The sequence below is a fragment of the Lucilia sericata genome, unplaced genomic scaffold, assembly GCF_015586225.1.
Source record: "Lucilia sericata isolate MDLA Ls3-8-SP2 unplaced genomic scaffold, ASM1558622v1 Contig002033F_arrow, whole genome shotgun sequence".
NCBI lineage: Eukaryota > Metazoa > Arthropoda > Insecta > Diptera > Calliphoridae > Lucilia > Lucilia sericata.
In genome coordinates this window covers 7,120-74,966 of record NW_023995896.1, presented here as the reverse complement: position 1 = coordinate 74,966, position 67,847 = coordinate 7,120, and the positions used below count along the sequence as shown (strand labels likewise).

General features: G+C 31.3%; 5 protein-coding genes across 22 annotated transcripts in view; 3 read left to right on the top strand and 2 right to left on the bottom strand.

Annotated features, from left to right (window-relative positions):
- The first annotated feature begins 7,578 nt into the window (after nucleotides 1-7,578).
- Nucleotides 7,579-38,516, top strand: LOC119613257 (PDZ and LIM domain protein 4). 17 transcript variants are annotated; one of them, XM_037969236.1, is made up of 10 exons: nucleotides 7,688-7,996; nucleotides 19,570-19,718; nucleotides 19,785-19,880; nucleotides 19,945-20,149; nucleotides 33,722-33,922; nucleotides 33,987-34,066; nucleotides 34,627-34,686; nucleotides 37,132-37,282; nucleotides 38,017-38,061; nucleotides 38,256-38,516. In XM_037969236.1, exons 1-10 carry the CDS (start codon nucleotides 7,703-7,705, stop codon nucleotides 38,340-38,342), a joined length of 1,368 nt encoding a protein of 455 aa, XP_037825164.1. In that variant the 5' UTR covers nucleotides 7,688-7,702; the 3' UTR covers nucleotides 38,343-38,516. The 17 variants fall into 17 exon arrangements, 16 of the variants coding, with proteins under 16 accessions (XP_037825170.1, XP_037825167.1, XP_037825168.1 ...); XM_037969238.1 differs by lacking the exon at nucleotides 7,688-7,996 and adding an exon at nucleotides 13,702-14,109; XM_037969240.1 differs by lacking the exon at nucleotides 37,132-37,282 and having other exon boundaries at nucleotides 7,643-7,996.
- LOC119613256 (cell division control protein 6 homolog) lies at nucleotides 30,337-32,775 on the bottom strand. The gene is made up of 2 exons (XM_037969235.1): nucleotides 31,201-32,775; nucleotides 30,337-31,142 (listed from the first exon to the last, which is right to left on the bottom strand). Exons 1-2 carry the CDS (start codon nucleotides 32,591-32,593, stop codon nucleotides 30,724-30,726), a joined length of 1,812 nt encoding a protein of 603 aa, XP_037825163.1. The 5' UTR covers nucleotides 32,594-32,775; the 3' UTR covers nucleotides 30,337-30,723.
- An 8,146-nt stretch (nucleotides 38,517-46,662) lies between the features above and the next one.
- LOC119613259 (cuticle protein 21) lies at nucleotides 46,663-58,039 on the top strand. Of its 2 annotated transcripts, XM_037969253.1 has the most exons (4): nucleotides 46,663-47,205; nucleotides 47,301-47,384; nucleotides 49,698-49,853; nucleotides 57,351-58,039. In XM_037969253.1, the coding sequence occupies exons 1-4, from the start codon at nucleotides 46,969-46,971 to the stop codon at nucleotides 57,684-57,686; spliced, it is 813 nt and encodes a 270-aa protein (XP_037825181.1). In that variant the 5' UTR covers nucleotides 46,663-46,968; the 3' UTR covers nucleotides 57,687-58,039. The 2 variants fall into 2 exon arrangements, with proteins under 2 accessions (XP_037825181.1, XP_037825182.1); XM_037969254.1 differs by lacking the exon at nucleotides 47,301-47,384.
- A 6,645-nt stretch (nucleotides 58,040-64,684) lies between these two features.
- Nucleotides 64,685-67,847, top strand: part of LOC119613255 (peroxisomal targeting signal 2 receptor) — a 5,863-nt gene continuing 2,700 nt past the window's right edge. Inside the window, exon 1 of the mRNA XM_037969234.1 lies at nucleotides 64,685-64,809. The gene's annotated coding sequence lies outside the window, so the exon portion shown is untranslated. The remainder of the gene's footprint in view (nucleotides 64,810-67,847) is intronic.
- LOC119613254 (phosrestin-1) lies at nucleotides 64,924-66,898 on the bottom strand. The gene is made up of 3 exons (XM_037969232.1): nucleotides 65,954-66,898; nucleotides 65,369-65,563; nucleotides 64,924-65,298 (listed from the first exon to the last, which is right to left on the bottom strand). Exons 1-3 carry the CDS (start codon nucleotides 66,807-66,809, stop codon nucleotides 65,144-65,146), a joined length of 1,206 nt encoding a protein of 401 aa, XP_037825160.1. The 5' UTR covers nucleotides 66,810-66,898; the 3' UTR covers nucleotides 64,924-65,143.

Sequence of the window (67,847 nt, the reverse complement as noted above, 5' to 3'; positions counted from 1 at the left end):
TTTAAAACCGGTTTAACGAAGTTATAGCCGATTTATGTTTTAGACCAAAAAATCTATTTTTGATGGGAAATATGGGTGATCACAAATGAAGCTTGTTTTCGATTTAAACGCGTTTTAACAAAGTTATAGCCGATTTATGTTTTAATGAAGTTATAGCCGATTTTATGTTTTCGACCAAAAAATCGATTTTTGATGGGAAATATGGGTGATCACAAATGAAGCTTGTTTTTCGATTTAAACGCGTTTTAACGGAGTTATAGCCGATTTTATGTTTTCGACCAAAAAATCGATTTTTGATGGGAAATATGGGTGATCACAAATGAAGCTTGTTTTCGATTTAAACGCGTTTTAACGAAGTTATAGCCGATTTTATGTTTTCGACCAAAAAATCGATTTTTGATGGGAAATATGGGTGATCACAAATGAAGCTTGTTTTTCAATTTAAACGCGTTTTAACGAAGTTATAGCCGATTTTATGTTTTCGACCAAAAAATCGATTTTTGATGGGAAATATGGGTGATCACAAAAGAAGCTTGTTTTTCGATTTAAACGCGTTTTAACGAAGTTATAGCCGATTTTATGTTTTCGACCAAAAAATCGATTTTTGATGGGAAATATAGGTGATCACAAATGAAGCTTGTTTTTCGATTTAAACGCGTTTTAACGAAGTTATAGCCGATTTATGTTTTCGACCAAAAAATCGATTTTTGATGGGAAATATGGGTGATCACAAATGAAGCTTGTTTTTCGATTTAAACGCGTTTTAACGAGTTATAGCCGATTTTATGTTTTCGACCAAAAAATCGATTTTTGATGGGAAATATGGGTGATCACAAATGAAGCTTGTTTTAAACGCGTTTTAACGAAGTTATAGCCGATTTTATGTTTTCGACCAAAAAATCGATTTTTGATGGGAAATACGGGTGATCACAAATGAAGCTTGTTTTTCGATTTAAACGCGTTTTAACGAAGTTATAGCCGATTTTATGTTTCAATAAAGTTATAGCCGATTTTATGTTTTCGACCAAAAAATCGATTTTTGATGGGAAATATGGGTGATCACAAATGAAGCTTGTTTTTCGATTTAAACGAGTTTTAACGGAGTTATAGCCGATTTTATGTTTTCGACCAAAAAATCGATTTTTGATGGGAAATATGGGTGATCACAAATGAAGCTTGTTTTTCAATTTAAACGAGTTTTAACGAAGTTATAGCCGATTTTATGTTTTCGACCAAAAAATCGATTTTTGATGGGAAATATGGGTGATCACAAAGAAGCTTGTTTTTCGATTTAAACGCGTTTTAACGAAGTTATAGCCGATTTTATGTTTTCGACCAAAAAATCGATTTTTGATGGGAAATATGGGTGATCACAAATGAAGCTTGTTTTCCGATTTAAACGCGTTTTAACGAAGTTATAGCCGATTTTATGTTTTAATGAAGTTATAGCCGATTTATGTTTTCGACCAAAAAATCGATTTTTGATGGGAAATATGGGTGATTACAAATGAAGCTTGTTTTCGATTTAAACGCGTTTTAACGGAGTTTTGATGGGAAATGTGGGTGATCACAAGTGAAGCTTGTTTTTCAATTTAAACGCGTTTTAACGAAGTTATAGCCGATTTTATGTTTTCGACCAAAAAATCGATTTTTGATGGGAAATATGGGTGATCACGAATCAAGCTTGTTTTTCGATTTAAACGCGTTTTAACGAAGTTATAGCCGATTTTATGTTTTCGACCAAAAAATAGATTTTTGATGGGAAATATGGGTGATCACAAATGAAGCTTGTTTTTCAATTTAAACGCGTTTTAACGAAGTTATAGCCGATTTTATGTTTTCGACCAAAAAATCGATTTTTGATGGGAAATATGGGTGATCACAAATGAAGCTTGTTTTTCGATTTAAACGCGTTTTAACGAAGTTATAGCCGATTTTATGTTTTCGACCAAAAAATCGATTTTGACGGGAAATATGGGTGATCACAAATGAAGCTTGTTTTTCGATTTAAACGCGTTTTAACGAAGTTATAGCCGATTTTATGTTTTCGACCAAAAATCGATTTTTGATGGGAAATACGGGTGATCACAAATGAAGCTTGTTTTTCGATTTAAACGCGTTTTAACGAAGTTATAGCCGATTTTATGTTTTAATAAAGTTATAGCCGATTTTATGTTTTCGACCAAAAAATCGATTTTTGATGGGAAATACGGGTGATCACAAATGAAGCTTGTTTTTCGATTTAAACGCGTTTTAACGAAGTTATAGCCGATTTTATGTTTTAATAAAGTTATAGCCGATTTTATGTTTTCGACCAAAAAATCGATTTTTGATGGGAAATATGGGTGATCACAAATGAAGCTTGTTTTTCGATTTAAACGAGTTTTAACGGAGTTATAGCCGATTTTATGTTTTCGACCAAAAAATCGATTTTTGATGGGAAATATGGGTGATCACAAATGAAGCTTGTTTTTCAATTTAAACGAGTTTTAACGAAGTTATAGCCGATTTTATGTTTTCGACCAAAAAATCGATTTTTGATGGGAAATATGGGTGATCACAAATGAAGCTTGTTTTTCGATTTAAACGCGTTTTAACGAAGTTATAGCCGATTTTTGTTTTCGACCAAAAAATCGATTTTTGATGGGAAATACGGGTGATCACAAATGAAGCTTGTTTTTCGATTTAAACGCGTTTTAACGAAGTTATAGCCGATTTATGTTTTAATAAAGTTATAGCCGATTTTATGTTTTCGACCAAAAAATCGATTTTTGATGGGAAATATGGGTGATCACAAATGAAGCTTGTTTTTCGATTTAAACGAGTTTTAACGGAGTTATAGCCGATTTTATGTTTTCGACCAAAAAATCGATTTTTGATGGGAAATATGGGTGATCACAAATGAAGCTTGTTTTTCAATTTAAACGAGTTTTAACGAAGTTATAGCCGATTTTATGTTTTCGACCAAAAAATCGATTTTTGATGGGAAATATGGGTGATCACAAATGAAGCTTGTTTTTCGATTTAAACGCGTTTTAACGAAGTTATAGCCGGTTTTATGTTTTCGACCAAAAAATCGATTTTTGATGGGAAATATGGGTGATCACAAATGAAGCTTGTTTTTCGATTTAAACGCGTTTTAACGAAGTTATAGCCGATTTTATGTTTTCGACCAAAAAATCGATTTTTGATGGGAAATATGGGTGATCACAAATGAAGCTTGTTTTTCGATTTAAACGCGTTTTAACGAAGTTATAGCCGATTTTATGTTTTCGACCAAAAAATCGATTTTTGATGGGAAATATGGGTGATCACAAATGAAGCTTGTTTTTCGATTTAAACGCGTTTTAACGAAGTTATAGCCGATTTTATGTTTTCGACCAAAAAATCGATTTTTGATGGGAAATATGGGTGATCACAAATGAAGCTTGTTTTTCGATTTAAACGCGTTTTAACGAAGTTATAGCCGATTTTATGTTTTCGACCAAAAAATCGATTTTTGATGGGAAATATGGGTGATCACAAATGAAGCTTGTTTTTCGATTTAAACGCGTTTTAACGAAGTTATAGCCGATTTTATGTTTTCGACCAAAAAATCGATTTTTAATGGGAAATACGGGTGATCACAAATGAAGCTTGTTTTTCGATTTAAACGCGTTTTAACGAAGTTGTAGCCGATTTTATGTTTTAATAAAGTTATAGCCGATTTTATGTTTTCGACCAAAAAATCGATTTTTGATGGGAAATATGGGTGATCACAAATGAAGCTTGTTTTTCGATTTAAACGAGTTTTAACGGAGTTATAGCCGATTTTATGTTTTCGACCAAAAAATCGATTTTTGATGGGAAATATGGGTGATCACAAATGAAGCTTGTTTTTCAATTTAAACGCGTTTTAACGAAGTTATAGCCGATTTTATGTTTTCGACCAAAAAATCGATTTTTGATGGGAAATATGGGTGATCACAAATGAAGCTTGTTTTTCAATTTAAACGAGTTTTAACGAAGTTATAGCCGATTTTATGTTTTCGACCAAAAAATCGATTTTTGATGGGAAATACGGGTGATCACAAATGAAGCTTGTTTTTCGATTTAAACGCGTTTTAACGAAGTTATAGCCGATTTTATGTTTTCGACCAAAAAATCTATTTTTGATGGGAAATATGGGTGATCACAAATGAAGCTTGTTTTTCGATTTAAACGCGTTTTAACGAAGTTATAGCCGATTTTATGTTTTAATGAAGTTATAGCCGATTTTATGTTTTCGACCAAAAAATCGATTTTTGATGGGAAATATGGGTGATCACAAATGAAGCTTGTTTTTCGATTTAAACGCGTTTTAACGGAGTTATAGCCGATTTTATGTTTTCGACCAAAAAATCGATTTTTGATGGGAAATATGGGTGATCACAAATGAAGCTTGTTTTTCAATTTAAACGCGTTTTAACGAAGTTATAGCCGATTTTATGTTTTCGACCAAAAAATCGATTTTTGATGGGAAATATGGGTGATCACAAATGAAGCTTGTTTTTCGATTTAAACGCGTTTTAACGAAGTTATAGCCGATTTTATGTTTTCGACCAAAAAATCGATTTTTGATGGGAAATACGGGTGACCACAAATGAAGCTTGTTTTTCGATTTAAACGCGTTTTAACGAAGTTATAGCCGATTTTATGTTTTAATGAAGTTATAGCCGATTTTATGTTTTCGACCAAAAAATCGATTTTTGATGGGAAATATGTGTGATCACGAATCAAGCTCGTTTTTCGATTTAAACGCGTTTTAACGAAGTTATAGCCGATTTTATGTTTTCGACCAAAAAATCGAGTTTTGATGGGAAATATGTGTGATCACGAATCAAGCTCGTTTTTCGATTTAAACGCGTTTTAACGAAGTTATAACCGATTTTATGTTTTCGACCAAAAAATCGCTTTTTGATGGTCACGAATCAAGCTTGTTTCTCGATTTAAACGCGTTTTAACGAAGTTATAGCCGATTTTATGTTTTCGACCAAAAAATCGATTTTTGATGGGAAATATGGGTGATCACAAATGAAGCTTGTTTTTCGATTTAAACGCGTTTTAACGAAGTTATAGCCGATTTTATGTTTTCGACCAAAAAATCGATTTTTGATGGGAAATATGGGTGATCACAAATGAAGCTTGTTTTTCAATTTAAACGCGTTTTAACGAAGTTATAGCCGATTTTATGTTTTCGACCAAAAAATCGATTTTTGATGGGAAATACGGGTGATCACAAATGAAGCTTGTGTTTCGATTTAAACGCGTTTTAACGAAGTTATAGCCGATTTTATGTTTTCGACCCAAAAATCGATTTTTGATGGGAAATATGGGTGATCACAAATGAAGCTTGTTTTTCGATTTAAACGCGTTTTAACGAAGTTATAGCCGATTTTATGTTTTCGACCAAAAAATCGATTTTTGATGGGAAATACGGGTGATCACAAATGAAGCTTGTTTTTCGATTTAAACGCGTTTTAACGAAGTTATAGCCGATTTTATGTTTTAATAAAGTTATAGCCGATTTTATGTTTTCGACCAAAAAATCGATTTTTGATGGGAAATATGGGTGATCACAAATGAAGCTTGTTTTTCGATTTAAACGCGTTTTAACGGAGTTATAGCCGATTTTATGTTTTCGACCAAAAAATCGATTTTTGATGGGAAATATGGGTGATCACAAATGAAGCTTGTTTTTCAATTTAAACGCGTTTTAACGAAGTTATAGCCGATTTTATGTTTTCGACCAAAAAATCGATTTTTGATGGGAAATATGGGTGATCACAAATGAAGCTTGTTTTTCGATTTAAACGCGTTTTAACGGAGTTATAGCCGATTTTATGTTTTCGACCAAAAAATCGTTTTTTGATGGGAAATATGGGTGATCACAAATGAAGCTTGTTTTTCGATTTAAACGCGTTTTAACGGAGTTATAGCCGATTTTATGTTTTCGACCAAAAAATCGATTTTTGATGGGAAACATGGGTGATCACAAATGAAGCTTGTTTTAAACGCGTTTTAACGAAGTTATAGCCGATTTTATGTTTTCGACCAAAAAATCGATTTTTGATGGGAAATATGGGTGATCACAAATGAAGCTTGTTTTTCGATTTAAACGCGTTTTAACTGAGTTATAGCCGATTTTATGTTTTCGACCAAAAAATCGATTTTTGATGGGAAATATGGGTGATCACAAATGAAGCTTGTTTTTCAATTTAAACGCGTTTTAACGAAGTTATAGCCGATTTTATGTTTTCGACCAAAAAATCGATTTTTGATGGGAAATATGGGTGATCACAAATGAAGCTTGTTTTTCGATTTAAACGCGTTTTAACGAAGTTATAGCCGATTTTATGTTTTCGACCAAAAAATCGATTTTTGATGGGAAATATGGGTGATCACAAATGAAGCTTGTTTTTCGATTTAAACGCGTTTTAACGAAGTTATAGCCGATTTTATGTTTTCGACCAAAAAATCGATTTTTGATGGGAAATATGGGTGATCACAAATGAAGCTTGTTTTTCGATTTAAACGCGTTTTAATAAAGTTATAGCCGATTTTATGTTTTCGACCAAAAAATCGATTTTTGATGGGAAATATGGGTGATCACAAATGAAGCTTGTTTTTCGATTTAAACGCATTTTAACGGAGTTATAGCCGAAAGAAGGGAAATAAAGGTGAAAACAAAAACAGTAAAATTTTAAATCTAATATCATACATATGTATATGTAGTTTAGTTGTACATGATCTAGAGCCAAAAATTATAAAAAAACAACAACATCATTAACGCATTTTTTAAATTTAAAGGCAACAAGTGTTAAAGACCTCAAAAAAATTAAAATGAATATATGAATGCAAAACAATAAAAAAATAAAAAATTTAAAAAACTTTTTCAAAATTCCATTTTAGACACACTTGTAATAAAGATGTCTATGAAAGAACAGACAGCAAATTATAGTCAGTGATGATTTCAAACTTTTTTGTTCAATTTTATTCATTTTTGCACTAAAAAAAGAGATAAAATCTTTCAAGGAAAGCATCTGTTCACATAAAAAATTCAAATAAATAAAATCGAACACACTGGCTAGAATAATAACAAGTACATAGGCTAAAAACAAAAGTTTTTAGGATGAGGAAAAGTATAAATATTAAGAGCAGTAAGAAATGTTAAATCAAAAACATAGCTATTTCGTGGACTGTAAATTTTGTTTAAGAATCTTTTCAACATTATGAAAATCTCAATAACGTTTGAGCAAAAATTTTGATTGATGTGTAATAGAGCTGGGGCACACAACAACTGAACAGTCCATAATGAGCCTACACCGACCGGTGTATTAAACGAAATATTTTCGGTTGTTACTGAGAAATGATTTTCCCTATTAAATGAGTAGTAGATCCTCAAAACAAGAAAACTGCAAACAACAAAATCATTTTGAAAATATTACTTAATGTTTGGATCTTCAGAAATAAATAAAAGAGCGCGAATTTCACGTTGAATAAATAAATAATAAAAATATAAACAAAATTCTTACGTTTTTATGAAAAGTCTTTCAATTGAGAATAAACTAGTGAACGGGAAACAACGTGTAGTGAGTGAAATTGTGTGTTTTTTGTTGAAAATTTTGTTTAAAATTGTTCGTGTATATTTTCGCGTAATATACGTTTTGAAAAGAAATAGAAGATGAGTCAAATAAATTGTTTGCCACGTCCAGCATTTTGGAAAGTACCCGACTATATAAACATTATGGATGATCATAAAAATGTATATGATCTACCAATACAAACAACACAACAACAACAATTTATTTCCCCTACACCCAGAAAATCTTCATTAACATTATGTCGCGACTCTAGACCACAAAATGAAAAGATCAAAAAACGTGTTCGTTTTAAGGATGTTGTTGACAACGAACATCATCAGCAGCAGCATCAACAACAACAACTTCATTATTACAACAACTCGAGTACCAACAATGTAAGAAATATATTTTCTATTTTTTGTAAATTTTAGTAAATATAATAAACATAATTGTTGTGATTTAATATTTATAAACATTGAGGGAAAATCATATTTATTTCATTAAGCAAAAAGATCATTGAAATTGTTTATGCAAAACAAATTGAAAATTTAAATAACAACCTCAAAAAATTCAAATCTTTATATTTTTGTTGCTCTCAATTTTATGTAAAAATATTGAAATTAATGTTGCGTGTATATTTTCTTTATTAGATCAAGGAAACACAAATTTCGTCTGAATTATTTGGTTTGTTGTAAAGTAAAATATCGCATTCAATTAACGTCAGGTCTGTCAATAATTTGTTACAATTGATTAATTATGATCAGTGTTTTAAAAGAATTAGATTGTGGGAAATGTATGTAAATAAAAAATTATCTATTTGATTATGAATATAAATTATATATCTCAAACACATGATCTTTTCTTAGACAATGTATGTACATATATCATTAAACAAATTTCAACCCATGTTGAAAATTTTAAGTGATTTCTTTCCGAAAAAGTTGTAATTTTTAATTCCAGAAAAAGTTACTTTGGAAAAAAATTCCAATTTTGATCGGAATGGAAGACAAGACAGGCAGACATACAGACAGACAGAAAGACAAACAGACAGACAGGCAGACATATAGATAGATGATAGATAGATAGATAGATAGATAGATAGATAGATAGATAGATAGATAGATAGATAGATAGATAGATAGATAGATAGATAGATAGATAGAGATAGATCGATAGATAGATCGATAGATATATAGATATAGATAGATAGATAGATAGCTAGTCGATAGATCGATAGATGATAGATAGATAGATAGCTCGCTAGCTCGCTCGTCTAGATCAGCTAGATAGATCGCTAGCTCGCTCGCTCGCTCGATAGCTCGCTAGATCGCTCGCTCGCTAGCTAGCTCGCTCGCTCGCTCTCGCTCGCTCTAGGCTCGCTCGCTCGCTCTCGCTCGCTCGCTCTCTCGCTCGCTCTCGCTCGCTCGCTCGCTCGCTCGCTCGCTCGCTCGCTCGCTCGCTCGCTCGCTCGCTCGCTCGCTCGCTCGCTCGCTCGCTCGCTCGCTCGCTCGCTCGCTCGCTCGCTCGCTCGCTCGCTCGCTCGCTCGCTCGCTCGCTCGCTCGCTCGCTCGCTCGCTCGCTCGCTCGCTCGCTCGCTCGCTCGCTCGCTCGCTCGCTCGCTCGCTCGCTCGCTCGCTCGCTCGCTCGCTCGCTCGCTCGCTCGCTCGCTCGCTCGCTCGCTCGCTCGCTCGCTCGCTCGCTCGCTCGCTCTCGCTCGCTCGCTCGCTCGCTCGCTCGCTCGCTCGCTCGCTCGCTCGCTCGCTCGCTCGCTCGCTCGCTCGCTCGCTCGCTCGCTCGCTCGCTCGCTCGCTCGCTCGCTCCCGCTCGCTCGCTCGCTCGCTCGCTCGCTCGCTCGCTCGCTCGCTCGCTCGCTCGCTCGCTCGCTCGCTCGCTCGCTCGCTCGCTCGCTCGCTCGCTCGCTCGCTCGCTCGCTCGCTCGCTCGCTCGCTCGCTCGCTCGCTCGCTCGCTCGCTCGCTCGCTCGCTCGCTCGCTCGCTCGCTCGCTCGCTCGCTCGCTCGCTCGCTCGCTCGCTCGCTCGCTCGCTCGCTCGCTCGCTCGCTCGCTCGCTCGCTCGCTCGCTCGCTCGCTCGCTCGCTCGCTCGCTCGCTCGCTCGCTCGCTCGCTCGCTCGCTCGCTCGCTCGCTCGCTCGCTCGCTAGCTCGCTCGCTCGCTCGCTCGCTAGCTCGCTCGCTCGCTCGCTCGCTCGCTCGCTCGCTCGCTCGCTCGCTCGCTCGCTCGCCTCGCTCGCTCGCTCGCTCGCTCGCTCGCTCGCTCGCTGCTCGCTCGCTCGCTCGCTCGCTCGCTCGCTCGCTCGCTCGCTCGCTCGCGTCGCTCGCTCGCTCGCTCGCTCGCTCGCTCGCTCGCTCGCTCGCTCGCTCGCTCGCTCGCTCGCTCGCTCGCTCGCTCGCTCGCTCGCTCGCTCGCTCGCTCGCTCGCTCGCTCGCTCGCTCGCTCGCTCGCTCGCTCGCTCGCTCGCTCGCTCGCTCGCTCGCTCGCTCGCTCGCTCGCTCGCTCGCTCGCTCGCTCGCTCGCTCGCTCGCTCGCTCGCTCGCTCGCTCGCTCGCTCGCTCGCTCGCTCGCTCGCTCGCTCGCTCGCTCGCTCGCTCGCTCGCTCCTCGCTCGCTCGCTCGCTCGCTCGCTCGCTCGCTCGCTCCCGCTCGCTCGCTCGCTCGCTCGCTCGCTCGCTCGCTCGCTCGCTCGCTCGCTCGCTCGCTCGCTCGTCTCGCTCGCTCGCTCGCTCGCTCGCTCGCTCGCTCGCGGTCGGTCGGTCGGTCGGTCGGTCGTCGCCTCGCTGCTCTCTCGCTCGCTCGCTCGCTCGCTCGCTCGCTCTCTCGCTCGCTCGCTCGCTCGCTCGCTCGCTCGCTCGCTCGCTCGCTCGCTCGCTCGCTCGCTCGCTCGCTCGCTCGCTCGCTCGCTCGCTCGCTCGCTCGCTCGCTCTCGCTCGCTCGCTCGCTCGCTCGCTCGCTCGCTCGCTCGCTCGCTCGCTCGCTCGCTCCTCGCTCGCTCGCTCGCTCGCTCGCTCGCTCGCTCGCTCGCTCGCTCGCTCGCTCTCGCTCGCTCGCTCCTCGCTCGCTCGCTCGCTCGCTCGCTCGCTCGCTGATCGCTGCTCGCTCGCTCTGTAGATTCACTCGGATTGCGTGTATTTAGCTCTTTGCTTTCGGGCCCCCCCCCCCCTCCTATCGGACAAATACCTTTTTTCTTTTGTTCTAATGATTTCGATCTTCCTTAAATTATTGACTGCATTGTGTACGATCTCCACTAACAAATGCTTCATTAACTAAAAATATCTAAATGATTTATTTGGTTGTCGTATTCTAAACATCTCTTTTTTTAATTTTGTGCTCCAGTGACACAAAAAGAAAAAAATAACATGAAATAGAAATAGAAAACACTTGTTCAATTAATACGAAATTTCGATAATCTCTAGAAAATTAATTAACTTTAAGATTAACATTTGCAAGCTATTTTTTTTACTAAAAACGAAAAATCTAAATGTTGATGATGACACAAAACTAATTAACAAATCTATTTTACATCATTTTATTCGTGAATTTATTTCTGTTGTTTATTTTTAAATAAAAAGGATAGTGAAAGTCCATTACGTGTAATGTGTTTATAAATAGTTTTTAAGGTGTTTTTGAATTTAAAATAATCACTAAAGTGAATACTGTTTTCTTTAGCGTTGCCAGTAAAAACACTGCGTAATTTTGGCATTGATATTTGCTAATAATAATCACAATAATGAGTTCGTTTGTAACAATTAATGCACAATTTGTGACGTAGTTTAGATATTAATGAGACATTTTCAATTGCTATTTAAATATGACAGATGTTATTTATTAGAAATTTTTAAGAGTATGTTTGTATATAAAAATATGTTATTTTTAAATATTAAGATTTGAGGCTGAAGATAACCAATAAATTTAACTTTTGCTTATACATTTTCTACTTAAAATTTCTTTGTTTCGTTTTAACGTTTCTGTTATCTCTTCATATTGTTATTTTAATTAAAGAAAGGATAATAACCACTTAATCAAATATTGTTATTTGACTTCATTTGTAATTTGTAAAATAATTGTTTTACTTGTTTTATTTATATTCGATATGTTTAATAGAAAATAAAAGAAAAAGCGCAAATATTTAGTAATAAAAAAATTAAGCAATTACACAAACCAAAATAAAGAAAATCGAACAATAACACTATAGAGACGTATTTTTTAAGGGGGACAGAGGGGTTTCCATACTATAAATAGAAAAAAATTGATCAAAAAGTACGGTCTCATAAGTAAACTCAAAAAACGGTTGTTGTTTACAATAGTATTAAAGGGATTTAGAGCGAAAAGAACGGTCATTAGTGATCAATGACTATAATCTTTCATAAAAAGGAGTTATAATCCTTCTGTGATTAATCTGTGGTCACTTAAACAAAAGTAGTAGAACTACAGGGTTTAAAAAAAGGATCTATAAGATTAATCGATATGCGGTTCACCTCTTTCAATGTTCTCCGACTTCTCTTGTGCAAACCCCTGTGGACATGTTACCTTGATGAAAGACCCTCATATTGGTTGCTACAATCCGGTACTGGTGCAAACAGTACCTTTAATCTACCAAGACTATAAATTGGTGATGATCACTTGTATCCTCGGCCTTTCCTTGGAATGATTTGACATGGGGTCAAGAACCACATAATCCGGTACAACGGGAAAAAATGATGTTTAAAAGACTGATGCACGGCAAAGTCTAAAATTTGGAATAAGTTCGGATACCGATACAGATACCCCACATAGTAGTGGCTTTGGGACTAATCATTGAAAATGAGTTGGTGTCATGTGTATATGATACGCGATGAATGTAGGCCTTACCCAACCCTATACCTAGACTGAGTGTAACAGTTGAATGACAAGTGTGGTGGGTTGATGAATGTGTGGTATCTTATATAAGTGATACCATCCTTGTCCGGATATGCTCAGGGTTTACTCTGTTTGTATCAGATTTGCCACAGTGTATTCTCTGTGGGTAAGAACAAGTAATTGGCTTATTTGATGGATTCGTGTTTCGGTCTATCGATTACGTCCCTAGGTGATGTTACCGACTTAACAGATGTCATCCCATCTGCGTGGTTGTAAATGGAAGTAATATTTTTACATCTCGGAAGTTAAGCAACGAGGCAGCAATGGTCAGAGATTAGATAACTTGAGTACTTGAGCAAAGTGTTTGTACATGGACCGACATAACCATGTACGAAAATTTGCCTGCGGAGTGGCAAAGAAGCTGTGGTGAGTCCTCAAAAAAGCTTACCCTGTGGATGAAAAGGACCACCGAGAAATTAGGCCTTCAAGGCAGGTGTTCACGCAAAGCACTTAAACATGTTCCCCTGTGCAATACTGAAACATCTCTCGGTCGTTCGCTCTACTGTTTAAGATCAGTTGTTAGTGTTTTGAAACTTTTTGAAGATCACTCTTATTATGACTAGTTCTGGTTAAATGTTAAGTATCAAAAATGTAACAGATACCTCAAGTCAGAGGATTTACTAATCTATCTGTCCTCATCTCAACTCCGTCAATTATTGAACTTGTTAGTGACACCATATCCCAAAATTTGGGAAAGTCCGGATAAACATTACATCCTTATTTCCATTTTATCTGATCCTAGCCATTTGTTCGTATATGTTAACTATACTGAGAGTGTTATACCAAAGTCCACTATCGCAATCTTATGACCCAAAACTCCTAACTTTCCGCAGAGGATTCTTGCTCGCAATGAAAGTCGAATTCGAAAGATTAACTTTTCGTAATAACGAAGAATCAATATGATCAATACAACATTATACCCTACCACAAAAATAGTTTTGCACACGCCTCTGTTTTATGGTCTTTGTGGCACAGTAGTACGAGTATATTTGGTAGTATTAACATTATATCTGTATGTATCATGAATCGCAAGGAAGGAAGAAATAAATAAATTCATACAAAACGATTGCCGCTCTGCCTCAGCTGATGTTCAAGATGAGACACACGATTGCAAAAAAAAAAATAATAAAAGAAGAAAAAAGTACATTAAAAATCAAAAGAAATTTCTTGTTTCTTTAGAATGATGTTTTTAAAATTTAGTACTTGGGCAGCTTTCAATACGATCAAAACGTTTTTGATAATTTAATTAATTCGCGTATAAATTACAAATAATTTGCAAAAAAAAAATAGAAAAAAAACAAAGAAATAAAAAAATCCACCATTTAAAAGAACAATAATTTTAAAATAGACTTTTTATAGAGTGTTTTTGTAACGGAAAATTAAATTCAAAGTAATTTTCGAAGTAACAACAAACTCTCTTTTACACCAATTGTCTACGGTTTTCGTCAGTGTTTGTTGTAATTTTATGATTGTTTAAATCATGAGCCCTAAACTGCACGAATTCGCGGTGGTTTTGAAACGTGATGGTCAAAGTACTCCCTGGGGTATACGTCTAGTCGGTGGCAATGATCTAGATACGCCTTTAATTATAACACGGGTAATAACTAATAACTTAATGCAAACAATTTAAATATTTTAAATAAAAACTAATACAGTGTAATATGTATTATGCAACATGATCTATCTTTTTTTTTATCTAACAAAATAAATTTATATACGAGAATCTTTTAAATGAATATAAATAATATGTGAAATTAATTACAAAAATATCTAAGAAAACACAATAATAGAATTGTACAAAATAATTGATTTTCTTTTGTTTTCATATTCTTTGTTTTTTTTTATAAAAAGAAGAAGGACAATGACTAGAACGATGTGTTGTAAATTTTCTTATATTACAGCCACAATTCATCAATTTCTGTTAACGAGATCATTTATTTGCCAAGTTTATTTACCACAATAAACAAACTAAGAAACGAAATTAAAAAGTAATATAATAAATAAGAAAAAAACAAATGTATATTTGAAAAAAAAAAAAGACAAAAGAAAATATGATCAAAACAATGCCACCACAACCACTAATATTGAAAATGCAAACAAAAATTCTCTTCTATGCTCTCCCACTATTTGAAAACAATTTTAAGTTGGCACCGATTTCTGCAAATATTTTGAAAATTTGTTGTTTTTTTAGTTTTCTATATTGCAGTTGCATTTTTAAGGCAAATTGCGCTTTAAGAACCGAAAATGATGAATTGTTAAGAAATTGTTTCAAGTGGCCAAATGTTGAGCGGTTTTACAAAAAAATCACCCAAAAAGTAATATTCAAATTATACTAAAAATGTATTGTACATGCATTTTTTTAAGGTTTCATTAAAATTATATTAATGGTCTGCTTTAGAGAAAATAAAAACACAAAAACATTTTGTTAAATTTATTTCAAAACTCTTAGCAAAAAAACCCAAAAATAAAATGTTTGTTTTAAATCAAACAAATCATCAAAAAAAAAAAATCGTAAATGTCTGCCAAACAAAAAAATTTAATTTAAAGTATAATATGTAAACAAAATAAATATATAAATTACGTTTGTAAAATGTTTACTAAAAAAAAATCTAGCAAAAACAAACAAAAATGTTGCAATAAAGTGTTTTTTTTTTGTGTTAAAAAAATTACAAACAACTGTCGTTAAAAGTTTTTGAAATGTTATTCAAAAATATCGAAACAAAGGAACAGCTAAGACTAAAAACTAATTTAAACTCGCCTTGTTCTTAAATTTGAACTTCTAAACTATTCATAAACATTTTTTTATAATAATTTTCTATTTAGCACGAGTTTGTTTGCCTTGAACTACCTGGTTGTGTTTTGTAAAATTAGAATATAATAAATCAATCGTCCTAATCAAAGCAAAATGATTCATTTTTTACACACTTCATTCTTTTTCTTGATACCATTATGTCTATTCACACTTTTTATTAATAAAAAACTAAATTTAGTGCGTAAAAATATTTGAAACATTTTTTTAATTTTTGTTGGAAAAACTGTTTATACACAAGAGATCTAAATGAAATATCCGTTATGTTTTTTCTAGTAAACATATCGTCAGCGAAAATATAAAATAGCATAACATTAAAAAAATCTTATACAAATATTAGATTAAACATATATAACTTTAAAAATACTACCTAATATTTACTAATAAAAAGTCATTAGTCATTTAGTTTTAAGTATTTATGAATTAAGTTGAAAAATACTTTACATTTTTCCCCAAATTTGTTGTCTCTCATTTCTAAGATTTTCAAATTAATAAATATTATGATTTTTGCCTTTTGGACGACGCTATTTAGTATATTTGATACTAATTTGGAATTTGTTTATTTAAACAAAATAAACATTTATATGTACTAGACAAATATGTACATACATATATAAACAATATTTGGATGACATTTTCATTATATACATATTAGAATAAAAAGAAATAAATTCTAAAATGCAACATTAACAAATTTGTATCTTTCATAGATTGTATCGAAAATATTTAAAATAATTTCGAATTTGTATAAAATGTTTACTAATGGTCAACATTGTTGTAATTTACAATAAAGTTCAATATTAGTACAACTTGCAGTGTATTAGTCAAATTATTTAAATCTATACCAGGCATGGAAAATTGAAATTTTTAAATGGTCACATAATTTTAAACTAGACTATAAACTAGAATATAGACTAGACTATAGACTAGACTATAGACTAGACTATAGACTAGACTATAGACTAGACTATAGACTAGACTATAGACTAGACTATAAACTAGACTATAGACTAGACTATAGACTAGACTATAGACTAGACTATAGACTAGACTATAGACTAGACTATAGACTGGACTATAGACTAGACTATAGACTAGACTATAGACTAGACTATAGACTAGACTATAGACTATACTATAGACTAGACTATAGACTAGACTATAGACTAGACTATAGACTGGACTATAGACTAGACTATAGACTAGACTATAGACTAGACTATAGACTAGACTATAGACTAGACTATAGACTAGACTATAGACTAGACTATAGACTAGACTATAGACTAGACTATAGACTAGACTATAGACTAGACTATAGACTAGACTATAGACTAGACTATAGACTAGACTATAGACTAGACTATAGACTAGACTATAGACTAGACTATAAACTAGACTATAAACTAGACTATAGACTAGACTATAGACTAGACTATAGACTAGACTATAAACTAGACTATAAACTAGACTATAGACTAGACTATAGACTAGACTATAGACTAGACTATAGACTAGACTATAGACTAGACTATAGACTAGACTATGAGACTATAGACTAGACTATAGACTAGACTATAGACTAGACTATAGACTAGACTATAGACTAGACTATAGACTAGACTATAGACTAGACTATAGACTAGACTATAGACTAGACTATAGACTAGACTATAGACTAGACTATAGACTAGACTATAGACTAGACTATAGACTAGACTATAGACTAGACTATAGACTAGACTATAGACTAGACTATAGACTAGACTATAGACTAGACTATAGACTAGACTATAGACTAGACTATAGACTAGACTATAGACTAGACTATAGACTAGACTATAGACTAGACTATAGACTAGACTATAGACTAGACTATAGACTAGACTATAGACTAGACTATAGACTAGACTATAGACTAGACTATAGACTAGACTATAGACTAGACTATAGACTAGACTATAGACTAGACTATAGACTAGACTATAGACTAGACTATAGACTAGACTATAGACTAGACTATAGACTAGACTATAGACTAGACTATAGACTAGACTATAGACTAGACTATAGACTAGACTATAGACTAGACTATAGACTAGACTATAGACTAGACTATAGACTAGACTATAGACTAGACTATAGACTAGACTATAGACTAGACTATAGACTAGACTATAGACTAGACTATAGACTAGACTATAGACTAGACTATAGACTAGACTATAGACTAGACTATAGACTAGACTATAGACTAGACTATAGACTAGACTATAGACTAGACTATAGACTAGACTAGACTATAGACTAGACTATAGACTAGACTATAGACTAGACTATAGACTAGACTATAGACTAGACTATAGACTAGACTATAGACTAGACTATAGACTAGACTATAGACTAGACTATAGACTAGACTATAGACTAGACTATAGACTAGACTATTTGTCAATATTAGGTGTATGCCTGAAAATGTCCATGTTTTTAGCAACATATAAATTCCGCGCCAAAAAATACTGCCCATCTTTTGAGACAATGATTGAATCAGGCCAATTCAGATACACTGTTCTAAAGTGAAGAGTATCCAGAAAGAACTTTCATATCTTTCATATTCTAGGCTTTTTGAATGTCTTTAAACGAATCAGTTGCATGCGGTATAGGTTTCCTATGATGGTCAGATGTCCAGATTTCAAATGCATAACATTGCCTTAGCGCCATGAATATTTGACTTAATTATCGATTCGGCTTTTTGGTTTAACATACGATCTTTTACTTCGGGTTATTGTAATGGATCCATTTTTCATTGTAAGTAATGATTAAGTGCAAAATATTATTTTCTTATTGCGTATAAGTAACATTTTGGACATGTAAAATCGTTCCACCGGAGCATGTTGCCTTGATCTACCCCATCTTGGTGTTATTGCGATCCAGGGGGAAAAGAGGTGCTACCAATACCGCTAGTCTGCTGGTACTATAAACTGGTGGTGTCAAATATATCTTCGGTCTTTGCTTGGAATGATTTGACCTTTGGACCCCGGTTATTGAAGATAACCGCAGAGAAGCGTTGGAAATGAGTAGGTGTCAATTGCATATGATACGGGAAGAATGTAGGGGTATGCGGACCTTACTCACCTGTATACCTATAGTGAGTGCGTGGCATAAATGAGAAGTGTACTAAATGGTGATGGATGAAATGTATCTTATACAAATGATTTTCCCTTCCTTGCCAGGGTATTTTCAGGAATTACTCTGTTCATACCAGACCTACCATAATGTGTTCTCTGTGAGTAAGAACAATGTCTTTGGATTATTTGATAGATTCGTATTTCGGTGTACAGATTCCTGATTCCACCGAGGCCATCCCATGGTGGGACCACTTACAAAAATTGCCACCGGCCTTTAAAAAGGTCAAAGGGGAGGTGGTGAGTCGTCTGACTAGCTCACTCAGCGGCTATAAAAGTTCCACCGTAAAATAAGGCCAAAACGGCAGATGTTCATGTAAAGCACTTCGACTTATGCTAAATAGTCTTTCAAGATTTCTTGGTTGATTGGACAAGAATTGTTTTTGTAATAAAATAACATGAAATATGCTATCTAAAACGAATCGTATGATCATTACTTTAGGTTCATATGCAAAATATTTGCAATGGATGTAGATATTTTAAATAAAAAAGTTAATAGAATAGGTATTTATTATTCAAATTTGTTCATTTAGTTCTTTCTCTTCTAAAAAGTAAACTCATTTAATCCATTTAATATATTTAAACATATTTGTTTGGCATTTTACTTACATTGTATCGTGTCTGCTCGTAGTAGAGATTTAAATAAAAACATTCGTTGTATTCATTTATTTTGAAATCAAATGAGTAACGAGTGCATTATTAGCCAAAAAAATAAAGAAAATCAAGGCCGACAGCCAAACAACAACAACGACAACAAAATAAAAACAAAATATGAATAAAGTGCAAATAAACTAATAAATTTTGCAAAAAAAATAAAATAAATTTAATTTTGTCAATTTGACAAATGAAACGGCAAACCAACCGAAATCAAATATAGAAACAATTGGGTATATATGACCGATTTAAAACAAGGTTACTGCAATTAACATTTTGTAAATTGCATTATGAAAATGTAAAGCAAATTATTTATGAATATTTAATAATAATAAAAATAAATTGCAATGTTAAGAATATGATCTTAATGGTTTTTCTTTTGTTTTTTTTTTTTACTTTTTTTAATTAGGTACAAGTGGGCAGTCCTGCCTTTGGTGAAGTACTGCGTGGTGATATTATATCGAAAATACGTGACTATGATGCCAGAGATGTTAGTCATGCCGATGCTCAGATGTTATTCCGTACTGCTGGCAATGAAATTAATCTTGTAGTACACAGGTATTTTATTAACAATTATTGATACTATAAACATATTAAAACTGTTTTTTACTTTAATATTTACAGGGACAGTAAAATTGCCTATACACAAGGTCTAAGTGGAGATAGTTCAAGATCAGAATCGGCTTTACTCTCCACAAGCCCAGAACAATATCCTCATAGGTATAAACACTTCATACATTTACTTAAATTGTTTGGCGAATGTTAACATTTTTTTCTTTTCTAGAGCTCCTTCACCATTTCTACCCGGACCGGGGCAATATGAGCGTGCTCTACAAGTACCCGTTGATACATTGCCCCACACAGTATTTCCCAAATTAAATGCTTCCGGTGGTTATGTCCCACCACCAGAAAATTCGACTTTCACACCAATGCCAACACGTGATCATCAACAAGATGTAGCTGAGGAGCAAGCCGCCATTGTGAATCAAGTGAGTTCCTAATTGACTTCCCACCTACTACCATCCACAATCATGCAAAATTGAGAATTAATTTATTTCAAATTTATGCTTTTTTACGCTTTCTAAAACTGCTGTACATACATAGTACGTTTAACAAAAACAAAACATTGTTCTTTTATTATTTTTTGCAAATAAATAACATTGGGTTATGCATTATTGACATGTCATTAACTAGAACCCTAATTGCTTTAAAACAAAATTGAATTGCCTTTATATTGCACTACTAAGTATTGGTTCTTTTCAAAGAAATGTTTATTGAATCATATCTATTCATCCAACCGTCCACCCACTTATTTACTGTCAAACATTTGTACATATTTAACTTATTATTTCAGCCTAAACATATGCTTTATTTTTTATATTTTTTCTTAATCATCATAACAGTTTAGATGTTTTCATTTTCAAATAGATTTTTTTCCTGTAGGTGATATTGCAAAATAAATTTTTACCCCCTTATTCACAAACAAAATATTTATTTTATGAACAGTTTATAAATTTGATTTTGTATGGAAATTTTGTTTTATAAACCTTTTATAAAATAAAAATGTTGTTTGTGAATAAGGGGGTTAAAATTTATATTCAAATTATTTTAAAATTTAAATACAGCTATTAAAAGAATTAATTCTTTCAAAAAATAATCAAATATTTTGAAAACAGGTGTGTGCATGTTTACTTATAAAAATGATTATTTTAGCGGTTTACACGCTAAAAAATACGTGTAAATGCTTTTTAAGTAAATTCAATATAAATTTTCAATATGACTATTTTTGCCAAAATTCGTTTTATCTTTGATGTTTTAAAGCTATTCCCACCGGGAGCATGTTACCTTGATGAAAGACCCCATCTTGGTGTTATTGCAATCCCGGGGAAAAGACGTGCTACCACTAACTCTATTCTGCCGGGACTACAAACTGGTGACAATCAAATGTATCCTCGGCCTTTCCTTGGAATAATTTATGGGGTCGAACCAGAGAACCACATAAACTGATACCACGAGAACCGGTAGCTAACAGGGCAGAGTTTCGGACTTTGTCTCTTTGTCCCTTCGGGTTGCACGTGGTGGCTGTGGTTTAAACCAAAATTCGCGGGAAGAGAATGTCGTTTAAAAGACTGATGCACGGTAAAGTCTTTAATTCTAGATAAGTTCAGTGCTGTTGCCGAAGTCAACAGATACGCCACAGAGGAGTGACTGTGGGACTAAGAGTTGGAAATGAGTTGGTGTTAAGTGTATATGATACAGTATGGATGTAGGATATACGGAACTCACCCACCCTATACCTAGTGTGAGTGTGTTCTCTATGAGTGTGGCTGGGTTGAATGGCGATGGATGAACGGTATTTTATTAAGTCTTCTCTGTGCGTAAGAACAAGGTCCTCGGCATATTTGATGGATTCACATTTCGGTCTACCGAATACGTCTCTAGGTGTTGTTGCCGACTCAAGAGAGGCCATCCCATCAGCGTGGTTGTTGTTGTAACAGCTTAAACCAAACAATTTTTAATCCGGGGGTTCTGTATTTAGGTCTAAGCCAAGAAATTGGGCTACTTCAATAGGGTTAGTCCATAAATCCATTGGGCTAAGTGAAGTAGGGTTGTCTGGACTGTTAAATATGTGGTGGATATCATGAGGACCCTGTCCACAAGCTGGGCATATATTGGGAACGGCACGGTCTATGCGGGACCAGTAGGCGTTGAGCCTATTGCTCCATCCCGATCTCAGTTGTGCCAGAGCAACTCTTGTTTTTCGCGGCAGGTTCTTCTCTATTTCTGCTATGGGCGGTGGGCGACCTCCAAGAACGACATTCATGCGGTAACCTGAAACCGCGGTATTGATGGCGTCTCTATAAATGTCGTTCAAAGCTGCTGTATACGAATTCCGATCTAAGGGATCCTGAACATAACTTCGTATGCTCTCTTCGTATACACGAAGGGCCTTCCTGGCATGCCTCGGGGGAGCATCCAACTGTGTGATGTTAAAGTTGGGATGACTCCTAAAGTTGGGGAGACATCTCAGGAGGAACTGTTTAGTCAGCATGACATTATGTTCCTTGACTGGGAGGACAAGCGTGGTTGTAAACGGAAGTGATGTTTTTGCATCTCAGGAGTTATGCAACGGCCATCAATAGTCAGAGATTAGATAGCTCGAGTACTTGAGCAAAGTGCTTGTACATGGAACGGCAGAACCATGTACAAAAAATTGCCACTGCGTGTTAGAAACACAGAGGACCGAAATTTAGAACACCTATGAACGAACTTAGCAAGATTCTAAACAGTGATTAGAGCGTATTTTCCATAGTGGCAAGATGCCAAATCGGTCCAGAAATATGAAAACACTGTGAGATGTTTAAAGATAGGTAAAATCCCCTTTTTAGACATTCCGTAATACATATTTCTGTTTTTATCGAATCTGATATCGGAAATGATTGGCTTCTTTTGCCACAACAAGAAACATCTTGGGAATTTTTTTTTTGTTTTGTATTATTCTTGAAAACTATAAAATTTTGAAGTTAACATAAATAAACTGTTTTCCATATGTAAATTTTTAGTGCCATTTTTTAACGACCTGGTCCCACTGTGGCCTACTTAATATTTGCTTGTAATTTATAACGTTTTCTTAATTTGTTTTGTTGTTTTGATATAAAAAATTAAATATATATTTGAAGCAACAAATCACAAGAGATGATTTCAATGAAAATTTAAAAATATACTTTTATTTTTTATAAAATTCATTGAACTTTTCACAAAAAAGACAAAATTTAAAATAAAATAATGTAATTAATAAAACAAATGCGAACCAAATTTAAATACAGATGGTCAAGGGCTTCATTATTTCATGCTTTATTTCCCTAATGGTATAGAGAATACCCTATGGCCAGCATAGTTAGTTAAATAAAAACTTAAAATGAAACTATATTTTTAACTAAATTAAATAGAATTATCTTGTATGGAATATTTTTATTTGTTGTTCCACTTTCTTAAAGCAATTATAAATAGCGTCTATCAAAAATTCGGCCTATGGATGTGCATTTGTATTATGTTTATTTTTGTAAATGTTAAAAAATAAAAATAAAGATGTATCATCATAATGTGTAGCATTAGAAAATGAAAAATATGCAAGATATGTACATATGTATTTAACACAAAAAAATAAATAAATACATAAATGACGCACAAACAATAGGTGACTAGAATTAAACAAAGACGTATGTTTTGTATTTAGCGATGGTGACATCAAAGTCAAGAGACAAGTCCACTAACTCATCATCATCATCACAGTTCCCCCTTCCCAAAAACCACATTATGAGCATTTGGGTATTTGTAAGAAAATATTTGAAAAATAAGACTTATTTTTCAAAAAGGCACGTTTTTTTTTTTAATTTTCAATAGTAAATGTACTCGAGATGAACAATGTACAACAATTGTTAAACAAACAACAAATACAAATTTTTCATAAAACTTTCGTTTAAAATCATCATAATGAAGAAGAATTTTTTTTAAATTTTCAATGTAAATGATGAAACTGTTTTTAATTTCAAGGGCATTATATGTATGTATATTCAAATTTCTATGTGACTTTCAGTGAAAAGATTTTGAAAAAATATTATCAAGGTTGCCATTAAATTTTATGTTTTTATTTTATTTTTAGCCTAAAATTGTAAAGAGTGTAAAAAGTGATCTTTCTTCAGGTTTTAATTAATAAATAAATAGTGAAAATGATTGAGTATTTCAATTACAGATGCTTTGAATATCAATCAATTTATGTTTTTTCCTTTAAAATGGGGACAAATTTAAATAAATTTTCATTTTTCGAATTACAACAGTTACAGCTGTTGTCAACTTGTTAGAAAAATTTGTTTGTTGCCTTGGCCACTTTTAAAAAAGATTTATATTTAATTTGTATGGACAATTTGCTTTTATAATATTATTTTTTGTTAGAAATTGTATAATTTTAGTTGTGGATAACTAATTTTATGTTGAGTAGTATTTTGGAAATAATGTTTTATTTATATTTAACTCAAAATGGTTTTGATTTAATTGATTTTCTGTACTGCTAACAAATTATTCAATGCTAAAATCATGTTTAATTTTGAATCAGTAAAAAGAAGAAAAACTATTAAGGATTCTTAAAAACTTTTCGATTATTTTAGCTATGCATGTTCGAAAATTGTTTTACATATTTTAACATTTTTGAAAAACTTTTCTAGTCTATAGTCTAATCTATTGTCTATTCTATAGTCTATTCTATATTCTAGTGTAGTCTAGTCTAGTGTATAGTCTGTAGTCTAGTCTATAGCCTAGTGTATAGTATAGTCTATAGTCTAGTCTATTGTCTAGTCTAGTCTATAGTCTAGTCTGTAGTCTAGTCTATAGCCTAATTTATAGTCTAGTGTATAGTCTAGTCTACAGTCTAGTGTATAGTCTAGTCTATAGTCTAGTCTATTGTATAGTCTAATGTATAGTCTAATGTATAGTCTAATGTATAGTCTAATGTATAGTCTAATGTATAGTCTAATGTATAGTCTAATGTATAGTCTAGACTGTAGTCTAGTCTATAGACTAGACTATAGACTCTAGTCTATAGTCTAGTCTATAGTCTAGTCTATAGTCTAGTCTAAAGTCTAGTCTATAGTCTAGTCTAAAGTCTAGTCTATAGTCTAGTCTATAGTCTAGTCTATAGTCTAGTCTATAGTCTAGTTTATAGTTTAGTTTATAGTTTAGTCTATAGTCTAGTTTATAGTTTAGTCTATAGTCTAGTCTATAGTCTAGACTGTAGTCTAGTCTAGTCTAGTCTAGTCTATAGTTTAGTCTATAGTCTAGTCTATAGTCTAGTCTATAGTCTAGTCTATAGTCTAGTCTATAGTCTAGTCTAGTCTATAGTCTAGTCTATAGTCTAGTTTATAGTCTAGTTTATAGTCTAGTCTATAGTCTAGTTTATATTCTAGTTATAGTCTAGTCTATAGTCTAGTCTATAGTCTAGTATATAGTCTAGTATATAGTCTAGTCTATAGTCTAGTCTACAGTATTGTCTGCGATGTCAAACCCAATATTTGGTCTAATGTAAAATCGTGAGACTCTTTCGATTGTTATTCAATATATAGTTCACAAATAAAGATGTTGTTGGCGATATCGTAGAAAACCAAATAGGAAAAACTAAAGAAAAATATACATTAAACAGAAACAAATAAATATTGTATAACATTAATTTCCGTTTAGATAAAAAATATTTACATAAATTTTTAATGAACTTAAACTTCAATATCATGAACCTTCGAGGTCATTTACAAGCTAAAAAAAAAGAAATCGTGTAGATAATTACAAATTTTATTGAAAACAATAAAACAGAGACGAAAATTCTTCGCCGTCAGTCTAAAAGGTCATTAAATTAGGTAAATATTAGGTTAGAATGTTCGGCCAGGTCGAAATTTGTATGCCCTGTAATAATTTGAAAAAATACATAAAAAACGAAAAATTATAGGGGAGAAAGTTTTAACTGTTCTCCAAAGATTGTTGTTTGCAATAAAACAATTGACAAACATAATCGTAGGAATTTAATTTCCTTGGGATACCAATATGTTACAAATGAAACGATTTCCAATATGTTTGCATATATTGGAAATCGTTTCATTTCAATACTAAAAAATTAAGGAAATAGTTTAACACTAAAATATACAAACAACATTTGTTTGTACTTAAATTTAAGTATACATATGCAAATATTTACATATGTACACTTATTAACAAATTAAAATAATTTACCTTTAGAGAAGTGTAATTTATAAAATAAATTTTTAAATAATAAAAACAATAATAAACATTTCAACTCAACGAGGGCAAACGAGGCGCAGACAGGCAGGAAGGGGTAGATTTGAAACAGAATTTACATTGTGGGGAGATGGAATTGGCCCAAATATTTTAATGGCAAATGTGTAGGCGCACCAAATGTATACAAGTCCAAGTTTATGTTGAACAGAGAAGAAAAAACGAAGCAAAAAAAAATAATTAAAATGAAAAATAAAATATATTTTACTATACAAAACATTGAGAAAAAATATTAAAAATCTAGAACGAAAAACAACATTTTATTTCTGCAAAAAAAAACTACAATAACAACATTTTCCTATTTGACTTTATGGTGGTATATTATTTGAAAAAAAAAAAAAAAAACAAATACACACATAAAAATTTTGAATAAATATTTACTAAAATATTGCTGAATTTCTTTATGTACAAAAACATGGAGGAGGAAAAATGTTTACGTCCCATACAGCTTTTAAAGTGTGTTAGAACAATTTTCTATGGAGGAGTAAAAGGGTTGGGGGTGGTGTTAGCCGTGGAGGAAAAATTAATGAAAAATATTTATTGTTTATATACTCCTGCTTAATTGCCAATGTATGAGTTGCTGTTGTATGTTCATTGTTGCTGTTTTGTTAGTGTATGTGTGTGGGGGGAGGGGGGACTTATATACAAATATAATTTTATATATTTTTTTTATTAAAAACAAAATTTTCTTTTCATCATCAAATTTTGAAAAATTTTCAAATCAGTTGCTTTCGGAATATTGTAAAATTAAGTTCGCATTATAGAATACTAGGTAGTTAACAAAACAAAAGAAAAATATTGAAAAAAAAATTATTGAAGTGAAAAATTTCAAAACGATTACCAAACGATCTCCAGACAATTGAAACGATTTAGAAAAACTATAAGAACGTATTATAAACTAAAAGTGTAAAGAAACGAAAAACAAACGATTTAAAATATAAACAAAAAAAGCAAGTTTTAACTTTTTTTTATTACACTAAATTTATAATTAAAGTGAACTTTTGAAGTGTATTTTAAAAAGACTTTAAATTTAAAAAAAGAAAAGAAAAATATTAAAAAACGAAAAGAACTTTGAAAACTTTTGAAATTCATAGTTATTACTTACGTAATAGTTATTTTTAACTGTTTTGTTTTAGTTTATTTTTAAATTTGAAATAATTTTTGGAAATTTTGTTTTTAATTGTTGAATTTTTGTCTATTTTTTTTTTTTTTATTTTGTTTCTAATATAAAAGGAGTTTTTAAATCACATTTTTATTAAACACACAAAACACAAACAAAACAAACATAAAAATGGAGTACGTACAATTCAAAAACGGTTCACCACACTACTACAGGGAACAACCAGACCTCAACGAATGTATTCAATATCAAGTAAGCAGAATTTTTAAATGCTTTTTAATTGAATTTTTTGAATTTTATTTGATAAATAGGAAACATATAAACTACTTAAGGCTTTTACTTTAATTTGTTGTAATTTTTAAATATTGAAATTGTTTTCAAATTTAAAAAAATTAAAATTTGTAAAAAAGTTTTTTTTTACCAAATTCACAAAAATCGTTAACGTTTTTTTATTTAGAGTTTAAATAACTCTATTTCATTATTTGATAATATTGTTTTTAATATATGTTGCAAAATTTCTAATATTTTTTTTTAATAAATTGCAAAAAATTTCAAACATTTTTAATTTCTTGAAAAATTTTAAAATTCTTAATGATAACATTTTAGCAATATTTTCAACATTCCATAAATATTGCAAATTTATCTAGAAATAACATTTATTTTTTAAAATTTTTCACTTGTCAAATACACACACTCGTATTTAACAAATACGTTAAATGATTGTCGTCCACAACCACTATCCCCCTCCTCCTCTATCACTCAATAAAATATTGTTGTTTTTCATTAAAAAAAAATTGCCTTCGTTTTCATAGCTTTTCTATACTGTAATGTATACTTTATTTTTAGATTTATACAAATAAATAATATAACAAATGGAAAAGCGTACAAAAAATATATATATTTTGGCAAAAATATGTTGTTCTCTACGTCAAAAAAAGAGCCTTTTCTTAAAGCAAGCAAATTAATTTTATTCCCGATTAAATTCTATTTATTATTATTGTTGTTGTTGTTTGGTTTTTCATCAAAATAGCCAAGAAGGAAAATTTAGAACAAACAAATTAAGCACAATAAACAAATAAGTATTTTATTTTCGATTTTTTTCTATAACAATGGGTGTGAATTTGTATAATATATGTATATGTGTTTAATATGGCTGAATTGAGGCGTTAAGAATGATGATGATTAACATCTGACAAAAGATTTGAAACATTTGTCGTTTTAATATCAAACATATTTAGCTAATTATAATAAAAATACTCATACAGGCACATGTCTTATAATAAAGAAAATCCATAGCGAGAAAAACAAAAGGGTTTTTGGTGAAATGCTAATTTAATTTAATCATAAATTAATTTAGAAATAATTTAATTATATAAAATATTTTTAATTTTTCTCCTTCTACAAGGTTAAATATTTAAACAAAAACATTATAGATATAAAAAATTATGAGATAATGAATTTTACTTTTCTTCATGAATGTTCAAAAGTTTTGTATGATTAAGATTCAAACAAAGTTTGAACTGTTCAAACCTTTGATTTATAGGAAAGATTTCTTCAATTATGAACTATGCAGAGTTTAGTTTATTAACAACGAACCTATTAGAACCTTTTAGATTTTTATAAAAATGTTTAGTTGAATGACCTTTAATAAAAACATTAAATTCGTTTAAATTTTTTCGAAATTTTAAACATTTCGAAAAATCTTTTTGTTTGAAAAGTTCTTTTAAGAAAGCCAATTTGATTATGTTGTCCTAACGATTTCCTAAGGCTAAAATAATCGTTCCACTCGGCTCATTCACGAGCTAACATCCAAACAAAATCAGTATATATGTATATCTGCTCAATATTTAACTTGAAAAAAAATTTAAATTTTGATAAAAATTTGGAATTTTCTGACAGAACTTTAGAGTAAACAGCTACTAGCACCCAGCAAAACTAAAAACTAACTAACCACTAACCTAACGGAGGAAATAATTACATAAGTCAACAAATTTTTAACCCAGAGACCAAAGCATTCTTTTCTTAAAGATTGAGTGGCGCTGATTTCGAATCTGGCGTCATAATTTATTAATCAGAGATATCATGTAGTGTTATCTGGGTTTTGACTTTTTTCAAATTTTGTTGTTAGTGAGACTCGAAGAATCTCTTTTTAACAATCCTAACACTAAATGATGTCGAGATTTAAAATTTTTAGTTCGAAAACTGTGTAATTTTTTTGTTAAATATAATATTGTAAAAAATATAAAAAAACTTGTTTACTTACTTACATTCATTTTCTTGAAATCTTGAATCGTTTTGAATAGATGTACTTGAATCTTGATACGAAAATGAAGTAATTTTCCACATCTTAAAGATGATTTTGGTTAATGATTTGTAAAGTTTATATTTGCTAGAGACTTGAGGTGGAATTCTTGGAATCTTGCTATGATGAAAGATGAGATTTTCTAACAATTTTGCTGCTTGAATGATATGGAATTCTTGAGAGTTAAACTTGTAATGATGAAATTTCTAAAGATGAGATTTTCTAACAATTTTGCTTCTTTAATGATATGGAATTCTTGAGGGTTATTGTTGAATCTTGATTTAAAAGTCTTGATGGATATGGAATTCTTGAGGTTTAATCTTGAATCTTGATTTGAAAGTTATGAAATTTCTATAGATGAGATTTTCTAGCAATATTGAGACTTATTATGGAATTCTTGAGGTGAAATTTTTAAATTTGTCATATAACATCAATTATTTTGCTTATTTTGTAAAAGTTCTTGAAATAATTTCACTTTTGTTTTCTTATTGTAGCTTAAAATTAAATAAACCTGTAATTATAAAAGAGAAGAAAAACATAAAAATTAAATTTCATTTTCAAAAAATCATTAAAAATTATATGCATTAAAAAGTTTTATTTAACAACCAACAATTTATTATTGAAAAAACATCACTATTTATAAATACAGTGGTATCATAAAAATAACTTAAAAATGCAACGCAAATAAATTTAAAATTTTTGTTATTTATTTATAAAAAGAAACATTTTAATGAAAGATAAATTTGCTTTGCATTTTATTTAATTACCTATGACGCTTTGTGTATAATTTTTTTTTTTTTTTTTTTTTTTTTTTTTTTGATTTACATTTCTATTCTATTTGATTTTCAAAAGAGAAAAAAACTAAATAAAATAGGAAGATAAAAACTGATATTAAATAAATTAAAAACAAGATATTATATGTTATAAAATAAAAACAACCAAAATATCACTTTATTTTTGTATTAGTGACTCTTCTTTTGGATCAAGGTTGTTTGTTAAATGAAAAAGATTAGAAAAATTAAAAATAACTTAATTTTTCATTAGTATAAAAATACATTTCTTTCTTTTTGTATTGTTGGTTGTGTATCAATGAAAAGTAAACAGATGAAATGGTTAATGTTAAGAAAAATGTCAGGTGAATTCTATAAAATTACTAATTAAAAAAAAAATAAACTAAATTAAATTTAAAAATAGATACGAAAATAAGGTAGAGAAAAAATCATATGAAAATTACTTCCTTTTTAAAAAATTCGTTTGTAGTATTTTTGTCTAAAAGTTTTAAAAAATGGCAATTATAAATAAAATTATTTGCCCAAACAGGCGGTGTCATCTAGTATAGAAGCTATTAATTGTTTGTCACTAAGAGCACCATTAACTTCTTCCTCATCCCATTGCAGCTGGACTTTACTAAGACGTGGTTCTTTTTTCTTAACAATACGCAAAATGCCTCTAGTCTGTACTAAATCCACTAGACTGGCAAATTCTGCTTGATCTACCGGATGTATGTTACGTTTGTTACAGACCCGTCTATAGACTTCATGTAAACGACCCATAGAGATGTCTTTATTCTTTTCATTACGCAGCATTAACATTAATGAACACAACATTATTTTCTGCTGCAATGGAAAGGCTTCATCCATGTCTTCTTGTAGATTTTGAGAAGCCCCATAAACTTTATTAAGTACGGCCGCTACTTGGGTAACTTGTACGGGTTTGAGAATTTCTGTAAAATATCGGATTTTAGAAATGGAAGTTAATTATTAACAATAAAAAACACTCACCTTCATTAGTTGGTTGTGGATTTTCCCCTTCTGGTAAATTAAGATTCTTTAAGTTGATTTCTTTTTCTCCAGCTTTCTTTTGTTGTTCAGCAATTTCAACTACACGTCGTCCAATGTCCAAAGCTCTTCTTACGTCACCACTAACAGCGCTAACTTTAGCAGCTAATAAATTTAAAGTGACTGGAGGAAAAATATCCAATACTTCCGCCTCCGCCAAGCGGGATTTAAAAATGTCCACAATTTGTTGTTTGGAATATGGGGGAAAGTGCATATGTTTGGGCTTTAACTCACAACGAGCATTCAAACGCAGCAGTGTACGTTCAGTTAAATCCAAACTATTGGCTATACCCACCAAAAGTATGCTAGCATCGGGCATAGAAGGCCATTCAAAAATAGTGTACAAAACCGATTGTTTGGAGCTGCACAATTGATCAATCTCATCAAGAACTATTAACAGCATTTTAGGACTAGTCTTAATATGATGCTGTAAAGCCTGTAAATGATCACGCTCCGTACGACCCTGAGGTTTTAGATTCAATTGAGCACAAAGTTTTTTGTAGACTCCTCCTATAGAGGCGATTGAAGTACAATTAACATAGACGGTCTGTAAACGTTTGTTGAATTCGGGTGTTCTTAATAAAAGAGATAAACAGGCTGTTTTGCCAGTACCCGGCTGTCCGGAAACATATAAACTGCCAGACTTTTTAGCTTCTAAGTGCTCTCTTAAGAATGAACGCAATTCCTCTAATTGTTCTTCACGTCCTGGTAGATTTTGACATTCAGCACTGTTTAACACACGACGGGCATTTTGATATTTATTACGTACCGGAGTAGTTTTAGGGGCAGTTTCCTTGATTTTTTCCTTTTTGGGAGAAATTTGTATTTTCTGGGGACTTGCCACTTCTTCAGGTTTTTCATCTATACTTAGACGATCTAATAGACGTGAAGGGCTTATAACATGTTGGGGCACAGCGCTAGGCTGTTGTCTAACTTGTTTGGGAGGCGAACCCTTTTGTGAATCTTCTTCATCTGCTGTAACATCTTCCTCCGTTTGCAGTCTTTTTAATAATTCTCTTTTTTTAGAAGCTGGCATAGGTTTGGTGTTTTTTTTACTCTTTGGTGTCTGGATTTCTTCAGCTTCTACCGTTTTCTTGCTTCTAGCGGAGGCTCTCTTACGTTGCTCCATTTTATTTATTAAATCACAATTTTCTTCGTTACTACAATTAGAGGAACGTTCTTCTTCTTCCTCCTCGTCACTGTGTATGGTGACCGAATTCCTAGAATTTCGGTGCTGCCACAAGCTGGCCTGTTTCGGAGTCTTTGGCGTGGCAGGAAGTGTAGGTGTTGATTTACCTATACTGCTCAAACGTGTTGATCTTCTTACTGCTGCCATTTAATTACAAAATATATGAAATTTACATAAAAAAACTTTATTAATTTAATTTTAAAAAATTTTATCGCAACTTAACAATTTTTCAAACAAAGAACTAGTTTTTTCTTCTTTCTTTTCTTTTAATTATTCTTATTTGGTGCATCAGCAACATGCAGGTAGTAAAAGCGCGGTAAACAAAACGTCAGCTGGTTAGTGACGTTACAATTTCTGCCTTAACACAGAGTTGTATTATATTAATAAGTGTAAAGCTAACAGCATAAATAAACAGTTAACAGAATATAGTAAACTAATTTTGGAAATTTTCAGACAAAATATTTAGAAGTAAAAATTTTGAATTAATTATTAGCAAAACATTGCAAATTTATTACATTTACTTTTCGTAACAAAGCATTTAATGCATTATTTACCTCTGAACGTTATTACACTTTGACATTCAATTCCAAAATGAAATTAATACCAATTAGATAAAAAAATTTATATATTTTGAACATAAAATTAACAAAATGATTCCATCGGAATGTATTTGTTAAATGCTGGCTATAATTTCTTACGTAATATTTTAAAAATATAAGAATATATAGAACTGAGTATAAACAACAAATACATACAATTTTAAATAATCAAGCCACCAACCAACACCACCAATGAGAGAGTAAAGGAGGAGCATTTTTTTTTTTTTTTTGAAAATAACCAACAATATAAACAGACAGTAAAATATTTCGCCTATAAATTTGTTTGTTTCTTTAATTTTTTTGAAAATCTACATATTATCGTTTGTATATGAATATTTTCCATTTTCTTCTACCAAATGTTCTCGATTTTTCATGATTCTGGACGTATTCTGCGAGAAATTTATTTTTATATTTAAATATCTATATAGATGTAGATGAGTAGTAGAAATAGGGGCCATACGTTTAATATATTGATTAGTATATAAGACTCACATTTCGCACACATTGCAGACTCAAACATATAAACAGATATTTATATAAAAATAACTCATAAAATATAAACAACAACAAAACAATTTAAAAAATAATAAACAATTTAAAATTGAACAAAATATATAGACGTAATCGCAAAAAATAGTTACATTAATTTGATTACTTTTAATTGAAATATTTTTAGCCCTACCGAACAACTCCACTGGTTTTGCCCGGTGCTAAAGTGAAAAAAGATGCTCCCACCACAGAATCCTATTTGAGACACTACCCTAACCCAGCTGTACGTGCCCATCCCCATCATGATTTCCATGATAGTGTAATGAAGCAACGTGTTGCCGACACCATGTTGCACAGAGTTGTTGGTCAAGATGCTGATTCTGGCAAAGTAAGTTTTTAACAGAAATTTGAAAATATTTGCAAATATTTGTTATATTTTTCTAAATTTTAAGGTTTTCCACAAACAATTCAACTCTCCCATTGGCTTGTACTCTGATAACAACATTGAAAGCACCATCCGCCAAACAGTTCCGTAAGTATCTTGATTTTTATCATAAAACCCCTTAAAAATATATATATACTAATATGAATTATACCAGAATAAAAAGCTCCGTTTAATTTAAAACGTTTGAAAGAAAAATAAAACAAATTGCTTAAACTGAGATTAAGCATTTGCGCTTAAATTAATACAAAACCGTTGAAGATTTACACTAAAATACAAACAAATTATACTAAATTTTGAATTAACAGCAAATTAGGTTTCTAAACAAAATTAGCAAAGGCTACACTTAAACCACAAGCTACACTGCCAAATAAACAAATTTATAAGAAAATCTATGTAATTTGTACTAATCTTTTAATATGAATAATCTATTTATTTACTTTTTTTTTGGAAATTCCAACGATATCAACGTTTTTTAATATAAATATTGTGAGATATGCTGTGTTCTTTCTATATAAATGCACGTTCAACCGTAAACCCTTTTAAAACAAACAAAATAATTCAAAAACAATTAAACCAAATGTGTTTTATATATAAATTGATGTGATATACATATATATTTTTTGTCGACTCTATATTATTTGTTGTAGTGTCAATAATGCAATATGGAAGAGTGCTTTGCATCGTCCTTTGCCAACAAAACTTGACCGGTAAAAATGAGTTATAAAACAAATCTATTTAAGTATTTCTTTTTTTTTTTCTTCACAAATCATTTTAAAATTAGAAATTTGTTGATCCTGCTGATCATTATTATATCATATCTTAGATATGTTCTAAATTTAGTAGTTGGTATTTAGATTTCTTTGTAAACTCTAGAAAAATTCAATACTATCCCATTTAGTAAATCTGTATTTGTTAACTATTGCTTGCTTTTGTAACTTTTCCCGTAAAATACAATTAATTACACAAAAATTCTACACAATTTTGATGTATACCTTTAATCCAAACATATATTTCTTTGTTTACACTGATATTTTGAGTAAATTGATTTGAAAAGTAGTTATTTTTCAAATCTTTCTATTGTAAACAAATTATATGTTGTGTTCCCAGTAGTTTTTGTTTTATTTATTTTAAATAATTTTATGTTTTTTGTTGTCTGTAGTATTTTTTTTTTTAACAATTTTTGTTAAAAATTCCTTTTTATCGACAAATTTGTAGTTTTCTTGTGTTCTTTTTTTTAAGAAACTTTAACTACACAGCGTTACGGATTTTGTATTTTTGAAAACCAGTTTTATGTTTTTGTCAATTAAATATTAGTTTTTATTTAAATTTAATATTTTTTTAATAATATTAATATGATTTTTAATATTTTATTAACACTTATTAAAAAAACAAACTTTTTAACTTTTTAAAATATTAATTAAAAATATGCTCTTTATCTAGACAGCATTTGAAATCGAAACATGATATTTTTTGATATGAAACCTACACCAATTAAAAACTAGTATTTTTAGACTTTATTACTTTTATTTATAAAAATATAAAATTTTCTTTGGTTTTCCCAAACAAATCAGAAATTTTTTCAAAAATGAATATGAAAAAATTCAAATTTTTATTTATTTTGAAACCCAATGAAATTGGCAAAATATTTTAATTTAAAGATACCTAAAATAGGGTTATTATTTTTTAAAACACTTCATAATACAACTTTTGTAAAAAATAAAATACATTTTTTAAGAAAAATAAAGTAAAGTGTGTTAAAGTGATTTATTAAATAATTTCCCTTGTTTTACAAAAAACATCTAGTTTTTATTTTGGTGTAAATAAAATGAATTTTTATATTCAAATGCTATATGATTTTTTAATTTTTATGTGAAGATAAATAACAAAAAATGAATAATTTCAATTCCATTTGTTTCAAATTTAATAAAAGAAACACATTGAAACTCTGTTGTTATCTTCACGTTCTGGCAAAAAAGAGCATACTTCCGTTTTATTTTGGTGGTTGATTTTGTTTTTAAAATCAACTCTGTTTTTTTTTTGTTACTGGAAATTAACACTGCAACCCAATAAACAAAATTTATTACAATAAAAAACAATTTTTAAACATTCCCAATAAAACGATAAAACAAATACGTTTTAAAAACGTAACTATATCTATATTAAAACAAATAAAAGTTAGTTTTAAAGACAAGTAGTGTTAAGAAGAATTAGCTGCACGATTAATATTAGAATTTTCATCGATCTATCTTTCCTGGAACAAAAATATAAAATACTGGAGCAACAAAAACAGAAAGAACTACAAGAACAACAACAACGTGAACAGCGACAAAAACAGCTGGAACAACTATATCATCATTGAGAATAATAAAAAACTAGAGCAAAAAACCCAACTTTTCAATTTGATTTTACAAAAAATCTTTGAAAATAATACTAGAAGAAATTTATTCCAAACCCAACACTATTCTAAACCCTATAATTACCCTATTGATACACAATTATTCCCACCAAGATACTCCCAACCAAATATCCGTTTTCCCTAAGCTAATGATGATACTTAAAAGCAAAAAAAAAAATAATAATAATGAAACGCTTATGTGGCTAACAAAAATTTGTACTAGAAAATCTTAAAACTCAAAATTATTTCCTTTTCTTTCAATAAAAATGTCTAAAATTATCTGTCACGCTTGTCCACTAATGTTTAGCTAGAAACTTTTCTTTTTTTATTTATCGCTAATGTAGTAGTTCTAACACCTTTCTTAATGAAATTAATTCTTTAAATTAAGATTGAATTGGAAATTGTCATTTAAACTGTCATTTGAGTTGTTTTGCAAATTTACCAAAAACATTTTTTTTAAAACTAATTCTAACTTATTTTGTGCACATCCTGTTTTTTCTCTCTTCTCACTCTACGCTCTAAAATAAAAATAAATCTCTACTCGTCCAAAAAAATAAAATATAAATATAAACAAAATCTATAATAAAATAAAACCAAAATCTCAAAATATTATAAAAAAATGGTTCAAAATCAATGATGAAAACCGAATGAATTTGATGATGTCTAATGAACAACTATAACACGCTGCACTTAATAATTTATTAAACAACTATAACAACAACAAACCAAAACACATTACGTCACTTTACGATGACAGTTACAAGAAAACAGTTGTCTATGATCCATCCAGGAGTGAAACCTATAGAGCCATTCAAGAGGAGGGTTATGGCAATGCTGCTTTCACTGAAGAAGTAACAGTACCAGTGCAACCAAAGGTTTTCCATCCCAATAGAATGGTTCCAGGAAAGGTAAGATCAGAGAAGTTAGTGAGTGACCACCAGCAGTAAATATCACTGCCTCTTCTTACACATACACACTATTCTCGCTCGTTCGCTCTCTCTCTCTCTCGTCATATCAAATCAATATCAATCACTTATCGTTACGTCAGCTCAAAAAAATATGTCAGTTCGATTATGTCCTGTCAATCACTGTTTGTTCAATCATTTTTTCTTTCTATGTATCTCTCTCTCTTACTTTTTTGTTTTCTTATTTAAATGCCTCAGCTGTAAATTATTGTAAATTGTGTACTTTTTTTTGTTTAAAATTTGTTTTGTAGTAAAAAATTGCCCGCATTTTAGGAACAGTAGTTGTTAATACTAATTTGGTTAAAATATGTATTAATATTGTACCTTGTAATTGTAAAAATTTAATTAATTATGTATTTAAGTTGAATCTTTATTAACCCAAGTATAGCTTAATGTGTAGCCATTGAAAAAGCCTTTTGAAAATGATTAACAATTAACATTAATCATACATTAACTAATACTCATTATTGTGTATATATAAAACAAAACTAAACATACATCATATTTTTGTTCAAAAATTATTAATTAATTTAAATGCATTTGATTTATTTAAAAGTAAAACTAAACAATTTATTTGTATCATTAAATCAAAAGAAAAAACAATTCATATGATGTTATCATATATTAATTTGAAATAAATAATAAATATTAATTTCTATATTTCTTCGATTCTATAGAAACCAGTACAACAATCAGCGCCCATTTCCGGTCCGTCGTACAATGTAAGTATAAAACTACGCCATTATTTCGAAACTTATTAAAAGAAATTTAATTAAACAAAATTATGTTTATAATACCTCCTACTCAAAATAACAGCAAAAAATATTTAATGTCAAATGTCATTAAATATTCCAATCATACATCAAAGAAATCTCTGACTAAATTATTTCTTCTTCTTTCTTTCTTTATTTCATAGGTGGTAAACACAACCGATGAAACCATTCGTCAAAGTGGATCCTTCAACCGTTTGATGTATAGTGTTTTGGGTACATCACAATATTAATTATTTAATTAATTAAAAAATCTCTCTATTATTATATATTTACTATTTTTTAATTTAACATCTTTACAAAATGAAAAATTTACTAAAAAAAAATACATGAAAGAAAAATTCGATTCGTAAAAGAAGAAAAAAAACCCATAGTTCACGATTTTATTAAATAAAAACATTAATTTGGAATAAATGAAAAACATCCTCCATTAAAATAAAAAAAACTGTTATAACACCTGTGTAATAAATATTTAAATCATTATAATAATTTTAACTAAATTAATAATAAAAAAAACAAAAAAAAAACTACAACTCTAAATTTGGTTTGATATTTATTTGGAAGGATAAATAGTTGTTAAGATTTTCAATAACAAAATTGTCGATATTTTCATTTCATAAGGCGTAGACTTTCGAATCGTTTAGTTCATTTAATTGTCTGGAGAAGTTTAACCATTTGCTATTATACATTACTTTCATAGATTAAACCTAGTTTAATCTTTTTTTGTTTGTTTTTCAGTTACATTAACAGCTGTTTATTGTTTATATTTTTATACCCACCATCAAAAAAGATGGGGGGTATATTGATTTTGTCATTCCGTTTGTAACACATCGAAATATTGCTCATAGACCCATAAAAGTATATATATTCCGGGTCCCTATTAAATTCTATGACGATCTAGCCATGTCCGTCCGTCTGTCCGTCTGTCCGTCCGTCCGTCCGTCCGTCCGTCTGTCCGTCTGTCTGTTGAAATCACGATAGGGACCACACGAGAGGAGCTAGGCAGTTGAAATTTTGCATAAATATTCTCTATTGTTAAGGTTTGTTTGGTATTGAAAATGGGCAATATCGGTCCACTTTTTCGGATAGCCCCCATACAAGTGGACCTCCAAAAAACAGCTTCAACGGGCATAACTGCTTCAGAAGTACAAGTATAGCGATGAAATTCGACATAAATAAGTTCCATATGAGCCAAAATCTTTTTACCAAATTTTTTGAGGATCGGTCCATAATTGACCCTACCCCTCATATAAGGTCCCCTTTAGAAAATTACTTTAACACTCATTACTGGTCCAAAAATGCGAGTATAGCGATGAAATTCGGTATAAATAAGTTTCTTACGAACCGAAATCGCTCTACGATTTTTTTTTTAAGATCGGCCCATAAATGACCCTACCCCCCATATAAGGTCCCCTTCTGAAAATGACTTTAACGCTCATTATTGGCTAAAAAATACGAATATAGCAATAAAATTTTACACAATTAAGTTCCTCGCGAGCCAAAATCTTTTTAATAACTTTAATATGGATAGGTCCATAATTGGCCCTTCTCCCCCTATTGGGTCCACTTCAGGAAATAGCTTTAACGCTCATTACTGTCTTAAAAATAAGAGTAAAGCGATGAAATGCTACACACGTAAGTTTCTTACGAGCCAAAATCTCAGTACCATTTTTTTTTTGGATCGGCCCATAAATGACCCTTCCCCCATATAAGGCCCCCTCTGCAAATAAATATACTGCTCATTACTGGCTTAAAAATATTAATGTAGTGACGAAAATTGACGCACATAAGTTTAATGCGTGCCAAAATCTCTCCATTAAATTTAGGGAGGATCGGTCCATAATTTACCCTACCGCCCATACAAGGTCCCCTTTAGAAAATTTCTTAAACGATCATTACTGGCTTAAAAATATGAGTTATGAAATACGGTTATGAAATTCGCTCCGAATTTCATGCGGAATGTGTCGGTAATTCACCCTACCCCCCCATATAAGCCACTTTATAAAATTACATGAACGCTAATTGCCGGCATAAAAATGCGAGAACAGCGAATGTAAACAAGTTTTATATGAACCAAAATCAGTCTACAAAAAGTTATGAGGATAGGTCAACAATTGACCATACACCACATATGAGATCCTCTTTAGAAAATTTGATGAAGAAAACTCTGATAATTACAAGTACAGTACAAAATATTAAAAATTAATATTTTGTTAGTTCAAAAGAGCTCGGTCCATAATTGTCTTAAGCTATATTCCAAACATCACCCTGATGTTTATATGGGGGCATTCCTTTTACGGCATACGGTTTGATGGTGGGTATATGAGATTCGGCACAGCCGAATATAACACTCTTACTTGTTGATAGAAAAGTTGGCAATACTAACAAAGTTAAGTGTTCTTAAATTGATTGCTAAAAACACAATCTTTGGTTAAAGTCCACCAAAATTTGTTCCGAGTTTAATCTAATAGCAAGTTAAGTCACATTTAACTGAGTAATAAGAAACCCGCCCTAAAGCACTTTATGCCTTAATAGTTTTGATCATATACCTACTAAAGTAAATATATTATTCTTTAAAATTTTGTAAAGTTCGCTTCACAATTGTCCTATTAAAGGCATTATATCGAAAATCGTCCATATATTCTCTATAATTTCAATAATTGTGTTAATGTCTCTGCCTAGTTTTTATGTGATATTTGATCAGTGGACCAATTAGACTTAACGGCATAATAGGACTAATTGATACTTTATTAATCTCAAGTGATAGGGTCTGAATATTGAATTTTCCATAATACCATTCGCTGGAGAAAATATCGGAAAGTCAGGGGCGTATAGATAAGATCGAATAGTGCCATGACCTTCATCAGATATTCCACATAACTTTTGCAATATTTATGATAAAACGGCACTCCAATCGAATTTAGAAGGTTCATAAAGTTAATAAAGAAGGTTAATAAAGTTTTGGGCCAATCATCCTGAAAGTCATACCTATAAGAAAATATTTTCGAGGAGAGAAATATAAAGGGAAATAAGAATAATTGTTATTGTTGTGAACTAATGGTCTGATTGACTGATCAATATGAGGGCATCTTTGCCAGACTATAGCTGGGCTAAAAAAATTTTGTTAAGTTATTAAAGAACTTTTTATCGCTTGAAACTGAGACAAACATACGACTGTCTCCGTATAAACGTCGTACTCGAAATATATTCAATATCTCGCTGTATAGAATTATGAGTTCAAGGTCGTACAAACGATAAAGAAATGTTTGATCAAAAGTAAAATAGTTTAAGTAGCAAGTTTAGCAATTATTTATGTTCGAATTTATGTGTGTAAAACCAAACAAAAATACATATCATTGAACATATTTAAATTTTTAATTCAAAATGGAATAATTAAATTAGGGTGTGCTATTTACCAGTTTTATGAATAAGTAAAACATGACAGTTACTTTCACTTATCGGCAGCTTACAAAAAAAAAAAAAAAACATTAAACATTTAGAAACAGTAAAATCCCACGGATTTTAAAACAATTGTTTGTAAAGAATACGTATTATTTAACAATTTGCAATTTTGCATGGATAATTAAAATCTCTAGACCAGCATTTATTCGCAAATTTTGTTGAAATGAAAAATTTAAATATAAAAGGTTTTTGATCTTTCTTAAACGTTATACAAATAAGTTTGCTAAATTTTCTGAAAATCAAATGAAAGATCCTTGTATTTAGTTAGTATGTTATCTAAGAGTAGGTCATTTTAATATATTTTATTGATTAAATTAAAAATGTAGTAATATTTTTTTACTATTCAAAACTAATTAAAAACTAATTATGTAAAATTGAGCAAACCTTTGGTTTAGGTTTAACTGAAAAATGTGTTAATAGATCGCAAAGGTCACAACCCACAAATACTTTATTGTATTTGAATAATAAAAGAATTGTAACAATAACAAAATAATAACAAACTCATAGATACAGATACATACATTCATAATTTGTACTCGTAAAAGTAATTGTAAAGTTATATTGTTAATAATAAAACGAAGGCATAACGTGAAAAAAAAGAAAAAAAATATAATTAAATGATATAGTAAAATTTTGGTTAAGTAATCTGTTTATATTTTGTTCAACATAAGATACATGTATACATTTTTTAAAAGTATAAACGTATCTACATAAATATGTATGTATAGACAAATATGAACAGATATGTACTTATTTGATATATAAGATCACGTAGACCGCAATTTGGGTAAATTCAAAAGCATCAAATATCAATTAAATGATTATTGCACATGCTCTTAGACAATAATGAAGCAAAAAATATAAAAAAAAAACAAATACCAACAAAGAAACATAACGGTTAAACCAAATTCAAAACCCTACAAATGATGTCTAACGAAAAAAGAACTGTAAACTTATATAGACATACATTTACATAAAACCTTTATATGTACATAAATATATTGTTTTTTAATTACATATTTATAGTATTAAATATCTATGTATGTTAGGTGTTGGTGCAAACACACTCGTTTTCATTTCAAACTTCAAGTTGCGCATGCGTATGTATGTAAACTGCAATTGTAGTGCAATGTAATATAAAGTAGTAGTGTTCTATAATCTGCAGACAGACAAGTATCATTAAATCGAATTTGGGTCAAACTATATGTGGTTTACTTAAAATAAAATGAAAAAACCAAAGATGCAATAAAATCAACAAAAATAAAAATTGAAACATTCGAAATATCAATTACAGTTAGTAACCTACATATGAGAGTTTTAAACAAACAGAGACACTTAACATAATACATACATAACATACAACTACACTTGAATCACGGATGGGAACAGGAATGTAGAATTGCACTAAGCGACTGTTGCAAGTTGCAGATACATTGATAGTTATTGTGGTAGTGCAAAGTATTTGCAGTTAATACTAAGTTTATTTCAGTTAGTTAGTAGTTATTTAGTTAGGTAGTTTAGTTAGTATTTTTTTAGTTTAGTTAGTTAGGTTAGTTAGTTAGTTAGTTAGTTAGTTAGTTAGTTGTTTTAGTTAGTTAGTTAGTGTTGTTAGTTAGTTAGTTAGTTAGTTAGTTAGTTCGTTAGTTGTTAGTTAGTTAGTTGTTAGTAGTTAGTTAGTTCGTTAGTTAGTTAGTTAGTTAGTTAGTTAGTTAGTTCGTTAGTTAGTTAGTTAGTTAGTTAGTAGTTAGTGTTAGGTGTTAGTTAGTTAGTTAGTTAGTTAGTTAGTTAGTTAGTTAGTTAGTTAGTTAGTTTAGTTAGTTCGTTAGTTAGTTAGTTCGTTTCGTTCGTTAGTTAGTTCGTTAGTTCGTTAGTTTCGTTATTCGTTGTTCGTTAGTTAGTTCGTTCGTTTCGTTCGTTCGTTTTCGTTCGTTCGTTCGTTCGTTCGTTCTTTCGTTCGTTAGTTCGTTTCGTTCGTTCGTTCGTTCGTTCGTTCGTTTTCGTTCGTTTCGTTCGTTCGTTTTGTTCGTTCTTCGTTCGTTCGTTCGTTCGTTCGTTCGTTCGTTCGTTCGTTCGTTCGTTCGTTCGTTCGTTCGTTCGTTCGTTCGTTCGTTCTTTCGTTTCGTTCGTTAGTTCGTTCGTTCGTTCGTTTCGTTCGTTCGTTCGTTCGTTCGTTCGTTCGTTCGTTCGTTCTTTTCGTTCGTTCGTTCGTTCGTTCGTTTCGTTCGTTTCTCTTCTTCGTATCGTTCGTTCGTTCGTTTCGTTCGTTCGTTCGTTCGTTATTCGTTCGTTTCGTTTTCGTTCGTTCGTTTTCGTTCGTTCGTTCGTTCGTTCGTTCGTTCTTCGTTCGTTCGTTTCGTTCTTCGTTCGTTTTTCGTTCGTTCGTTTCGTTTTCGTTCGTTCGTTCGTTCGTTCGTTTCGTTCGTTCGTTCGTTTTCTTTCGTTCTTCGTTCTTCGTTCGTTCTTTCGTTTCGTTCGTTTCGTTCGTTCGTTCGTTCGTTCGTTCGTTCGTTCGTTCGTTTCGTTCGTTCGTTCGTTCTTCGTTCGTTCGTTCGTTCGTTCGTTCGTTCGTTCGTTCGTTTCGTTCGTTCGTTCGTTCGTTCGTTCGTTCGTTTCGTCGTTCGTTTGTTTCTTCGTTCGTTCGTTCGTTCGTTCGTTCGTTTGTTCGTTTTCGTTCGTTCGTTCGTTCGTTCGTTCGTTCGTTCTTCGTCGTCTTTGTTCGTTCGTTCGTTCGTTCTTTCGTTCGTTCGTTCGTTCGCGTTCGTTCGTTCGTTCGTTCGTTCGTTCGTTCGTTTCGTTCGTTTCTTCGTTCTTCGTTCGTTCGTTCGTGTTCGTTTCGTTCGTTCTTCGTTCGTTCGTTCGTTCGTTCGTTCGTTTCGTTCGTTCTTCGTTAGTTCGTTCTTTCGTTCGTTCGTTCGTTCGTTCGTTCGTTCGTTCGTTCGTTTCGTTCGTTCGTTCGTTCGTTTCGTTTTGTTCGTTCGTTCGTTCGTTTCGTTCGTTTCGTTCGTTCGTTTCGTTCGTTCGTTCGTTCGTTGTTCGTTCGTTCGTTTCGTTCGTTCGTTCGTTCTTTCGTTCGTTCGTGTTCTTTCGTTCTTCGTTAGTTAGTTAGTTAGTTAGTTAGTTAGTTAGATAGTTAGTTAGTTAGGTAGTTACCTTCGAAGTGAGTAACATCGATTTTATAAAAAGAGAATCCATTAAATAATTCACATTCTAAACTCCACTTTGCAATAACACAATTTATTAACTTTGCCAACCCTGATGTGGACGTATAAATACATTTTTTAGTAACGGTTTCAAATGGAGTTTTAAGTGTGTTTTTAAAAAACAATTTCCATAAACAACATGCTAATTGAAATAGGAAAATGACCACTATTTTATTTTCGACACACATATAGATTTATAGGATAATATAGGGATTTGAAACTGGTTAACTGGAATTTAAGTATTTCTTAATTTATATTAAAAATAACAAATCATAATAGTGATTTGTTTACATTTTTAATATTTAGTTTTCAAAATATTTAGGAATTTATGATGACGAAATCATTTTAGCTAGGTTAGTGTGCCAATTTCATTTCTGAATTATGCAAAATTTGTTTATGCCTCTTTATTTACAGCATGTATTTAGTATATAAATTGGAAGGCCGGTATTTCCTTAAGTTCTTATTAAATACATATGGATATATTTACCCGGCAAAATGCCTAAAAAGTGTTATTTTATCCCCTTTTAGGATGTTAAATTAAAACCTTTCTTAACCTTAAAGAATCAGTAATAGGACTAGTATTGTGTCATTTAATATCCTATTAAATGTTATCGTCGGAAACTGTAAAGAATGTATTATAAGTGTATATTGTTCAAGGTCAAAAATATCGTAAATCAAATTTTGCGACTTTATATAATTTGAGAAACAGTAAAAGTTTGCCAGAGAAAACTTTAAGAATCGAATGAAGAATGTAGGTCTGGGGTGGTTCCAAGGGAATCATAAAAGAATTCATCTTGTCTTTAAAAACTCCGAGGTTATATAAAATATGTAAGTAAAAGTGATTGTCAGCAAATTTTTGACAACTTTATATAAACCCACTTATTAAAGAGTTATAATAAAAGAAAACAAATGAAGTGTAATGAAAATTAACCTAATTAACCGAATTTCGCATTTGATCAATCAAAAGAGAATTTGCAAACTTCGTGCACAGCATAATTAACAATATTAAATAACATACAACAAGTTTAAATGACAAATAGTTGTTTAAACAGCATTTAAACTATATAAACTCTAGTAAACAATCCAATAAAAATGCAAATTCTGGCAACTCTTATCATTATAGTTAAACCTTTTTTTTGCAAATTTGCAACAAAGAGTGGAAAAGAAAATTATTTCTCTCTTTTATGTTATAAAACAAAAATAGACAAAATTTTTACTGAACCGGTTACAAAAAAAAACGTCACCTGAACAGGGGAATATTTAGTGGGTCTTAAGAAAAAAGACAAGAAAAAAATTTTCAAAATATGTATTTATGTACTTGTACTATGTAAGCAACAACAATTTGCAACATTGAAAGTGAGAGTAAGAGTATCAATCAGGCGGACAAACAGACATGAGTATGAATACGAATAACGGGTATTAGCAGTTTAAACATTATTTTAACCGTTAACAATTAACCATTTAAAAAACTCCTCAAACAACTCTGCGCATGACAGTGGTACTACAACAACTACATTGTTACATTTCTATGTATAACTGTAGTTAAGTTGTATGTTGTATCTTTGTATCTGTATTTGTATTTGTATAAAAAATAAAAGATTCGTACTTACCAACAAACCTACCAACCAACCAACATGTATTTATCTCTATGTTTGTTTGTGTAAATGTTGTCGTTTGGTATTTGAATGTCTTCTATTCGTTGTTCGTTTTGGTTAGTATTTTCGGGTGATCTCTTTAAAAGTGGCCATACGAAGGGGTATGCCGAGGGGGCACGAGAGGGAAGTACCTGAAAAAAAAAACTGAAACAGACAGTTTGAATTGAAACTTTAAGCCAAGTTAATAATTGTTTGTAGGTGCAACTATAAAAGCTCATGATGCAGTAACGTTATGTGCAGATACTTTTGTTACCGCATTTAACGAGGACGTAATCTACGGTTTACAGTTAAACGCTATCAAGTGTGTGTGTGATTGATTTTGTGCGATCGACGAATGTGTGTGAGAGTGTAACTTAGTTTTTGTTTGTGAATATTTGGCAACAAGTGATGAAATAACATTTTGGCCAAAAAAAAAAAAAAAAATAACAAACATTTTTAAATAGCTAAATAATACCAGCTAATTAATTAAATAAAAATAAAAAAACACAAAAGAATAAACACATTTAAAACTAAAACAGACAAATAAATATTTTTTAAAAATCATGCGTTCATTTGTGATAATTTTTTCATTGGCCTTAATTGGTCATTCGCTTGGGCAACAACATCAACAAATTGATCCAGCTTACTTGCGCCAATACTATCAACAGCTGCAACAACAAACTGGTGCAGCTCCTTCGAATGATGCAACTCCCATTTATGAACAGAATTCAGAACAAACACAACAACAATATGTACAACCTGGTCAACAATTGCGTGTCAAGGATAATGTACAGGAACAAGTAGGTGTTGAAGAGAGTTTTTCTTTTATTAATGGATTTCAAAAATATGACTTTTTTTAAATATTTGTTGTATTTAAATAATTTTGTTGTTATAGATTCGTGCTTCTCAACAACAGCAACAACAACAAGGTTATGTTGCTCCTGTTGTGCGCGAATATTTGCAACATCAACCTCAACAGGTATGAGAAGATTGCGTTTTTAGTTTTCAACTAAACCCTACCCCCACATACTCCGTAGTCAGTTTTCCAACTAAAATATTACTAATATTGTGGATTCAATACATCCCTTTAACTGTCTATTCCTCTTCTTTAAACACTCCCTAATACTTAAAGATTTGCGAGAAAATTTCGACTATTTTCACAATCGGCTAGGAAAAGAAAACTTTCAGATTTAAAACATTAGATAATTTTCGCATAACCCATAATGTATTAGAACCTTTTTTCCTAATAATTTATTATATATTATGGTACAAAATTTGTTCTATAAATCATAAATGATCAGGAATAAGACTCTTACATTTTAAGGATAAAGAGACAATAACTTTACAAATAAAGAAGTCTTTAGAATTATTTTCAAATCTTCACTTTACTATAAAAAATTTTACAATTGAAGAGGACAACAAAATTAAAAAAAGAACTCGAAACCATGAGATCTATGTTTACCTTTCTAAAGGATTGTTCATCACAATAGGGTTTCGAGTCTTTAAGTTATCATATTTCGAAGAAGATATAATAGAGCGGAACGTATCTTCCTAAAAATTTATATTTTACACGATTTATTTATGTTGTTATCAGAATTGTAAATCGATATAATTAGTTAGTTAGTTAGTTAGTTAGTTAGTTAGTTAGTTAGTTAGTTAGTTAGTTAGTTAGTTAGTTAGTTAGTTAGTTAGTTAGTTAGTTAGTTAGTAGTTAGTTAGTTAGTTAGTTAGTTAGTTAGTTAGTTAGTTAGTTAGTTAGTAGGTAGTAGTTAGTTAGTTAGTTGTTAGTTATTAGTTAGTTAGTTAGTTAGTTAGTTAGTTAGTTAGTTAGTTAGTTAGTAGTTAGTTAGTTAGTTAGTTAGTTAGTTAGTTAGTTAGTTAGTTAGTTAGTTAGTTAGTTAGTAGTTAGTTAGTTCGTTAGTTAGTTAGTTAGTTAGTTAGTTAGTTAGTTAGTTAGTTAGTTAGTTAGTTAGTTAGTTAGTTAGTTAGTTAGTTAGTTAGTTAGTTAGTTAGTTAGTTAGTTAGTTAGTTAGTTAGTTAGTTAGTTAGTAGTTAGTAGTTAGTTAGTTAGTTAGTTAGTTAGTAGTTAGTTAGTTAGTTAGTTAGTAGTTAGTTAGTTAGTTAGTTAGTTAGTTAGTTAGTTAGTAGTTAGTTAGTAGTTAGTTAGTTAGTTAGTTAGTTAGTAGTTAGTTAGTTAGTTAGTTAGTTAGTTAGTTAGTTAGTTAGTTAGTTAGTTAGTAGTAGTGTAGTTAGTAGTTAGTAGTAGTTAGTTAGTTAGTTAGTTAGTTAGTTAGTTAGTTAGTTAGTTAGTTAGTAGTTAGTTAGTTAGTTAGTTAGTAGTCAAATTAATCAATAACACAGTTCAGGAAATTTAGACGGTAGAGGGCTATATTTTACCATCACTAGAGATCTGTTCATCCGATTTTATAAAGAATATGTCAAATTATTGTGCAATCCAATTCCCTTTAAATTAATTCGGATCAACAATTAAGTGCCGGTATTGTATTTTTATTATCTTTTTCCATACAAATTATTGAAAATATCGGTTTTACTTCATCAGCATCAATTTAGTCATTGCTTTTCCCCCAACCTTACTGATTAATACCTATTGTTCTCTTGTAATTGGTGAAATGATTCTTCTCTTTAAACATCTGATACAGAATTTCTTTTACGTTTCCTTCTATTTGCCTACATTAAACTTTACACAAATACCTATGCTAGTTTTCAAACATCTATGCTAGTGTTCAAACTATCCTTATTCATTTAGTCCACTTTTGACAATAGACTCCTTTCTATAACTATTTATTGTAACTTCACTTAAAACTAGATATATACATATGTAGTTGGTACACTCTACTTCATCCCCATCTACATCTATCTTAGTCTTCAAACTCTCTTAAATCATTATTCATTTAGTTCACATTTGACAATATAAATTGATTTTAACTTCCCCTACAACTTGAAAAATAATTGGTCCACTTTATTACCTTTCATCAGCACACAAACCAGAATCGTAATATTATCCATGGCAAATTCTCTTTAGATAGTATTATGAGTAAAAATCCTCTCCTAAAAAATATAATCACAAGATCAATTCCATTATTCCTCCATCTATATGTATGTTAGAGATCATACTCTGGTAAATCATTATTGCTTAAGACCACTTTTGACAAATGAAACCTGTAGTATTGGTGATTGTAACTTCCCCTATAACTCTGATCAAACTTCCTCTCCTAAAAAATTTCATGATATATAAAAAAATCCTAAATAAAATATCCTCAATTACTTTTAGATACAATATCAACCCCAACAAGTAGCCTATCGTCAACCACAAGCTGCTGCTCCAGCCCCCAGAAGACCACAACCTCAACAATTGGCTCAGCAATATCAGCCACCCAGACCTAAAGGAAAAACACAATTGGAACAAGAGGAAGAGGAATATGATGATGTAAGTATATAACATGAAAACATTAAGCTTTCAACATATCTTCCTCTAAAAAACACACTTTTTTTTTAAAATGAGCTTGTAATAAAACTTGAACTTTTTAACACCGGCTTATATAAAAGAAGACAAAAATTACCAGCCATTGTTTAAACTTTAATATCAAAAATTTCATATAAAATCATAAATGTAATAAATTTAAGTAAAATTTATATTAAAAACATTTATACTTATAAAAATTAATGAATATGCTAAAAAATAATGAATATGAGTTACAACAAATGGAAGAGAGCTTTGAAAGATTTACCATAAGAAATAATTTGGACGACCGACGACGTTTTAACCATAGTCAGTTGCCGCACACATATGATAACGTTCCCAACAACTATTCAAGCAAAAAACAACACGTAAAGGTCATTAACATTTTCGTATTTTCATATTAACATTTTATTATTATTTTTTCCAACATGCCAGTTGGCAAAATAGACTGAAAAACTAAATGACGGACTGTATTGTAACCATTGTATACAAATAATACACACACTCACAAGCACTGTGTAACATTTTTGGCTGTAAAGTTGCAACTAGCAGCAGCAGCAGCAACAGCATTATTCATTACAAATAGTGTAATGCAGTGTGTGTGGCTCGATGTAATGTATTTTCTTAGTAAGTTTTCATGCATGAATACCAATTGTGTCAGTGCTTCAAGTTTATGAACACAATGCAACACAACAAACTTAAGAAACTACCAAACTAACATCTAATATCTAACTCAAAGTAAATATCTGAGATAATAGTGAAAAATTTCACATACAAACGGATGCTGCAGTTTTATTCATTCATTCATTTGAGATTTTTTAACATATTTCATTTTGTAACTTTTTTTGTAAGTTGTGTGTGTTTTACCATAAACTTCCGTACGGAAATTTATATTGATTGAATTTTTTTCTTTTAGTTTAGTCCGAGTTTTAAACATTTTCCTTTATCGTTATTTTAGTGTGTCTTTCGTTATTGGTTTTTTGATATTAAACATGAAAATGTTTTATTGGTTTCCTTTCATTTTTAACTATAATTTTAATCGTTTTTTTTCAAGACAGCCAATTGTTAATTGTGCTGCGTTTACACTGGGTTATAAATCTAACCTTTGTTTTTATTAAATGTGAAAGCTGGTTTAATCAACAAACAATGTCAGCTGTTACTTTTAAGGAAATTTTATAAATTTTCCTAATATCTGGTTTTTCTTTTGCAAAAAATTAAAACGTTTTTAACAGTTTATTATGTTTTTAATAAATTTAGTTTTAAAATTGTGTTATCTGAGTTAAATGCTACAATCATTAGACCAGATTGTAGCATTTACATAGTTATAGTTTATAAAATTTAAGAAATTGACCTTAAATAAGGTTAAAATGCAATTTTTTATAAATCCTCATGTTTTAGACTTTATTTTAAAAGTTTTTAAAATTTTTCGAACATAAGTTCGATTTTTCGAACCTCAAAAAGCTTATATTCTATTATAATAATGGTATATTGTAGGACCTGGACCCTTTAAAAAGATTTACCTAAATTAAGTTTCAAATTCCATTTCGTTTTAATTCCATTTTTGTCACAGGAACCAAATTTCTAAAAAAAAAAAAACATTTAAATACGCTGATAACTAAAATAGGGCATTAAATAGTCGTGCCAAACCTGATTATAGTCTCTAAACTTGTTTATTTTTCTCTTTATATAAAATTATGATTCATGGACAATTATTTTGCTTGACATTTACATAAAGCCCAAAATGACGCCAGTGTAAATAAATTATTACTATGTATTTATATAAAAAAGTAACATTAAATTTTTATAAATTTTTTATTTTTCACATAAATAAATTACAAATTTGTCAGTTGGCAACACAGCAACAATGTATATTGTAAAATGTAAAACCCAAAAATATTGATTTGAGTTCTTTCAAACATTCATAACATGAAACAACATATAGAATTTACTTTCAAATTCAGCTTTAGGTCTAAAATATAAATTTATCATGTCATAATAGGTTTTGAACATTCGCACTCGTATGCATTTTTACCAATAAATAGATGGTTAGATAGATGTGTACTTCATAGGCTGCACCCAATCTTGGTATGCCACCACCAGCACTAGCACCATCACCATTACCAATATTAAAAACAATAAGAACTACCTTAACCTAGTTTTTTTTTCATTTAAAGTAAAATGTTTGTGCAAAAACAAAAATCTAAAAAAACAGTTTCACTTTTATTCGATTTCTTTGGTTCTATGCGCTGCCGTGGCAAGTAACTGCCATTTTATGAGTGAGTGTGTCTGAGTGATTGTAAATTTAATAAAATTTAGAAGTTCCATTCATCCGTTAATTACATGTTTTTGTCGTGTTAGCGTGGCTGGGCAATAATTGTTGTTGTTTGTTTGTTTTAGAATTTATATTGGGCAACAATATATTAATAACGAAATGTAATGTTGTATATATACTATAGACTAGACTAGACTGTAGACTAGACTATAGACTAGACTATAGACTAGACTAGACTAGACTATAGACTAGAATATAGACCAGACTATAGACTAGATTATAGACTAGACTAGAAGAGACTATAGACTAGACTAGACTAGACTAGACTATAGACTAGACTATAGACTAGACTATAGACTAGACTATAGACTAGACTATAGACTAGACTATAGACTAGACTATAGACTAGACTATAGACTAGACTATAGACTAGACTATAGACTAGACTATAGACTAGACTATAGACTAGACTATAGACTAGACTATAGACTAGACTATAGACTAGACTATAGACTAGACTATAGACTAGACTATAGACTAGACTATAGACTAGACTATAGACTAGACTATAGACTAGACTATAGACTAGACTATAGACTAGACTATAGACTAGACTATAGACTAGACTATAGACTAGACTATAGACTAGGACTATAGACTAGACTATAGACTAGACTATAGACTAGACTATAGACTAGACTATAGACTAGACTATAGACTAGGACTATAGACTAGACTATAGACTAGATATAGACTAGACTATAGACTAGACTATAGACTAGACTATAGACTAGACTATAGACTAGACTATAGACTAGACTATAGACTAGACTATAGACTAGACTATAGACTAGACTATAGACTAGACTATAGACTAGACTATAGACTAGACTATAGACTAGACTATAGACTAGACTATAGACTAGACTATAGACTAGACTATAGACTAGACTATAGACTAGACTATAGACTAGACTATAGACTAGACTATAGACTAGACTATAGACTAGACTATAGACTAGACTATAGACTAGACTATAGACTAGACTATAGACTAGAATATAGACTAGACTATAGACTTGACTATAGACTAGACTATAGACTAGACTATAGACTAGACTATAGACTAGACTATAGACTAGACTGTAGACTAGATTATAGACTAGACTATAGACTAGACTATAGACTAGACTATAGACTAGACTATAGACTAGACTATAGACTAGATTATAGACTAGACTATAGACTAGACTATAGACTAGATTATAGACTAGACTATAGACTAGACTATAGACTAGACTATAGACTAGACTATAGACTAGACTATAGACTAGATTATAGACTAGATTATAGACTAGACTGTAGACTAGATTATAGACTAGACTATAGACTAGACTATAGATTAGACTATAGACTAGACTATAGACTAGACTATAGACTAGACTATAGACTAGACTATAGACTAGACTATAGACTAGATTATAGACTAGACTATAGACTAGACTATAGACTAGATTATAGACTAGACTATAGACTAGACTATAGACTAGACTATAGACTAGACTATAGACTAGACTATAGACTAGACTATAGACTAGATTATAGACTAGATAATAGACTAGACTATAGACTAGACTATAGACTAGACTATAGACTAGACTATAGACTAGACTATAGACTAGATTATAGACTAGACTATAGACTAGACTATAGACTAGACTATAGACTAGACTATAGAGTTTTTAAAATTTACATATGAAGTAGCTCCATTGTCCACCATATTTTGTCACATACATTGATTTTAAACCAAAATCTCACGCAGCTGTTCAAAATTATTGACTTTTTTTCTCGAAAGAAACACAAGTGATTTAGTTAAATAAAAACCCATTAAAAGTGGGTGTGTGAGTAATAATGTCTGATCTAGTCTCCCCGTCTAACCAACATATTGATTGCCTATATGCAGATCATATTTAAAACAAACACAGACACACAAGTTTTAGATTTAATCGTGTCTTATGTAAAATATAAACGCATATGTTTGGTCTTAAGAAAGAAAAGACACTGGAGCCGCAGAAAGATGAAGAAAACGAAAAAAATGTGTAATAATAAACTTAAAATCATATTTATTTCAAGTGAATGTCTAACTAAGCTGCAATACAACAGACTGATTGTACAGTATGTATGCAATTGTTGTAATATGGTTGAGTGTACAATTTTATTAATGTGACGGCGTAATGGTTGTGACACGCACACCTAACATGACTATTATTAATACAATATTTATTATGCAACATAGATCATATTGCACACATACATACATATGTACATATGAGAGGATAGTTAAGATACTACAAAAACACAAATGTCTAGAAACGCATTTTTATCTTTTACAAAGTGCGTTACAAATACTTTTTTTGTTAAAAGTGTTTTTGGCCAGACCCAACACCCAACAGCCAACCCAACCACCGCCAAACAAACAGAAACTCGTTAAAAACTAGAGCAAATATGAAAGTTGAAAAGACCACGTAGCAAAAAAAATTAATCAAAAACAGAAAATAACATTCCAATTTATATTAAACAAAGATTTTCCGGCAAAAAAAAAACTGTTAAATTTATTTTTAAAATAAAATTAAAAAAAAATCTCATTAATTTATTTTGCCTTTAGGTTCATGAAAAATATTAAAAAAACCAAATTACAATAAACTATTGCGAAAATGTGAATCTCTCAAAGCAAATAATTCATTCACTTTTAATCGTTAAATTATGCCATGCAATAAAATTGAGACAAGAAAAACTACAATGTAAATTTACGTTCAACAACCTTAACAAAGATGCATCTACAACTTAATGCAACATTTATAAAAAAAAGGTTATCAACACAAGGTTATGTTTAGGACAATAAACAATCCCAGCAAAAACTCGGTAATGGGTTGTACTTCCATAACCACTTACTTTTCAATGACTACTACTTACCGTCTGCATTACATAGAAATACTCTAGTAATGACTTTCTTATAATCTGATATAGAAGTACTTTATTTTCGGCTTTGTCATTTTGTTTGCACATTTTATTTAATTGCGTTTTAAGAATTGTGTTTTAAAAAAATAAAACAAAATTAGTTTTGTTTGTGAAAACCATTATTTGACCTGCAATAAAATAGCTAAGCAGTGGTGCAGTGTGTAGAACATTTGACTAACAAACCGAAGCCCCTGGTTCGTATTCTAGCTGGCTCTTTTTATTATTAAAAAACAAAACAACTTACTCAACAACTGTTTTGTAAGGAAAATTGCAAGTACTTCTTTAAGTCCCTATTTGTAAGCGTGCGTAGAAGTACTTGCCTCCAATGACATCACCGTGTTAAAATAATGACTTAAAATGCTAATGAAGAAGTAGTGAAAAGAGGTTTTATTAGCTATTTAACTCATTACTTTTCAATGTAAGTTTTTCCTGGGATTGTTTTTGACTTGAATAACTGAAACTAATAAAATAAAGAAAATCTCAAGAGTCACAAATTTTTAAATCAATATTTCTTCAGTTGGTGGTACTCTACAGCTGGTTTCAACAAGTGTTAGTCCAAATTTGTTCGAATTCAACATGTCTATCAGCTAAGTTCAAGTCCATTGTTCAGTGACAACATTTTGAAAGCCCTCAATCCTCAAAATAGTGATAAAATATTTTTTCTTTGCAGTAAAAATTAAAAAAAACTTTTTCAAGAAAAAGCTTTACTGCCTTATGCAAAAACGAAGCTTTTAAAAATCCGAGTTTAAGTTCATATTACTCAACATATCTTAACAGCTCTTAATTTAAACCAACATTCTTTAAGTTCAAAAACAAACTATTCTGACCATTAATTACTGATCAGTCAAGTCCATTGGTCAGTGACAACATTTTGAAATACATCAGCATTCAAAAGAGACTAGTCTATAGTATAGTCAAGGTATAGTCTATAGTCTAGTCTATAGTATAGTCTATAGTCTAGTCTATAGTATAGTCTATAGTCTAGTCTATAGTATAGTCAAGGTATAGTATAGTTTATAGTCTAGTCTATAGTCTAGTCTATAGTCTAGTCTAGTCTATAGTCTAGTCTATAGTCTAGTCTATAGTCTAGTCTATAGTCTAGTCTAGTCTAGTCAATAGCCTAGTCTATAGTCTAGTCTATAGTCTAGTCTATAGCCTAGTCTATAGTCTAGTCTATAGTCTAGTCTATAGTCTAGTCTATAGTCTAGTCTATAGTCTAGTCTATAGTCTAGTCTATAGTCTAGTCTATAGTCTAGTCTATAGTCTAGTCTATAGTCTAGTCTATAGTCTAGTCTATAGTCTAGTCTATAGTCTAGTCTATAGTCTAGTCTATAGTCTAGTCTATAGTCTAGTCTATAGTCTAGTCTATAGTCTAGTCTATAGTCTAGTCTATAGTCTAGTCTATAGTCTAGTCTATAGTCTAGTCTATAGTCTAGTCTATAGTCTAGTCTATAGTCTAGTCTATAGTCTAGTCTATAGTCTAGTCTATAGTCTAGTCTATAGTCTAGTCTATAGTCTAGTCTATAGTCTAGTCTATAGTCTAGTCTATAGTCTAGTCTATAGTCTAGTCTATAGTCTAGTCTATAGTCTAGTCTATAGTCTAGTCTATAGTCTAGTCTATAGTCTAGTCTATAGTCTAGTCTATAGTCTAGTCTATAGTTAGTCTATAGTCAAGTCTATAGTCAAGTCTATAGTCTATAGTCTAGTCTATAGTCTAGTCTATAGTCTAGTCTATAGTCTAGTCTATAGTCTAGTCTATAGTCAAGTCTATAGTCAAGTCTATAGTCTAGTCTATAGTCTAGTCTACAGTCTAGTCTATAGTCTAGTCTATAGTCTAGTCTATAGTCTAGTCTATAGTCTAGTCTATAGTCTAGTCTATAGTCTAGTCTATAGTCTAGTCTATGCTCTAGTCTATGTAGTCTAGTCTATAGTCTAGTCTAGTCTATGCTCTAGTATATGTAGTCTAGTCTATAGTCTAGTCTATAAGTTATTCTGTAGACTAGCTTATCTCGTTGGTAGACATATCTATAGTCTGGCGGAAAATTAGTTTAGTACTTTTAAACCCAAAAAAAATTGTAATTTAGTATTATTTCAAAATTACAATTTTCCATGTCTGCTTCCAACAGTTTCTAATTTAATTTTCTCCCATCTTCTCTATATCTCCCTCCCTTTAGCAAAACTCCTCCTATCAATTCGGTTTTGATGTTAAGGATGATGAATTCACCAACTATCAAAATCGCAAAGAAGTCCGTGATGGTTCCGTAATCAAGGGCAGTTACTCAGTAGTCGATTCCGATGGTTTTATACGTACCGTTAAATATACCGCCGATCCCAAAGAAGGTTTCAAGGCCGAAGTCATTAGAGAACCCACTGATATTGTAGTCAAAATACCCACACCTCAACCACCACAACAACAGCAACAACACCTGCTGCGTCCCCATCATGCACCCGTAAAGGCACAAGACTACAATTTGAAACAACAATATCCCCATCAACAATATCAACATTAAGTTGAAGGATTTATTATTAAACGTTTCATTTTAGTAAAAACAAAAACAATTTTTTAATAATAACAATGATCTAAAGGGACGACATTTCTAAGAAGTTCCTATTTAAACAGAAAAATATGTTTTAAACTAAAAGAAAACAAAAACAAAATTCCATTATTTATTAGAAGTCAGAAGGACAACAATCTATATAACTATGTATACAAGTTAGTAACGAAAGAAATTTTAAATATGAAATCATTTGACCATAATATAAATACAACAACAATGCCGAAAGAACAACATTTTCATTCATACATACTATCATCATTTATTAAAGTTTTATATAAATAAATAAAAAATCTCATAAAAAATAATTCACAAGCCTTTTCAATCTCTCATACGGCAGCAGTAGAGGAGAACAAATAGTAAGTAGCGATCTTCAAAGAAGATTACGCGAGCAAGATCAACATTGAATAATTTACTTCATGTCCTTAAATTTTATTTCTAAGATATTTGATGACCAGAGATATTTATTAAAGGAGTAAATGGTTGGGTAAGTTGGTTGTTCTTCATGCATGTGGACCGGTCAAACCGGTTAGTTGGTGAGTGATCTTGCATAAATTAAGAAAACTAAAAAACCAAAACTTATTACGAATTGAAATCAGTGGGAAAATATTTTCACACACTTAAAGAAATATCACTGCCACGACGACGACGACGATTACGATTCACCTAATCTGAGAGATGAACAAAAAGTGTCCTTTTGCAATGTCCTTACATAAATTAAATCAAAATGAAATGAAGTAAACTGATTGTCTTTCTAGAGAATGCAAGAAGCAGTCTTAGATGATGCGTTGTGTTGTGAGAAAAAGGGGGTAAATTGTTTGAATCAACATTGAAATGACCTTAAAATAATAAAACCGGTTCTGGACATTCATCACTATAAAAATTCTAAAAACACACATAACATACCACCACTGCTAAGGATAGTTGGAATGAATGTGTAGAAACAGACAAGGACACTGTTGGTACAATCAATATATTGAATTTTAAAATTGTTTAAAAGAAAATTATGAATTTAAATCCTTTTACAACAGACCTTTCGTGGTGGTCATAGTGTTCATTAAGTTGTAATGAAAACATAAAAAGGACATTGGTCTAATGTCCTGTTCTCTTTTTGGCCAGCTGGTTTTACTTAAAGAATTTTTGTGTGCTGTCTAAGAAAATGGTCATTAATGTTTCTTTAAATATTTTCTCGCTTAATTGTATGCAAATGAGGCTAGATATTTCAGTGTGTGCGCATATCCTTAGGAGTTTATTTTCAAAACCTAAAAATAAACCCCCACCCTTAAATTTTACTTCAGATGCAGTCAAGATAAAACTTCTTTTCTATGTTTTGCCTTGCGATCAAACATCCACTTTGGCTTGTCTTGTCATTTTCTTATCTTTCTAACCCTTGTAATCGTTTGTAACTTACATCAGTGGGACATCATCAGCGGAACGTCTTCACTTGTAAAAAGGTCACTTTTTAAAACTGGTTTTACAAGCCAACCAAACAAAAAACATTAAAGGTAAACATCAATTTTGTATTTAAACATTTATTGGACTTTCTTTTCTTTAACGATGACCCCTTTAAAGGATCATGCTATTAAACTGCAACTGCATTTAATGATGGAAAGTAGAAAAACAACTTACCAAAAACCGGACTGACCGCTTTTTGTTCGTGAGAATTTTTTCTCAGGACATTTAGAAAATGTTCTTAAAGTGACCTATATATTCATACATACATGGAAGGATGTACGTACATGTGTGCTTACATATGTATGTATGTATGAGTATGTTTAAAGGAATAGTTTATACAAACGGACCTTTTCTTATAATCCTTTGATTACTTTCATTTATTGTTATTGGTAGTTATTTAAAAATGGTCATCAAACTTTGATTTTCATAGGAAAATATTAGTCTTTAGAAAATACAACTATAGTTGTCCGTATGTATACATACGGACTTTGATAACATCGGGACCTATATATATACATATATGTATCTAGACTATATTTTGTAGGGGTTTTAAAGTTGAACAAATATCTATGAATTTTCAAAAAGAAAATGTTGCTTTTGGTGGGTACTAATATGGTTATTCGTAATTTTATCACTTGAAATTAATTTTCAAAAGCTATTCTAAGGGTATTTAATATCGATCATTGCAATTTGCCCTTACATCAATCGCCTTCTAAGTAGTTAAAAGCATTTTCAATCATCGTCACGAAAAATTTTAATATCACGATTAAGAAGTCCAATTCACAGATTGGTTTATTAAGAAATTGGTTTTGAAACGATTTGATATACCTACTAGGGTATGAGTAGGTATATCAAATCGTTTCAGTTTAAAAACTGAAGTCATCAAGGGCTTCAAGTTTTGTTTAGATATACATATATGTATATGATTCGAATTCACCAACTATCAAAATCGGTAGTCGATTCCGATGGTTTCAAGGCTGAAGTCATTAAAGAACCCACTGATATTGTAGTCAATCACCACAACAACAGCTACAACACCTGCTGCGACCTCATCATGCACCCCTAAAGGCACAAGACTGCAATTTGAAACAACAATATCCCCATCAACGATATCAACATTAAGTTGTAGAATTTATTAATCTTTTCATATAGATATATACATATATCATTCAAAATCAGAAATGAGGCAAGCGATCCTTTGGCTGAAATATTTATTAGTCTTGGCAAGTATTCGATCTCTTTTAAAATAGTAAAACAAATATTCATTGATCGTCAAAAACATTTTTAATATCACGATCGAGAAATCCAACACATTTCGTTAAAATCACTCACCCTAGGAACATCTAATCTTTGAATAATTGACAAAAGATTCCATTTCCTATAAAGCGCTTTATACATACTTTTTTGAAGTTATCAAATGCGTTTTTACTGATCGTCAAGAAAATTTTCTAATCATGATCAAAAACCTATCCACATTGTGGATTTCACAGATCGGATGTACTGGTCACACAAATTTATGGGGAAACAGAACTTGATTTGTTTTTTGAAAAATTTTAAGATTTCATAGTCTCATAAAGTGCTTCAAGTTTCGGTTAGATTCCATAAATTCAGAGTAAATTAGCGAAATTTTATACCCAAATATTTATACTTTTAGTGGCAAGGGTAATGATGAGAGTTTTCCAAATTAATCAAAAATTATCATTAACATTTTCTTTATAGAATAGAAATTTTTAAATAATTCACGAAACTTGAAAAACTTCCAAGAAATAGGGAAACAGTTTCAATTTCTACAATTAAATTTAAGGTTAATAGAAATATTAAATATTATTACTAATTGAATTTTTCAGTTGCAACAGAAATTTTGCTGAAATATGATCATCAGAACCATAAATCATAGTATCGTCTACAAAATAAAGGTAGTTTTATAACGGCTATTGTTTTTTGTACATTTAACTACAAATTCTGCAAAAAAATATATTAAAACGGTTGCTTTAAAAAGAAACTAAATATTTGCATTTTACATTCAACATAACCACAATTTATAAGATCAGATAAAATGCAAATTTATAAAAAAATGCATACACTAAACGTATGTATAAAAACAGACATAAAACATAAGTGCTTTTTTAGTAAAAAAAAAATTATGCGAATTTTTCAAAATACATATTTAAAAGGGTTAAATTTACCATGATTAATGTAAATTAAAGAAAGCCCTTTGTTTAGTAAAAGATTGCCATCATTTGTTTGTCTTATTTCACCCCCCCAATTTTCTTTAAATGCAAATGAGCAGAATGAATTTAAAAGAAAGAAAACTGCAATAATAATTCTGGGAAAATATTTGCATTGTTTTTAAAAATGTTTTACTTTAAATAAATGTTACAAGAAATAAAAACCCAAACTCTTTAAAAGTCACGTTTTTTTTTTCAAGTTTAAAGTTTTCCCTGAGCCAAATCCCAAGTATGTTGAGCAAATCCTCCCGTGTTATCCAACCACAGCACCTTGAATTTTTTTGAAATAAATAGTGATAAAGAAGAAAAAAAAAAGAACAATAAGATCAAAACTTAATATTATCTTTTGCTAAAATTTAACAAGTCATGTTTGTTAAATTTATAACAATAGAAATCATACTTCACCCTTGTAACGGTTGCCCGCCTTTTGTGATTCAAAACGTTTTTCAAATAAAACTGGTGAGAGCTCTACATGACCCGTATTAACATAATGAGGTTTGGGATAATTTAAGAAAATATCACTAAATATTAACGAGAAAATGTAAAAGAAAGCCATAAAATTTACATAAATTTATAAAGCAATATTAAAGGGTAAAGCTTAAGGTGTAAAAAGTCAATAATCATGATAACAATTCAATATTTTCTAAAGCGACCACAAATAAATTGTTTATTAAACACACTTACTGTAAATATCGAATTTCATGAGAAATCTTTGTTGTGGGTATCGAAGATTCCCTCGTAGAGGGTTGTTTTATTGAAGAAGTTGCTTTGGCTGCTGCTGCATATTGCTGATCATTTACATCATTTCGATCTTGTATTTCTTTGTTATTCTGCTCAATTAATTTATCATCATGATTTTCCCTTAAATTTCTTTGTTTTCTTATAAAAACTGTTGTATTTTCTTGCTCTTTATTGTTTGTTAAATGACTTGCCCTTTTAGTGTTTGTATTGATGTGATAGATTTGATTATTGTAATTAACGGATGATGTTCGATTTCTTATATCTTCATGGGGTGCATGTAATATTTCACTTTCTAAACTGGCTGCCATGACAGGTCGCACATTTGCAATGTTTGTGTTGGTTTTTGGGCGTGTTGCTGTCAATGGATTATTGAAATGATATTGAACAGGATAAATATTAGAGTAGCCAGGTTGTTGGTAGTTTAATGCTGGTGTTTGACTTAAAAAAATATTTGATATTGCACCAGCTTGATAAGGTGTTACAGGGGAAAGTGTAGTAGATTTTCTTAGTTTCGGATTACAATCTTTACATTTTACACCATTGCTTTCTTTTTGGTAGTGAGTAACGTTAAGACCTTTATGTTGTAAATATTTTGGCTGATAAATTGTTAAACTTAAACAAACTTTTATAATTATTAGAGATTTTATGAAAATTTCAATGATTAACATTTTTCTATTTACTGAATTAAACTGTCAATAGTTGCGTTATAAGTTTGCCAATTTATAATATGATTATAGCCGGAAATTAATATCTTAGTAACGGTATCTGATTGTGGTTGACAATATTATAATTGTGGTTTTGGATCACCAAATACAATGTACAATAACATTTCCAATTATGGCAAAATATGGGTTAAGGAGTTATAATCTTAAAAGCAATTAAAATAAAGATAACCTCACGAACAGTGTTCGGGACTTATAGACAGAGATGGAATTAATAAAATCAAGTAAAACAAAATATGATTGACAGGACGTCTTACCTGACACCTGTCTATCTTCCTAAACATCATTCACAGTAATGTGAATGACCACAGACTTAACGTGCGTGAAGGGTCACGTTAAAGCAAGGGCTCTATATCCAAGTCCAGGCAATACTCGTCATTGGTCCCCATACAGTTGACCACAACAATATTAGGTCCAAAAAATACATCTAGAATACTATAAGACCTGTTGTTGAACCCACGAACTCCGGAATGATAGACTAGAAAATTAAACAATAGGCCCTTGAGTTTAGCCAGAAAATGGACATTTATATTTTCACTAGAAAACCAAATTTTGATAGAAACTAAAAGTGATCACCACCAACCATTATAACATTAGTGTTTTTTTTTTTTAAGAAGAATCATTGGTCATGATTTCATCGGAGTATTTAGTGTTGATTGATTAAACTTGCGGATCTTTTGTTTCAGCTCTTCTCAATTTTATAGATTTAATGAAAGATGTGGTCTCGGTTTATCATGCTGAAATATCGTAACATATTGTGTATAAGACATATATATATTTATATTACCAGTAATATTTGTAGGTAACGCAGACCATACTTTTCCTTATTCCGGGTGGCTAGCTAACATAGAGTATTGGAATCAGGGTACTATGACACTCGGTATAAATTTCTCTTGTTTTGGAAACAACTTGCTCAGGACTCTGCTTTAAAAAACCAAAGGAAAAAATACACTTATCCCTTTATAGGGCTTCTTGTAAGTTCCTTTTCATGAAAAAAGTTGGTGGAAATATATGATCCAATGTTTTCAGTTTTCTGAACGTAGTTCCCTAGAATTTTTCAATCAGTCTAACTGAGGCAGGTATAGGACCCAATTTTGACAAAAACGAATTGATGTTAATCTCAATCTTCTGAAGAAAAACTTGTTTAAGGGGAATGCCAATCATGACAATATTGTTACGATGTTAATGCTGGTCCTAACTTTATATATAGCACTAAATTTAAATGTAATATTTAATACAGATTATTTTAAATTTAAGAATCTAACAATTTTTTTTTTAAATTTAACGTTTTTTGAACAAGCTGGAATGACTGACAACTCTCTAATAAAGAGTCTTTATAAACAAAGTTCAAGTTTATTTAAGACAACTGATGACAACAATCTAGAAAACGTCTTTTATTTACAGTTCAAAGTTGTTTAGTAAAAAAAAACAAGTTTTATATAATAACAAATTCCAAGGTCAATTCTCTACCATGTACTCAAAAAATATAACGGTTTCCATAAAAAAACAATTCCAAACCACCATTTAATCTAGTTCTATTGTCCAGACACCTTTTATCCATTATGCAAATATGAAAGAAACTGTTGAATTTGGCAAATTGTAAAATTAAAGCGCAACATTTTATGTTAAACTCCTTAAAGCTGATTGGTGGATTCATAGAACGATAAGGGTGGAAAAAAGGAAAAACTCCAATAGCATGACCTTTAGCAAGAAGAAACAAAAACAAGGGTTGTAAACCCTTACAAAACATCTTAAAGAATCTCAAGGCAAGAATATATAGGGAACATGTTTACTGCAGTTAAACATTCAACTTTTGAAGTTGAAACCAAACACATCACATACAAAATACAAATATTACAAATACTTAATAAATTTTAAAGAATTAAAAAAAATAAAATATTTAAAATTTTAATCAAATAAATTTCAAAATTGGTGAGTGTTAGTTTTAAAAAGTGTTCAAAAGTGCAAGTTATAAAGTTATTCTGTTCTGTTTAATCATAATTTATTAATTAATTATTTTATTAGAATTAATATCGAAATACTTAATTTTATAAGGAAAATACTTTTTATAGACAAATTCTGAGCTTAACAATACTAAATATATAATTAATTGTTTAAATATGTTTGTTAATTATTCAAAGTGCCGCAACAAACTTCATGCTTTCGTTATATTGCTACTTTTTTTATTTATTGCGTACAAATTATAAACGTTCCAGTGTCAAGTGTCAATTTTAAGTTTAATCAAATGCTGTGAATTTCTAATGGATTAATCCATTACATCTGCATTATTAGTACGCATTTTGGCGAAATCTTCAAAGACAATATTGTCATCATCATCTTGATAATAACCTTTGGTATTGCGATGCTGTTCAATGGACTTCATTTTCTTCATGGCATTCGAACGTTTCTTGTCAACGGAACCTAAAAGTTTTATTATAAATGAGCAGATTATGAGTGTGTTTTGAATAGTCTGGGTTTATGTGTATTTTACCTGGTGCCGGTTGTAGTAGTTTGAAGGGTACATCGGTTTGAATTTCACCACCCAATGTACCACAATTCAACTTGATACGTACTGAGTATGAGATCACAATACCACAAGCATCTCCGGTTGATTTGCCATCTTGCACCAAAGTTGAAGAGGCCAAGTTGACATCTTCATCCTTAAGATGACCATCCAAAGCAATACCTGGGAAATAGTTTTCAATTTAGTTTCAAATTTAATGGCTTTTTAATAATTGCATGAACCGTTTTATTTTACAAAAAGAAGTTTTGTTTTTGAAGCAAACAATTTTGTCAAATTTTAGTTAGCGCAACTAAAACTCTGCTACCACTACTAAAAAATTGTCTCACTAAGTTTCAATTGTTCATTTCAATATAAGTTTGGTGTATATTAACGAAAAACTTTACGAAATGATGTTGAGAGAACCGATAATTTTGTTTAGCAAAAGTAAAATCTCGCTATCAAAATTCACTCATTAAGTTTTGGTTACCACAATGATATTTCGTTGTTTAACGAAAATCTTTCCGAAATTATCTTAAGAATGAGAAGAGTATTTCCTTTCCTTATGATACTCACCATGACGATCTTTGTTATTGGAAGCCAATGGTATCAAATAGAAGGTCTTGCTTAAATTAGCTCCCGGTGTTATGGGGCAGCCTTCTTTTGTCTCCAATTGCGCCACATGTTTGCTAAATTGGGCATTAACCATTGTAATCTCCGTATGTTGAATAATGAAGACTTTAATATTTTTAACCGCCTTCTTGGAGTTATTATTGATCTGCACGGTGGCAGCTACCTTTTCGCCATGATAGTAAATCTCACGATCCAAAGTTACCTCCAAACTGATTTTGCCATTTGAAAAGGTAAAACCTTTGCTTACCAACGAGCTGGGCAAACGTTGGCCACGAGTAGGAGGAGCATATTGCAATTTCTTAATAACCAAACTGACCATGCTGCGTTTATGTTGGCGATCATCTTCGGAATCGGCCACATAGGCACGAATGGTATATTCCACACCCAAGGGTTTGCCCAAGTCATCACCATCCTGTTGCAAAGTTACAGAGCTGGGTGAATTGGGTGGGAAATGGAAGGTAAAGGGATGAGCATTGACACCCAACTTGCGCACCAATTTCTCTTGGGTGGGAGTCATTTCCATGTTGGAATTGCTCATGGGGACAATTTGTTCACGACACAAAATAAGCTCCTTGGAGAATTTTACTCCCATGACTTCATCCTCCTCGCGGCCATAGCGATAGATGGTGGCTAGTTGGCCAAATACTTTGCGGTTTTTCAAATAATCCGGATCCACCACAATCACACCATCCACGGGGTCAATATAATCCAAATGGTCTATGAAATCCCTTCTACCCAAATAGAAAGTAACTTTTCCATTGGGTGTTGCTTTCTTAAAAACTTTTACCGAAACCACCATAATCGTTTAAATTTTTTAGAAATTAAAGAATTTTTTTTATAATAACTCGTATTTCGTTCTTGCGTCCGGCTAAGAAGAAAATACGGTCAAATAGTGTTTGGCACCTGCTTTTATACCTTTTGTTTTAGTTATTTCCCTTACAAAAAGACAATATTCTTTGAAAGGTTTCTTTTGGGTGTTTAGCACTAAATGGATTTATTTTTCACTTTTTTTTTTGCCAACAGTTACTGAACATGTCACTGTAAATGTTTTTATTTTTATTGTTTTGTACTTAATTTTCCACTTTTACACAGTACAATTTTCTTAAATAAGGAAGATACTTTAGAGGGGATTAGAATGTTGCAAACAACATGTTGGCATTTATACCGTTATGCCACCTCTGGTGGTGGTGGCATAAAAATAGTTAATTTTAAATCTAACAAATGTCAAGTTGTTTGGTGTTTAGCAGTGTTACATGTATGCAAATGAGCATGTTTAAGTCTTAAACCTCTCTAACCTTCGACAAGGTCTCTGGGAGGCATATGGAAGAATTGGAGGGGTGTGACTCATTTAATAGGGAATTTGTGGGGAAATTTGATTTGTTAAATTAATTGATTATTCAATAGATGTTGTTGTAGTTGATGAAATTGTCTAAAATGCTAAGATATCGGCATAAGATTTGGGCACTGAACCATTTTTTCCCGGAATACGATCAGGAAATATCAATTGAAATCAATACTTTATTTGTTTGTTTTCAATTTAAAAATGTCGATTTTTTGGGGATTTTGCAGCTTAAGATTGGGGGGATGATATGAGTCAAAATTCTGTTAGTCTTTTTTCAGTTTTGTTTTGACAGCCGATTGAGCAAAATCTGCCCCGATGCTATCAAACTGCATATACAAAATTTCCCTCTGTTTGGAGGTTGTGTCTTCAATAAAAAATGTAGTCATCTAATGCTAGTCTCCAAAAACGCTAATTTTTTATCGATAATAACGATATTGCAGAAAAAATATCGAAAAAACTCTCCACATTTATCGATAATTTTATATTTATCGAAAA

Coding starts and splice junctions, on each gene's coding strand:
- LOC119613257 (XM_037969236.1), top strand. CDS start 7,703: ATGAGTCAAATAAATTGTTTGCCACGTCCAGCATTTTGGAAAGTACCC. Junction 19,719..19,784: donor ATTAATCTTGTAGTACACAG/GTATTTTATTAA, acceptor TAATATTTACAG/GGACAGTAAAATTGCCTATA. Junction 19,881..19,944: donor CCAGAACAATATCCTCATAG/GTATAAACACTT, acceptor TTTCTTTTCTAG/AGCTCCTTCACCATTTCTAC.
- LOC119613256 (XM_037969235.1), bottom strand. CDS start 32,593: ATGGCAGCAGTAAGAAGATCAACACGTTTGAGCAGTATAGGTAAATCA. Junction 31,143..31,200: donor TCCACAACCAACTAATGAAG/GTGAGTGTTTTT, acceptor GATATTTTACAG/AAATTCTCAAACCCGTACAA.
- LOC119613259 (XM_037969253.1), top strand. CDS start 46,969: ATGCGTTCATTTGTGATAATTTTTTCATTGGCCTTAATTGGTCATTCG. Junction 47,385..49,697: donor TGCAACATCAACCTCAACAG/GTATGAGAAGAT, acceptor AATTACTTTTAG/ATACAATATCAACCCCAACA. Junction 49,854..57,350: donor AGGAAGAGGAATATGATGAT/GTAAGTATATAA, acceptor CCCTCCCTTTAG/CAAAACTCCTCCTATCAATT.
- LOC119613254 (XM_037969232.1), bottom strand. CDS start 66,809: ATGGTGGTTTCGGTAAAAGTTTTTAAGAAAGCAACACCCAATGGAAAA. Junction 65,564..65,953: donor CAATAACAAAGATCGTCATG/GTGAGTATCATA, acceptor ACTATTTCCCAG/GTATTGCTTTGGATGGTCAT. Junction 65,299..65,368: donor ACTACTACAACCGGCACCAG/GTAAAATACACA, acceptor TAAAACTTTTAG/GTTCCGTTGACAAGAAACGT.